This window comes from Vicia villosa, unplaced genomic scaffold (genome assembly GCF_029867415.1).
Source record: "Vicia villosa cultivar HV-30 ecotype Madison, WI unplaced genomic scaffold, Vvil1.0 ctg.003272F_1_1, whole genome shotgun sequence".
In the NCBI taxonomy this organism is placed as follows: Eukaryota; Viridiplantae; Streptophyta; class Magnoliopsida; order Fabales; family Fabaceae; genus Vicia; species Vicia villosa.
This window is the reverse complement of record NW_026706160.1, coordinates 70,716-142,804: the sequence shown is the minus strand read 5'-3', so window position 1 is coordinate 142,804 and position 72,089 is coordinate 70,716. Positions and strand designations below refer to the sequence as shown.

The following is a 72,089-nucleotide window of genomic DNA, read 5'->3' as shown; positions in this document are numbered from 1 at the left end:
ACGTTAGCAATAACAGAATCAGAGTATCTAAATGATCAAACATAACTAGAACATCTGATAAGAAATAAATAAACATTTCAAATCTAATCCATATATCAGATCTTCTCAGCACCTTCATTCTAGGCATAAATCCATACTAATGTTCTTCAGAATGAACTTAAACCTATCTTTAGCAAGGGGTTTTGTAAAGATATCAGCCCACTGATGTTCTCTATCCACAAAGTTTAAAGAAAGAACACCCTTCTGAACATAGTCCCTAATGAAGTGATGTTTAATCTCAATATGTTTCGCTTTAGAATGTAAAATAGGATTCTTAGATAAACAAATAGCAGAAGTATTATAACAGAATATAGGAATGTTACTCTCATATATCTGATAGTCTTCTAGATGACTTTTCATCCAGAGCATCTGTGTACTACATCCAGCAGCAGCAACATATTCTGCTTCTGTAGTTGAGAGTGCAATGGTAGCTTGCTTCTTGCTGTACCAGGAGATCAGGTGACTACCCAAAAACTGACAGCTTCCAGAAGTACTTTTCCTTTCAACTCTATCTCCAGCGTAATCAGCATCACAAAATCCTACTAAGTTGTATTCTTCAGATCTTCTGTAGACTAAACCAACATTAGTAGTACCTTTCAGATACCTAAGAATTCTCTTAACAACAATTAAGTGAGATTCTCTAGGATCTGATTGGAATCTAGCACACAAGCATACGCTGAATAAAATATCAAGCCTAGAAGCAGTAACATATAGAAGAGATCCTATCATACCTCTATAGATCTTCTGATCTACCTTCTTGCTTACCTCATCCTTACCTAATACACACGTTGCATGGATCGGAGTCTTTGCTTCTTTGCTTTCAGACAGATTGAACTTCTTCAGAAGCTCTTTGACATACTTAGTCTGATGAACATAAGTTCCTTCAGAAGTTTGATTGATCTGAATGTCTAGGAAGTAGTTGAGTTCTCCCGTCATGCTCATCTCAAATTCTGTCTGCATAGACTTAGCAAACTCCTTTCCAAGTGTAGCATTATATGTTCCAAATATAATATCATCAACATAAATTTGGCAAATTAGAATATCCTTTTTAAAGGATTTACAGAAAAGAGTTGTGTCAACTTTTCCTCTTGTGAAACCATTATCCAGAAGGAAAGAACTTAATCTTTCATACCAAGCTCTAGGAGCTTGCTTCAAACTATATAATGATTTCTTTAACTTAAAAACATGTTCTGGAGACTTAGAGTCTTCAAAACCAGGAGGTTGGTGTACATAAACTTCTTCATCTATATAACCATTTAAAAAGGCACTCTTAACATCCATCTGATACAGAGTGGTGTTATTCTGAGTATCAAATGAAATTAATAAACGAATAGATTCTAACCAGGCCACTGGTGCAAAGGTTTCTGTATAGTCAATACCTTCTTGCTGACTATATCCCTGAGCAACCAGTCTGGCTTTGTTTCTGATGACTTCACCTTTCTCACTCAGGTTGTTTCTAAAGACCCATTTTGTTCCAATGATGTTAAATCCTTTAGGTCTTGGAAACTGATTTAACTCTTCTTGCATGACAATTATCCAGTCAGCATCTTCCAGAGCTTGATCAACAGAAGTTGGCTCAATCAAGGATACTAGACCAAATTGACATTCTGCATTGTTCTTCAGGAATGCTCTTGTTCTGATGGGATCATCTTTCTTTCCAATGATAACATCTTCTGGATGAGTAGAGTTTAGTCTAGAAGATCTTCTGAGTGTTGGCTCTTCAGATATACTGAGATTCTCTAAAGAAGCTGCAACTTAATCTTCTGAAACTTCTTTACTCTTGGGTTCTTCATGATCTGAGTTAGAGATATTTATATCTGCAAAATTCTCAAACTGCTTTGGCTTTTCATTCCCAAGCTTATCATCAAATCTGATATTGATTGATTCTTCAACTAACAGAGTTTCAGTATTGTATACTTTGTAGTCTTTTGAGCGTTGAGAATATCCAAGTATAAAACACTTCTGAGCTTTAGAATCAAACTTATGCAGATGATCTTTAGTATTCAGAATATAGCATACGCATCCAAATGGATGGAAATATGAAATGTTGGGCTTTCTGTTCTTCCACAATTCATAAGGAGTCTTATTTAGAATAGGTCTTATAGAGATTCTATTCTGAATATAACATGTTGTGTTAATTGCTTCTGCCCAGAAATACTTAGCCATATTAGTCTCATTGATCATGGTTCTGGTCATTTCTTGTAGAGTCCTATTCTTTCGTTCTACAACTCCATTTTGCTGTGGAGTTATAGTACAAGAGAAATCATGGGCAATACCATTTTCTTTGAAATACATTTCAAAGAATCTGTTCTCAAATTCACCACCATGACCACTTCTGACTTTTATGATTTTGCATTCCTTTTCAGATTGGATCTGATTAGAGAAGTCAAAGAACACATAATGTGACTCATCCTTGTGTTTTAAGAACTTTACCCACGTCCATCTGCTATAGTCGTCTACGATGACTAATCCATATTTCTTCCCTCTGATTGATGCTGTTTTGACTGGGCCAAAAAGATCAATATGCAGAAGTTCTAGCGGCCTAGAGGAAGAGACAACATTTTTAGACTTGAATGCAGGTTTTGAAAACTTCCCTTTCTGACATGCTTCGCAAAGAGAATCTGATTTATATTTCAGATTAGGGAGTCCTCTGACCAGATTGAGTTTGTTAATCTGAGAGATCTTTCTCAAACTAGCATGACCCAATCTTCTGTGCCAGACCCACTTCTCTTTGCTAACAGACATAAGGCAAGTAACCTTTTGATTCTTAAGATCTGAAAGATAAATCTTATAAATGTTGTTCTTTCTCTTGCCTGTAAATAGGATTGAGCCATCCTTCTGACTAATAGCTTTACAAGACTTTTGATTAAAGATTATGTCATAACCATTATCACTTAATTGACTTATGGACAATAAGTTATGAGCTAATCCATCTACTAAAAGAACATTAGTTATAGAGGGAGAGTTACCAATCAATATGGTTCCAGAGTCAATGATTTTGCCCTTCTGGTTCCCTCCAAACTTAACTTCTCCAGCAGATTTAAGTTCCAGATCTTGGAACATAAACCTTCTTCCCGTCATGTGTCGTGAGCACCCAGAGTCCAGGTACCATGACATGTTTGTCTTTTGAGCTTTGAAGGAGATCTGCAACAGGAATTATCTTATCCTTAGGTACCCACATTCTTTTGGGTCCTTTGGGATTAGTCCTTCTCAAGTTCTGATTGAACTAAGATTTAGCATGAGGTTTAACATAAGATTTTCTATAGTGTGCAACAACATTTTTCTTTGTGTGTGTTATGTGGAAACTCTGAGAGTGTGATGTGTGTTTGATATCATGAGAATGGCCATACTTGAAATTTTCATACAAAGGTTCGTATGTGATAATCATCTTACACCATATATCACAGAGGTTAGCTGACTTCTGCCTATACCTCTAGATAGAAACTTTTTGAAGCTCAAGTCATATTCTTTCAGAATATTGTTAGTGCTTGGAATAAACTTTTTTGAGCTTGAAGATGATTCAACATATTTAGATAGTTTTAAAACTTTTTCTTTAAGTTCAGAATTTTCTATTTCAAGTCTCTTAGTCTCAGATTCAAAGAGCTTTTTAAGCTTTTTGTATTTGATACTAAGCTGACTCTTGACTTCCAGAAGTTCAGATAAGCTGGAAACTAAATCATCTCTATTGAGTTTAGAAAATACCTCATCAGAGTCTAAATCAGAAGTAGATTCTTCACCAACTTCAACTGTTGCCATAAGTGCTATGTTGGCCTGTTCACCTTTAGAGTCTGACTCTTGATCTGATGAATCTGAGTTATCCCATTTAGCCAGAAGACCTTTCTTATTTTCAAATATTTTCTTGGGCTTTTCCCACTAAAGCTTTGGAAATTCATTCTTGTAGTGTCCAGGCTCTTTACATTCATAGCACGTCACCTTCTTCTTTCCAGATCTTCTGTGTTCAGAAGATTCTCCTTTTTCAGGCCTTTTGAAGTTCTTGAACCTTCTCTGCTTGCTCTTCCAGAGTTGATTTACTCTTCTGGATAAGAGAGATAGTTCATCATCTTCTTCTTCTGACTCTGACTCGTCAGATTCTTTTTCTTCAGCCTGAAAAGCGTTAGTGCATTTTTTATTATTAGATTTTAATGCAATAGACTTACCTATCTTTTAAGGCTCATTTGCATCCAGCTCAATCTCATGACTCCTCAAGGCACTTATCAGCTCTTCAAGAGATACTTCATTCAGATTCTTGGCAATCTTGTATGCTGTAACCATTGGTTCCCATCTTCTGGGAAGACTTCTGATTATCTTCTTTACATGATCAGCCTTTGTGTATCCCTTGTTAAGAACTCTCAATCCAGCAGTTAAAGTTTGGAATCTGGAGAACATTGCTTCAATGTTTTCATCATCTTCCATTCTGAACGCTTCATATTTCTGGATTAGAGCCAGAGCCTTTGTCTCCTTGACCTGAGCATTTCCTTCATGAGTCATCTTCAGAGATTCAAAGATGTCATGAGCAGTATCCCTGTTTGTTATCTTCTCATACTCAGCATGAGAGATAGCATTTAGCAATATATTCCTTGAATTGTGATGATTCTTGAATTCTTTCTTTTGGTCATCACTCATCGCTTGTCTTGTAATCTTCATTCCACGATTGTTTACAGGATGTCTATAACCATCCAACACTAAGTCCCATAAGTCACCATCTTGACAAAGAAAGTAACTTTCAAGCCTATCCTTCCAATACTCAAAATTTTCACCATAAAAGACTGGTGGTCTATTGTAACCATTGAAGCTACTGCTTCCATTGTTACCATTGTTGTTTAACACGCTTAAGTGCTTGCACCTAGAACCGACGCTCTGATGCCAATTGAAGGAGTGAAAAACACTTAGAAAGGGGGGATTGAATAAGTGTAACTTCTCATAATGGTAGATAAAAAAATAAAGAACACAATTATTTTTATCCTAGTTCGTTGTTAACTAAACTACTCCAGTCCACCACTGACAAGGTGATTTACCTCAACTGAGGATTTAATCCATTAATCCAACTGATTACAATGGTTATCCACTTAGATACCCTCTAAGTCTTCTAGAGTCTAAAGATCACAACTTGATCACTCTAGGAAATCCTTTTACAATCAATGTAAAATAAATGTTTACAAGAGTATAACTTGCTTCTTATAAAGCTGTAATCACAAAGTGATATTTCTCTTAAGTTCTAGTTCTTAACACTCACTAAGATATTACAAAGATGTGAGGTTGAAGATGAAGTTCTTTTTGCTTTTCAATTTGACAGCGTTTCTGTTCTCTTGCGCAAGAGTGTTGTAGGCTGCTTCTGAATGGAACTTCTATATATAGGCGCTTGAGAGGAAATAACTGTTGGGAGCATTTAATGCTTTGCGTGAATAGTACAACGCTGCATTTAATGTTTCACACTTTTGTCAACTACCTCGAGCCATGCTTTTACTGCTTTTACTGACTTTGCCTTTTGTAGCTTCTAACGTTCCTTTTGTCAGTCAGAGATTTGACGTTATAGCCTTTCATCTTGTACTTTCTTTTGGACTCGGATTTTGTAGATAACAATGTTTGAATATCAGAGTCTTCAGCTTTGGTGCAGAGCATCTTCTGTCTTCAGACTTTGAAGTGCTTTGAGCGTGATACCATCAGAGCTTCAGAGCTTGTACTTCTGACTGCCATCTTCTGATGCTTTCCAGATCATGTTCTGATTATGCAGGACCATCTTCTGATGTCTTGCCAGACCATGTTATGATGAAGCCATCCAGAACTTTTGGGTCAGTGCTTCTGAATGCTGATTTGTACATACTCTTTTATACTTTTCCTGAAATGGAAAAAGTAAAGGATTAGAGTACCACATTGTCTTATACAAAATTCATACTTAATGTTATCATCAAAACTAAGAATATTGATCAGAACATTTCTTGTTCTAACATAAGGGTCATTGGGTAGGGATTAAGTGAGGAATTGTAAGCTTTGGACTAGTTTAGCTTCGAATTAATACTGATGATAGTGGACTTCATTCTTGGCTTGGTATTCCCCCAGAGTATGTGTGATTTCACCATTGTTTTCTTTACTTTAAAGTCATTTACAATTTCTTTAAGACTAGTCTTTCGTCATTTATTTTTCCTTTACTTTCAATTAGAACCTTTTACATTTCTGTTGAACCTTTTCTTTTCTGCACTTTACAATTCTTACAAACCTTTAAGATTCAACTTCTATATTTTACCCAGTATTTTATAGTCAAAGTTTTATTCTTTGTACTTATGAAATATCTAGTTTCTTTTACAAAGGAATCTTGTTTCTATTCATAAATCAGAATCATGCTCACTTATAGAATGAACTTAGAGAAAACTAAAACATTGAGACACATGTCCTAGGATCAATCTAGTCGATCCTGTAAGTTACCAAATCCCAAAGTTTGGAGGACTAGCGGTTGTTTGTCAGAAATCACTAGTAAACAAATTGGCACACCCGGTGGGACAATGTCGAAAGTTTAAATGTTCATAACTTTTGATTTATAAGTTGTTGTCCTTTTTTAGTTAAAGATATACCAAGAGGTTGTATGAACCTTAGGAGTGGTAAGACTACCAACAGTTTACAACTAATACCTAAAAGAAAATATACCAGAAAAATGGTTAATACTACTATTGAGAACCAAGGAGGACAAAATCCTCCATAAGAATCAGGTACGGTCGTAGGAAGTTCGACTAATGCTTCGACCATTATGCCTAGTTCTCAGGCCAAACCTATATCCATAGATCTATGGCCACAAATAGTTCTCAGGCCATACCTACATCTATAGGATCTATGGCCATAAATAGTTCTCAAGCCATACCCACATCCATAGGACCTATGGCTACAATTAGTTCTATACCAATATCCACAGGAACTATGCCCACAATTAGTTCGACCACTGTGCCTCCTTTTGTGAGTACCACTGATATTCCATCAAGTACCCAAGGTGGTCCTATTCTGACATATCTTGGAAATAAGGCACAACCCACAACCCCTACTAGGCCACCTGGGTTTGAAAATTTCAGGCCTTGGAGGGAACAACCTTATGGAATGCCAACCTCTTATATGTTAGGATTACACAATGGCACATCCACATATACGCATCCTAGTATAGCCACTTTTTCGCTAATACAAAATGTTGGCTCTGTGGGTCGAAGTGCCCAAAACCAAGGTTCATCGAACCAAATGCCCACATTAACAACTAATAATCAGGCAGCATTTAGGCAATAAATAGACGCTAGTAACCATGACATGGTTGGAGTTCTTGCTCGCGAAATGAACACTATATTCTCCCCTTTAATCCAAAATGTCAATAGGACTAATCAGGAAAATACCCAATCCTATCAGCAATTGTTAGCGCAAATGGTGCACATAGAAGGTTTCTTTGGGGCTCCCTAACCACCTGGTCGACGTAGGAAAAACCATGTAGAAATTCAGGAAGAGGAACCAACCATTAATCAAATTCGATCACCCAGACAAGTTTAGAGTTAGGATTGTTCTCCTTCAGAAAGTTTATTTCCTCCACCTGTTGTGCAGTCGCAACTCAGTGCATGGAAAAATGAAGTCCTCCATAAATTTCGCAATTTACCGCTTGGATAGGTTGAGCTGGTTGAACCTATGCCAGAGTTTAAGTCTCAAGAGCCATTTTTAAGTCTTCTTTTGACTTCAGTCGCAATTTGGTCTTCCATTTTCACCATTTGATTTGCCAACTTCAAATCGACTATCCTTTAAAGCTAACTCACACTATGGTTATATAACTCTACATGCTCATTAGTTGCAATGGCTTCTATGATCTTCTTAAGACCAGTGGCTGTTGCAAAGTTAGTTGAGCCACCAACAACTATGTCGATGAGTTTCTTAGTCTTCATTCTAAGGTCATTCACAAAATTTTACATTTGTTTTGTTCCATCCATGTTGTGAGTATGACATGCAACCAATAGTCGTTTGAACCTCTTATAAGCATCTCCAAGTGATTCTCCTTCTTCATGTTTGAAATTCACTATGTCATATCTCTTGCGGGTGTAAACAGAAGCAGGAAAATACTCGTTAAGAAAGGTTGTCTCCATTTGTTGCCATGTTGTAATGCTCCCAGCAGGTAAAGAGTAGAACCACTCTTCAACATCTTCAGAATTCCCCTCAATTTTCAACAACGTGGTCATAGTGAGAAATCTCTGTAAATGCTTATTTGCATCTTCATTAATTTTTCCATAGAACGGTCTTCTTTCGAGCTGTCGTATCATTGAGGGGTGTAACTTAAAATGAGCAACATCAACTGGTTGATTTACTATTGCCAACCGTCCACTTGGAGCATGAACTCCTCCATAGTCACCCAAAGGTCTTTCCTCGGGAGGTGGCGGAGCTGCCATAGTTTCTGACTCGGAATTTGGTTTTTCCGAATATATAAAAACAATTTCCTCTTGTTCAGTCTCAGAAACTATCAGTGTTTTTGCTTCCACTTTTAATCTTTCTTGTCTAGCTTTTCGGCGTCTAGCTCGCAATGATCGTTCTGGTTCTGCGTCAAAAATAAATTCAGCTGAGGCCTTACCTCACATACAAATATTAGATAGCTATTAGTAACAAATAAATATAATAACAGAAAATAAAATTTTAGTCGCAGAGCAACAAAATTTCAATCGAATTATTATTCAACTTATATTTTGGCAACCCCTGACAATGGCGCCAAAAACTTGATCAAAAAAATAGCAAGTGTACTATTTTTACTGATGTAGTAAAAAAAGGGTTAATCCCGAGTATCGATCTCGAGGAATGCGTAGGAAATATAAGTTATTTTAATGATTCAAGGCTTAATTGCAACTTTGGTCCCTCTATTTTATCCTTTTTTATTTTGGTCCCTCCATTTTTTTTGAACAAAGCAGAACTCACTTCTTTCATCATGAATCAAAATTTCAATACAAGGAGGATATGACTACGCCTAGCCCAAAAATTGGCTGCTTTTGCTAACGAATGGGCAACCATATTCGCTTGACGCTTTACAAGACCAACCTCAAAGTTTGTAAAATTATCTAAAAGCGATTGAATATACTTAATAATAGAAGAAAACTCCAACACTCCTGTGGTTTTGGCCTTAACAGCTTGAACCATCCGAAGAGAATCACTCTCAAAAATAACTTGATCAAAGTTCATAGCTATTGCTTGATGAATATCCTCTTTAAAGGCTATAGCTTCCGCTTCAATGATCGAAAGTTTCCCCGAATCCCAAGCCACTCCTACAACCAGAAAGTCTCCCGAGCTATTTCGAAAACACCAACCCCAGTTTGATATTCCGCAAATATTATTGAAGCCCTCATCCACATTACACTTATTCCAACCCAAAACCGAAGGAAGCCAATGAATTTTGTGTTGCTTCCCGAATTCAACTCCTACCTGCTTTTGCGCTTCAAACCATTCCTGCCACCTGTGAAAACCCAACCAACCTAGCTTCGAAACATCCTCCTTCTCATTGTTCCAACTAAAATCATTTATATTCTTCCACATAACATCCATCATCAGGGAAACTCTACCGGAAGTGTTCCTATCCTCTTTGTCGCAGATGTCACCAAAAATGTACTTTACATCTAGAAAAGAGTTTAAATGGTGATCAATGACATTACTCAATCCTACTTCCCACCAACGCTGATTTGTAACAGGACAACCAAAGAAAACATGCCAAGAATCCTCAAAATTACTTTCACAAAAAGGACACTCACCCGGACACTGAACATGATGTTGATGAAGACGGGCTCTAGTTGGAAGACAATCGTGACAAATTCCCCATAGAAGGTGCTTTACTCTATGAGGAGCCTTAATGCCCCAAATGTTACTCAACATTTTCGGCACATCCAAATTACAACCTTTTCTCCATGTATTCCTCCATATACGATACCCTGATCTCACACTATAGCAACCATTCTCCTCCTCTTTCCAAACCAATCTATCTTCCGTTACTTCTTCCACCAACGGGACCTTGATAATATCTTCAATCGTTGTATAATCAAACATGTCAGATAATAATCCCATATTCCATTGTTTAACATTATCCAACATGAGATTACTAACGATAATATTATACACACCTTACTGTTGAGGTCCAGTCATGCATTTTCTTTCTCCATATCAAAGCCAAGGTTCATTCATCACTCTGATACTACTACCATCACCAATACTCCACCTGCAACCTGACGTTAGGATTTCTCTAGCTTTCCATATACCCCTCCACACAAAGCTTGGATTATATCCAAGAGTTGCCTCAAAGAAAGATGTTTTAGGAAAATACCTTGCTTTGAAGATTATGGACAGCAGAGCATACAGATTAGACATAAGAAACCACCCCTATTTAGCCACCATCGCGATGTTAAAAGCTTTTAAGTCACAGAACCCCAATCCACCCTCCTTCTTAAAACAATTAAGCTTCTCCCATGTCATCCATCTTATTCCCCTGTTATTATTACTTCCCCCCAGCCAAAAATAATTCAACATTTTCTCAATATCATCGATCACTTCATCGGGAATAATATACATACTCATAACATATGTCGGAATTGCCTGTAAGACCGATTTGATCATCACTTCTTTCCCCTACCAAGAATTTATCTTTTTCCATATACAATCTTTAATATAAGAAAAGGTATCCTTTTTACTCCTTCCGATCATCGAGGGAAGCCCCAGATAATTACCAGTGCCTAGAACATTACGAACTCCCATAATACCTGTAAGGTCTTCTTTCGCCGGGTTACTCAAATTGTTACAATTAAAAATTCGTACTTCGTCATATTAATTTCTTAGCCCGACGCTTCCATGTAAGTATTTAGAAGATCCATAAGGATTTTCACTTCCGATACATTGGCCCTGCAAAATAAAAAACAATCATCAACAAAAAGTAGATGGGACACACTAGGTGCCCCTCTACAAATTTGAATCATGTGGATGTCACCCCTCCCCACCGAACCCTGGATAAGGGCCGATAGGCCTTCTGAAATAAGAATAAAGAGATAAGGCGACAATGGGTCCCCTTGCCTGAATCCTCTTTTTGGTTCTATAGGACCAACACTTTCCGAATTAACTAGAACATTATAGTGCACCGAAGTGACACACATCATCATCCAATGCGTCCACCTCACCAAAAAACCAAACTTCATAAGTATCTCCTTAAGAAAACCTCAATCCATTCGATCATATGCGTTATTAATATCAATCTTTAAGGCCAACTGAGGTTTTTTCCTTTCGTTCTTCTTTTCAGAGCATGGATAATCTTGCTCTCTATCATCGCATTATTTGGGATAGATCTACCCTCCACGAAGGCAGATGGCTCTTTCGTAAAACATTTGTCCAACACAAATTTTATCCTATTGGATAACACTTTTGAAACAACTTTGTACACTACATTGCATAAGGAGATGGGCGAAAATCTTTAATATGACTCGACTGGTTACATTTTGGTATCAAGCAAATATTTGTATCTGTAGGTGAAACCGGGAAGTATCCCAGAACTTTTGATAGAATGCCAGGTTAAAACCATCTGAACCCGATGATTTATCCGGATTCATTTCCATTAACGCTACATGGAATTCCTCCTTCGTAAACACTGACACCAACTTGTAATTATCCTTTGTTGTTACAACAGTATGGACATGACTCAAAACCGGTTCATAACTACCATCCGTAGCCTTAAAAAGACCGTCAAAATACATTTTCTCTACTTCTCCCCAACCTTGTTGATCCGTAACCTCACTGCCATCCTCTTTAACAATCTTAGAAATCTTCTGGTATTTCTTCCTAATGGTGGCTGATTGATGAAAAAAATTTGTAATAAGGTCACCATTAACAAGCTAATGCATTTTTGTCCTTTGTTTCCAGTAAGTGTCCTCTTGAATCAACAATTTATTAAATTCCTTCTGAGCTTCCATGTACAGCCCTGTTGCGTATTAGTCACAACAACCCGCAAATATTTCCATGGCATCTCTGTGTTTCTCTAATTCTAACCACTATTTCCTTCTATTTTTTCTAGCCCAGCAAGTTAGTGAAGACGCACAATCCGTAAGCCGGTGTACCAACTGTTTCGGATACCCTACCCCTAGCCTGCTTTCACCACATCCGATAAATCTTCCTCAGTAAGCCATTTCAAAACGAGAATTGCCTCTCCACTTGCACCGTCACTTCACAATCTAACAGCAGCAAGTTATGGTCCGAGTGCGACGTGATAAGATTCAGCAACTTAACTTTCGGAAACAAATTGAGACATTCTGGTGTTGCTAGCAAACGATCCAACCTTTCCTCTATTATAAGTTCTGTCCCCCAACTCTTCACCCATGTGAACTGGTGACCCTCTAAAGGAATGTCAACCAAGTTACAGTCAGTCACCGCTTCTCAAAAACCGGCACATGGTAAATTAGGATGAGGATGAATTCCTGTTTTATCATTTTGTGTCAATAAATCATTAAAATCCCCTATGATGCACCATGGGATATTAGATACTCTCTGAGTTCCTTGAGTAACTCCCAGACTTGTCTTCTTCTACTCCATTTTAGGTAACCGTAATAACACGTGAGTCTCTAATCGCCTTTTAGTACGTCTGTCACAATAACATTTACGAAATTCCTACTATAGTTCATAATTCTACAGTCTAAAATATTTCTCCAAAGAACCGCGAGTCCCCCACTTCTTCCCTCCACATCAATTGTTAAGCATCCTTCAAATTTCAACATAACACGAATTGTTTCCAATTTCCTGGCCTTGGTTAAAGTCTTCGACAGAAAGATTATATTCGGCTGGTGTTTCTGAGCTAGTCTCTTCAAATTCAGAATTGCACTCGGTCTGCTCAAACCCCAACAATTCCAACTCAAGATTTTCATAAGTCCCGACAGTCCTGGGTGCTTCCAGGACTTGGTGATAAAAATGTTGATACGTTGCACCTTCCTCCTCTACGGTTTCTCCCTCGCCCCGACGTCTTTTCTTCTTCACAACTGCCTCACCTTTTGATGTTTAAATCTCCACTTTTGTTTCATTCTCAGACTGGTCATGAGTGTTCTTGTAGACAACTATGGCTGATTTTATTCTGTTCTTCTTTACCTTCGGATTCATACCGCTCCTTTGTCACGTATCCAGCTTGTGCGTGGCTTTGCGCTGCAGTAGCAGTCTGTGCTGCATCGAAAATAATAGGAAAAGGCAGATCATCTTCCCTCACAGTTTGGTGCCTCGGATTTGGTGATTCCAATATAGTTTCCTGCATAGCATCCTTGTTTCGATTGGACAACGATTGCACCAACTGGTTTGTAAAAGTACAAGTCATATTCTCCAGTGGTACAAAATTCTCGAATTCAGTGATAGTTCCTTTATTGTATTGCGCATGACTCACTGGCCTTAATACTACAGACTATGTATCAGCAAATGGCTGGGACTTTTGGAAGAGATTTACTTATTTTTTAACTTTTCCACTCTCTATTAGTTTTGTTTGGCTAGCATCATTTCTTAAATTGCAACCTATGCCGGTGGTTAAATTCTGAACTCCTCCTTGTTTAACACCATTAGGATCATTCATCTCCTCATATGGCCGCGGTATCGTAACCGAGTCCCTCGTAACAGCTGCAGTCCCTATACCTCCACCATGTTGTATAACCGTTTGATCCCGGTTTCTTTCCTTACCTTTCCCGTTATTATATCCATCCGACTTCAGCCAACGCGATGATGAATTAACGCATATTCTTCTGTTATCAGCTCTAAGATCACCCATAATTTTTGTCCCTTTTTAAAGTTTTATGTTGAATTTTAGTCCCCTCTCTAATTTGAGATTTATTTTTAATGATGTGGCATTTTGTATGTTGATGTGTCAATGCCACATCATTTTAAAAGTAATCCAATTTTTTTAATTTAATATATATATATATATATATATATATATATATATATATATATATATATATATATATATATATATATATATATATATATGGGGAATGCTATAACACACCCACTCATTTTAATGAAGGTGTGTATTAGCATGATGCACCTTCTTAATTTAAGATTAAATGCTCTTCTCTCTCTTAATTATGATTTATATAATTTCATTTTCAATTATTTTTATACCTAAAAACTCATTTTCTCTCTCTCTATTTTTCCCTCAATTTATTTTATATACGGAGTAATTATTTGGCATCTACAGTGCAGGTAAAATATAAACTATCAATTTAGTACTATCAATTTATGTAAATACAGCTTAAAGGAAATTATTTTATAGGGTATTTAAAGTACATGTAATAACAATTTGTAGTGTGTTTTAACCATTATTTTTTTTTAAAATATATAACGAGTAAATATATTGTTTTACAATGTATTTTAACTATCAGTTGTATTTTTAACGAAAACAATTTTACAATGAAGCTATTTCTTGAAATACATTACAAAAGAAATTTTTTATTTAAAAATAAATTATAAAAAAATTGATTACTCAAAAATAAAAGGATTTCTTTTGTTAAAGAAAACATTATAAGTTGTTTTTTTTTTATTTAAAAAAAACTAATTGTACCTAAAAAAAATTGTAAAAATGTTTTTTTTAATGTTTTCTTTTATCATACACTAAAGTTTTAGTAAAAAAGTTGAAAATTTTTTCCATGAGCTGCATTTCAAGAAAAGAAATTACTGAACATATTTTCTTTTAATTATAAATGTTAGTGCTATAAAAGTCACGTATGCATTAATTTAATTTCAAAACTGTTTTTGTCAAAAAATAAAATAGAATATATGATTAGAATGACAATGAGCAATGTTAAAGGACTTTTATTATTCAATTGATAGTTAAATGTCAAATAATTACATGACATAAATAAATTGAGTGAAAAACAGAGAGAGAAAATGAGTTTTTATGTATAAAAATAATTGAAAATAAAATTATATAAATCATAATTAAGAGAGAGAAGAGCATTTAATCTTAAATTAAGAAGGTGCATCATGCTAATACACACCTTCATTAAAATGAGTGGGTGTGTTATAGCATTCCCCTATATATATATATATATATATATATATATATATATATATATATATATATATATATATATATATATATATATATATATATATATATATATATATATATATATTAATGTTTTTTTTATAAATTTTCAAAAATCTTATTCTAATATTATCTCTTCTATTTTAATAAATCAACTAATTAAAAAAGAGAATAAGTTCAACATTCAAGACTAGAATCCACTCTTCTATTTTGAAATGTCATGAACCCTAACTCTACATTCTAAAATCGCCATTACCTCTCATCTCCATTGCTCATAACTGAAAAGAAGTAGAACCAATTCCCATCAAATTCAAAACAGATTTCAAGTTAGAAAAAATTATAAAAGAAAATATATAAAAATCTATTTTATTTATCAGCTTAATCTTCCTCCTCTATAAATCACCCTATACAACATCAACATCCTTCAAATGATGATTTGATCATTCCAAAATAAAAGAAGTAGAAAGAGATACAGAAAGAGGCGAGAAGAAGAAGAAGAGGAGTATCAAAGAAAGAAAACGAACCTGTTAAAGGAAAGAAAGATCTAACCATTTGTTTTCTTTTGCCAGAAAACCAATCGGAGCAACGGCCACAAATCTCCAACACCACTTTCGGCTGACTGTCCCCCAAAATCGACAGAGATCCACTACGCCACTATCTCATACCAGTACCGCATATGATTTCTTGCTTTACCATCAACTAGATCTGAGTTTTGAAACCTCTCCTTTCTCACGTTTTCATGTTTCTTGCTGTGGAAAGAAATCAACCGCCTCCCTTCACTCATTTAATTTTTAAGTGTATTTTAATATTAGGTTTTGATATTTTATTGTTTAGTTTTATTTTCTTTTCCTTTTTTATTTTATATGTTATTTATTATCATTTATCATTCATATATTTGCTTTGAAAGTAGAATTATATAAAAATATTAACATATATTAAAAAGAATTGAATTATTTTTAAAATGACTTGGCATTGACATGTCAGCAAACTGAATGACACATCATTAAAAATAAATTTCAAATTATAGAGGGGGCTAAAATCCAACACAAAACTTAAAAAAGGGACTAAAATCATAGTTTTTAAAATGCAAGTGTAGCAACCTGCTTAAAATTTACATTTAAACGGAGTCGCCACCCACTTTATTTGGGCAAGTGAGAAAGGCTTAAAAATAAGAGGAGATTTTGGGTAAGTAGGTTAATTAGGCAAAGGGAAGGTGTTAGGCACCCTTTGCCTCCCTTATACTCAAGGGGACCCCCATTTAGCCTTTAGGTTTTATAAAAAGGTTTTGACAATTGTTGACTAATAAATTAAAAAAGGTGGACCTTTGGCCAAAGGGCAAGGTTTTGATAGAGTCATTGTCAGATCGAGACAACAATGACTATAGGTCAAAGACTATGTATGGCAAAGAGGGCAAAACCTCAAAGGTTTTGATAAGGTCATTGTCAGATCGAGACAACAACGACCATGGCTAAACCAAAATACGTGTATAGTATATAAAAATACGGTCTCAATGCATCATTGGCCAAAAACCTTTAAAAGATGAAAAAAAACATTAAAATTCAAGCCTTAGATGTTCATCATTGGCCAAAACAAAGATTTTTAAAAGAGGGGGCCTCATATTAAATCATTGGCCAAAGGTTTTGAAAAAAAAAGGTTTTCAAAAAGGAGGCCTCATAGATTAATCATCGGCAAAAAATGTTTGAGTTTGTGATTGAGTTTGAATGATTTGAAATCGTGTTTGAGTGGTTTGAAAATTACGTTTGAAAGGGGAAAGGGTTTGTCAGCTCTTGTCAGTTAATCGACAATGGCGGATTAGGCATGTTCAAGACAAACCCTAAGACAAATCCTCAAAGGGAGAAGAGAAAAAAGCGTAGAAAACGTAGTTGTGTGAAAAGCGTAGTTTTTGGGTGTGTGTGAATTTGTGAAAAAAATACGTGAAAGTGAAAAGAAGGCCCCGATAGGATTGTCAAAGGTCCTATTTATAGCGTTAGAAATTAGGTTAAAACCTACGAAAGAAAAAAACCTAAATTTTTCCATTTTTAAAAATTAATAATAATAATAAAATAATAATAATAATAATTAGTTAAATAATAATAATCTAATACTAATAATATTAAAATTAATAATACTAAAATTCTTATAAGAGTTTGTAATAATATTTAATAAAATGAAAACCCTTGTGATAAGATAAATGGACTGACTGGTTTTGGGCCCAAAATACCTGCTAATTACACCCCAATAATAAATAAAAATAGTTTTATAAGAGCGTGGGTTTAACAATAGATATGTTAAACCCCATAACTCTTAATTTTAATACCCTTGATAAATTATTAGACGAGAATTGATTGGGTAAATTTTGGGGTATGACAGCATGGACCAAAATAAATAAAAAAGGACAAAATAGAGGGACCAATGTTATAATTAAGCCATGATTCAATTGAACAAAAGAACATGGGGTTTTGTTGTTTGTTTGAGAATAAGATTAAATTATAACAAATTAAATCAAAGCGTAAAATAAAAGTTTAGAATATATGAGAGAGCATGCTAGGGTTAGGTGTTTGAATTGTCGTGTAACAACTTTTAAGCCATATTTTATGAAATATTGTTAGGATGGTTTACTACCGAATCAAGAATGTTTTCCTTAATTCCTTAACTGAAAACCTTTGATGCTTATCTTTAATCCTAATTTCTTAGCCATTAAAGTTAACATCAAGCCGATAAATATTTTTACTAAGAATTAAACGGTTACTATGGTTAAATCCTCATTCCTAAGCGATTTCACCGTAATATTATTGTGAAAAATGCGTTGAGTTTGTTTATCCGACCTAAATCTCAATTGTGAATCATTAACTATTTGTCCAATAGAAAAAACATTAAGAAATTTGCACAATAAAGTAAACTCATAAAACTTAAATAACATGGAATAATGGAAATAGGATTCATAACAATATCAATTCAGGGACACCCCCTAGAATTGGGGGGTTTAGATACTCATAATAATATTCAAAGAGCTAACAAAAGAGATGATAGACATTACAAAAATTCTGGACTTCTTTGATCTTCAATTGCAATTGCCCTTGAAGATTTCCGTTCTCCGAAACTGTTGTTCGTTCCTCTTGTCTCTGTAAAAACTCTTCAATATGATCCAAGATGCCAATGCTTTCCAAAAACTAGGTCTAAAATAGTGATTGGTCATTCCTCAGTTATGTAAGATGTCTAAAACGCCCTTAATGAATCAAAAAATTGAAAGACTCAAAAAACCAAATTATTGAGTGTATCAGCTGACACAGACACCCGTGTCAGGTTCTGCCCACTCGCTCTAAAACACTCGTGCCTCAGCCAATTTGACACGAGCACCCGTCTCGTCTTCTGCCTGCGCGCTCCTTCTTCACTTTTTCCATCTTTTTCCTGACAGGGACCGTATCAGGACCCTGAGAATTCATAAATTTTTCGTCTTTGCGCTACTTATTTTGAAGATCTTCACCTACATCTGAAATCATAAATAACTACTAAACCAAGATATCAAAAGCATCTACTTGATATAAAATTCAAATAACAACCGTACAAAGACACATTTTTGCGAAAGACGAAATAACTTAAACAAAACAATAAAAAGACAAACCACAATGTTACTGAAACAACAGATTTTTGTCAAATAATTGATGAAATATATGTAGAATTGGTGACCTATCAACTTTCTTGGTCATAAAGGTTGGACATAATCACCCACTAACTTTACAAACCCGGCCCAAAATAGCTTATTTAGCCATCTCTCCCCAGATGGAAGAAAGTATAGATCTCCCAAGTCATACACACTTACTACTATCTAACACTACTCAGAGAGCACTCCACTCTTAGCAAACCTAACAATATCTCCCTAATCACATGCTTGTAACCCAGCAACACCACCCACTAGCAGACCCTCTCACCTCACGTAAGTTGGTCCCTTAAACAACCTTAAAAACCACTGTATAGGGCTACTCGCCACCGTGAGCTATCCCTAACCCCCAAACACGTAATATAACTACTAGGGTCTCTGAGTCTCCCTGTCCTTGTAGGGGAACACGTACACACCAATACTTTTTTGGACAGTAAAGTGGAATCCACAGTGGGGCTCGGTAAAATTAACCTGGGCCACGCCTCTTTATGATAACCATTCAACTTCTAACCATTACCAGACATGGTGAATAGAATAGTTCCATCCCTTAATCCTAAGGGTACCATCGGCACAAGAGATATTGATATCATGGCAGAGATGTGAGCCTCCATGGATGAATTACGATGCTACAACAGAATGTTGGAAGGTGATGTTCAAAACATCAGATAGTGCCAACGGGAGGTCAATCCCACAGAAAAGATAAAATAGTTGGATCCCTAGCCCCTCTCGGATGAAATATGGGGGACCCTTATTCTAGAGGGTTTTAAACCTCTATCCTTGGCTAAGTTTGATGGACGTAGCGACCCTTACGAGCATGTCGCTCCTATCAACACGAAGATGGCCATCATAGCCAGAATAAGCCATCACATGATTGGCATTTTTTTATTTACTTTCATTTTCATAACCATACAAAGTGATGGATAATCCATTTTTCCGTCTCTTCAAAAGGTAGGACATTATGCTTTAATGTTTCAAAACCCTTCACATTCAAAACACCGAGTACCCCTTTCATCATTTGGTTTATCTTCACTCTTACCTTTTTGTTCTCGAGACTAATGTTAGACCTCTTGTCTTGGAAATTTGTCCTCCACTTTTTTCAAGATGCTTCAAGGAATTAATTAAATTTTTTCTAAGAAGAGATATAGCACATGACAAGCTCTCTTCTTTATCATCTTGAATTCCTTCTTCCTTAGTGTTAGAAACAAAGGATATACCTTTGTTCTTCTTTTTCATCCCTGACATTGATGGATGTCTCAAATGTCTGTAAGGAACCAATGAGTTCATCGACCTTAATGTGGCTCAAGTCTGAGCTTCATAAATAGTAGTCACTTTCATATCAAACCTCTTAGGCAACAATCTGAGAATTTTTCTGGCAAGCTTTTCTTCAGACATATTTTCTGGCAAACTTTTCCAAGAACTTCATCATCTTCAACATTAGTTCAATCAACTTTTGGTTTCAATTTGGTTGTGCCATCTTTAGAAGTAACCACTGGATGTTTTCATCCTTTTATCACAGCTTTCCATGCTTTGTTACACGTGGATTTGAGAAAAACAATCATCATTGACTTCCAATAATCATAGTTGGTGTCATCCAAAACAAGTGGTTTGTTGACTAATCCATCATCTTTAATTGTATTCATTAGAGTAGAATTTATCTTCCCTGGAGCTCACTCAACATGCTAGGGTTCCTGCTCTAATGCCAATTGAATTTTATTCCTTAAGGGACAAATGTCAAACTTTATGTTAGAACAACTGGTCCAACAAGTTACTCCAATATCAAAGTAACACTTATACAATAAGATGGATCAAATAAGTAGTAAATAACATAATCAATTGGGAACCCAGTTCGATGAAACCTACACTTTTGTATGGAGGGATGACTTCCAACCCAAGAAAGAAAATTCACTATTAGTAGCTTAGAACATTTAGTCTTACAAGCAACAACAAACCCTATGTTGTCCAATGCCTTTTCCTAACACTACATAATGACTTTCTATTTAGTTCTCCACCTCACTTTCTCTCAAACACTAACCCTAAGTGTTTGGAGTTTCAATCACTAAACCCTATTGATCAACCTCAATCTCAATTATGAGTGATGTTGAATCTTACAACTAAACTAGAAAAGCCAACAATTATGCCAAGTAACTGAAACATAGTGTGGTGTACATAAAATAAGGACTCTTTAGAATCCTAAAAACTATTGATCTTCAATGATCCATGTTTTAAAGTTAGGAAATAGCTCCTTATATAGCATAATGATTATGGGCTTTTCCTTATAGACATTTGATTTGATTTTGTGCAGAATTGAAGCACAATATGTTGAGTATTATTTGTTCTTTAAATCTCTCGTATAAGATATGGTTTGTTTCAATTTAAATTCAAATTTAAGTCTGAATTATTCTTCATTCAACTGTCAAAAAAATTGCCTAATTATATTGTTAAACAATAACAATAAAATCTGTAACAAATCTTCTATAGATAATTCTCAAAAACACAACAGTCAGGCGTGTTGAGCAAAAGCCCAGAGTTCATACCACATGCTGAGACATCGTGTCCATCATGTGTCCCTTATGCAATTCCATACAACTTAGCAAGCTAGATTAACTTGAACACTTAAAACACTTCTCCAAGTTGTTGTTTTGTAAAATTCAGCGAATTCAAAGGACCAATTCACAAAGAAATTTAGTGTTATCCAAAAGTGTAACGCCTGAGGCCAAAAAGGGAGGGAGTGGTTGTCGGGGCACGGGGAAAGACAATGAGCGGCTCTTGGAAGCTTGTGGGAAAAAAATATGATTCACACCGGAATGAGCGGGAAAATGAATATGCACGGGAATGAGACTGCATGGTTGAAGGAAATCTAATAAGATGCATCTTATTTTCGGTAGCCTAATAAATAAGAGCTCCATAGTTAAGCGTGCTTGACTTGGAGTAGTATTTGGATGGGTGATCTTCTAGGAAGTTTCCCGGAGAGCGTGTGAGTGAGGACAAAGCATGCTAAAGAGACTTGTGTTGCTTTGTGGGGTAAGTCGGTAATCCTGAAAGTAGTCTAGGACGTTATAAAAAGCGCCTCATCGTGCTGTGATGCAAGTCTCACTGCACCACAAATACATCGCAGACGTGAGAATTCCATAATCAAATCCTTGGTTTTCTTCACAAATTTCACTAAGTCTTTGTTCTTTTCCTGCATTGCCTTTTTACTCAATTCTTCACACTTTTACATGCCTTTTGGTCATTAAACATCCGAATTCATCTGAATTTCCTCAAAAAAATTACGTAATGATGACGATTATGATTAGGACGGAAATTCTCCTATTCTTGCCATAGCTTTTGAAGCTTTGTAAAATAAGATTAAATAAAAGAATCACCTTGCTACTAAGTGCAAATTTCTTCTTGAATGTCTGAGATTCCGAAGGCATCTCCTTGGTAAAAATGATGCTTCAATTCACTCCATGTTTCATGTTTCAGTTGCACTTTCCAACCAAAAAATGCTTTGAGCAATCTCTAATTCAACATAATTGTTGATCCAGACACGATGCTTCAAGACACAAACATTGTGTTGCACCTATCATAAGCGATGAAATTGTGAACTTCATCATGTGGTCGAGGGAATGCACCATTGATGAAGTGTAATTTGTTCTTGAACCTTAAAGTCCTGGAACATGGCTAAGAATGATAAGTGTTGCTAATGAGTGGTGAAGAAACTAGAACCAAATCTTGATATTCATTTGACTGCATGAAGTCGGGGTTTGGAGTATCAATATGGAGATCCTTGTTAGCATTAGAGGACCCGCCATTAATTGGTTATGGATGTAGTCTACTTAAAGATAAATCGAGTCGGAAATATTGACTAACATGAAGAATTATCACTTCACTTTTTTCACTCAATGTATGAAACCAACAAATTAGTTTATTCCCTTTGCATTGCTTAAACATTTCATGCATATACAAGCAGAAGGTCAAGGCAAGCATATATGGATTTTATTGAGTGAATAGTTAAGAGATTCTTTAACCATCTAAATGTGAACAGGTGAAGATATGCTTCTCAATCATATTTAAAGATAAGTCAAGACAACTATTTTTGTAGAGATTTTAAATTTGCACAGGTCCATGTTAACGAACAAACTGGCACTCAATTGGTGCTATATTTTAATGAATTCCTACTGGATGACATATTTCAGAGTTTAACATTTATATTTTTCCACTTAAATCCTTTTCACAGTCAATTATGCAGAACCATCGGAAAACACACTTAAGGTTTTCCAAGAACCAAAAACCAGAAAATACCACCAACAAGAAGTAACTAAAACTCAAACATCATGTGTTTAGAAAGTAACTAAAATTCTAAGTAAGGTTTTCCAAGATGCTACTAAAACTAGAAAACAAGACAAAATAGAAACAATCAAGTAAAATGTTCAATGCAAGTATTATCATAAACTGGAATACTATAAGAGATCAACAATCAACCTAAAGATATCACTTGAAATATTAAAGAAAAATACGACTAGCCAGTCATGGCTACAAGGTGTTTCAACATGCTCTCCAGCTTCTTTAGATGATCCTCAAGAACATCTATTTCATTCGTTTTGTTACTCCCTTCAATAAAATTTGTGGCCACCGTAATTGCATTATTAATCTTCTCACTTTCTTGAGGGGAGAGCTTTAAATTAACATCCTTCTTTAAAGCATTCTTCATATTATAAACACATTTATCCAATGCATTCATTACCTTGGCCTTTTTTAAGAATTTCTTATCTTCAGCATTGTATCTTTCAGCTTCTTCAATCATTTTTTTAATTTCGACGGCTGACAACCTTTCTTTATTGGTTATGGTGATCTCATTTGTATTGCCTGTAGATACTTCCTTAGCGGAAACAGTTAGGACACCGTTTTCATCAATATCAAAGCATACATCTAAGGGCTGACCCCGAGGAGCACCTGGAAGACAAGAAAGACTGAACTCACCAAGTAGATTGTTGTCTGTGGCTCTTGCTCTCTCACCTTCATAAACCTTAATCGGGGCAATGCATTGGTTATCTTTAGCTGTAGTATACCTTCTAGACTTTTTGACAGGTATGGTAGTGTTCCTAGGAATCACCACACTCATGACATGATCAATGTCTGCTGAGATACCAAGTGATAATGGGGTAACATCTCGCAGCACCAAGTTTGGGACATTCTTAAAGCCTTCGCTCAAAATGGCAGCCTGGACAGCCGCACCATAAGCAACAGCCTCATCCGGATTTATACCCTTGCACAAATCTTTTCCGTTGAAAAAGTCTTGCAACAGTTCTTGCACTTTGGGAATCCTAGATGAGCCACCCACAAGAACAACATCATCTATATCACCATTGCAGATCTTTGAGTCGCTCAGACAACTATCAACAATTTTCATACATTCATTAAAGAGATCCATATTAATTTCCTCAAACTTGGCACGAGTTATTGATGAAGAGAAGTCAATTCCATTAAATAAAGAATCAAGCTCAATTGTGGTTACAAAGGTAAATGAGAGTATCCGTTTTGCTCTTTCGCAAGCAGTTCTCAACCTCCTTAAGGCTCTTGGGTTAAGGCTAATGTCCACTTTATGTTTTTTCTTGAACTCTTCTACAAAATGGTTCACCATTCTATTATCAAAATCCTCTCCTCCGAGATGAGTGTCTCCGGCAGTGGCTTTTACTTCAAAGACATCACCTTTAATTGTGAGGATAGACACATCAAAAGTCCCACCACCAAGGTCAAACACAAAAATATTTCTTTTTCCATCACAATTTCTTCTCTTATCAAGACCATATGCAATTGCAGCAGCTGTAGGTTCATTGATTATCCGAATAACATTAAGGCCTGCAATGGCGCCAGCATCTATGGTGGCTTTTCGCTGAGAGTCATTGAAGTAAGCCGGCACAGTAACAACAGCATTCTTGACGGGCGACTCCAGATATGCCTCTGCAACTTCCCGCATCTTTGAAAGAATCATGGATGATATTTCCTCGGCACAAAATTCCTTCTGCTGACCCTTATATTTAACGGTAATCATGGGTTTGTCATTGACACCCGCAATGACCTTGAATGGCCACAACAATATATCTTTTCCAACAAGTGAATCACTAAACTTCCTACCAATTAATCTTTTAGCATCTGAAAAGAGAAACACAGTTTATTCTTATCAATAATTTGTCCAACTTAAATAGCAATTGCATAATACCCTAACCCTACTGACAAGAACACCAAGAATACAACATCGACAATATAACTAATGATGATGCCGACGCTATTTAAAATTATAATAATAACATGAAGTACATGAAGTGGTAGAGAGAATAGAAGTATACCAAACACAGTGTTTTGTGGGTTAGATGCAACCTGATTCTTAGCAGCATCACCGATCAACCTTTGATCATCATTGAAAGCAACAACAGAAGGTGTAGTTCGGTTGCCTTGGTCATTATGAATAATCTCAACTCTATTATGATCATCAAGCCACACAGCAACACAAGAATAGGTTGTTCCTAGGTCTATTCCCACTGCACGTCCTACGTATTTTTCAGCCATCGTCTTCCAACTAAAAGAAACAAAAAGAAGCTAAAAACAGTGCGTGATATTCTCACAAGAAGTAAAATAGCGCTCGAAAACCCTTTCTTAAATAGGAGAGATGGTACTGTTTCACAAGGAGTATATATATATCATACCAAGCCCAACTCAAGATAAATTTAAAAAACGGATCTAAAATCTTTTATATGTTTATAATTTTATTTAATATTATAATTATAATTAAAATATTTAAATCAAAACTTTTGTTATAAATATTAAAATCGAAATCTAAAAGTTTCATAAAACACATATATTTTCTCTACTGTTTCTTCCCCTGCCAGTTATATATAAAAGCAAGATGATTCACATGTATGCTTTATTCCAATATGCTTTATTCCAGTATTCTACTAAATAGCATACTCCAATATTCCACTAAATATATATGACGATGGACATGTTTTGTATTGCCGACTGTTGTGTTTTATTCCAGTATGTTATGTTTTCATAGTAAGAATTTGTTTAAAATTCAGTTTTAAGATTTGATATAGGTAAATTATTTTCTTAGTTTTGTTCTTCATGAATATATTTTTGTTTGTGTGTGAGCCTAACATAATATCAATTATTAATAACTTTTATTTCTAGATAAAAAATTCTTTCGATATCTTCCAATTAAGAGAAATGGAAAATATCTCTTCTTCCATTGGGGTAGGACAGGCTGTGGTTGGTGCATACCTATAATAATATTCTCTTTGTTCCAACTCAACAGAGCCTGTTTCACATGAACTAAATCATACAAACCTGGCTTCTTAGAGAAATATGCCTGATATCATAAAGGATGTATATTTTATTGGCCTTCATGCTCAAGGAACCTGGCCGAGATAACAAATATCTACTAGACACTAGAGCTCAGCCTCTGTACTTTTACTTGGATCATAGACCACATAAACCATGAAGTACCCATTAGGTTGATCATTATTCCATCAACTCAATCATCTAAGATATGTTTTCTAGAACTAAAAATCTTAGAAATATAGCCCAGATGCATCTTCCAAATCAAGAGTAGGTTCCAAACATATGTGTTCATTACACATTTGTTTAGTACCCAGAGCGTCTGTTATTCAATAGTGATCTCCACACCTGTTGATATGATACTATAACATCTGATTGGATACCAGTTCCCTTATCATAGAGCACAAAGATGAGTTTGATTCTGACTTCATTATTGCTCCTCGATAATCAAAACATTCCTTGATGACCTTCACAAACTCCAATAATAGTCCAAACCTTAGTTATACTAGCAACAACAAAACTCAAAGTCTTTTTCAAGAGTTTGAAAGACTCTTATAAAGACCAAAATAAATGGCTCTAATCATTAGAAGGCTTCAGGTTTACCTCAGATACCATGCAACGTAATCATACACCAGGCTTCTCAACAGCCTTTAGACACAACGCAATACTCCTTGCACACATCACACCAGGTGTCAGTGTATCAACATTGAAAGCAATCCTTGAAGTCATATACTCTGATGTATGTGGTCAAATCCAGGTGGATTTGAATGGAGGTAACAAATACTTTGTTACATTCATAGATGATATCAGTCGAAAACTGTGGACTTACCTGATCAAGAAGAAAAGTGAGGTGATCGGGGTATTTGTCAAGTTTAAATCTATGGTAGAAAGACAAAGTGGTCGAAAGCTCAAAGTTTTGAGGACTGATGATGGTAGGGAATATGTGTTGAAAGACTTCGACATGTTATGTGAGAAAGAAGGGATTATGCATGAGGTAGTGCCACCTTACACTCTACAACAGAATGGAACTGCAGAAAGAAATAATCGAACCATCATGAATACAGGAGGAGTATGTTGAAAGGCAAGCATTTACCTAAATAATTTTGGGGTGAAGTTGTGTCGACGACAACATACATATTGAATAGATGTCCGACGAAGAAGGTAGAAGGGATTACGTCAGAAGGATGTTGGTTGGGTGTGAAGCCTAGCTTGAGTCATCTGAAGGTATTTGATATATAGCACATAGACATTTGCCAGATCAGTTGCGAAGAAAACTCGATGACAAGTCGAGTCAGATGATCCTAATAGGATATCATTCAACTAGAGGTTACAAGTTTTTTGACCCAGTGAATAAGCAAGTAGTGATCAGCAGGGACGTGATCATAGATGAGCTTAAATAATAGGGTTGGACTAAGAATGTCAAGAAGGATTCAGTGCAAATCTTTTGTGTAGAATCAGCAACTGAAGTCGAAAGAGAAGAAGTTCAACAAGAAGAAGTCAAAGTTGATGCAGGCCCAAGAAGACCTCAAAGAATAAGACATATGCCTGCAAGGTCGCAAGAATGTGTGGTTACATCAGATGATATGGTCAATGACGGAGGTGATCTTCTACATTACGCTTTCTACGCAAATGCCCAACCCGTCAATGTAGCTGAGGCATTGAAGGATTTGAAGTGGGTGAAAGCTATGAATGAAGAAGTGAAGTCCATCAAAGATAACAGACTTGGTCACTTGTCGAACTTCCTCAAGGCAAGAAGGAAATTGATGTGACATGGGTATACAAGGTGAAGTATAATCCCAAAGGTGAAGTGACTCGACTTCGATGAAGTTTTTGCACCTATTTCCAGGATCGAAACAATCAGGTTGGTTGTTGGTCTGGCGAACATGAACAATTGGCACATGTGCCATATGGGTGTTAAATGTGAGTTCCTGAATGGACCCTTAGACAAAGAAGTCTATGTTGTACAACCAAATGGGTTTGTGAAACATGGCGAAGAGATAAAGGTGTACATGTTGCATAAAGCCCTGTATGGACTAAAGCAAGCTCCAAGAGCTTGGAATAAGAAGATCGAAAATTTCCAAAGGGAGAAGAAAATTGTTAAGTGCACAACTGAGCATGGAGTATATGCAAGAAGAATCAAGAGTCAATTGCTTGTACTATGTCTCTATGTCGATGACTTGTTGATAACAGGTAACTGCAAGAAAGAGAACGAAGACTTCAGAGGTGATCTTAGCAAAGAATTTGAAATGTCAGATATGGGCGACATTTTATATTTCCTTGGCATCGAATTCTACAAGAGTAGTAGAGTCTTGATGATGCATCAAAGAAAATATGCAAGTGAAATTCTCAAGAGATTTGAGATGGAAGAATAAAACTCGACTTTGACACCTGCAGAACCAAGACTACAACTATCGAAAGATACAGATGAAGATAATATCGACCCAACCTAATACAAAAGACTTATTGGGTCACTAAGATACCTTTGTCAGGTTTGACTTAGAATACAATGTAGGTTTGGTTAGTAGATTCATGCAGAAGCCAAAGGTATCACACCTAGCAGCAGCGAAGAGGATATTGAGGTATCTAAAAGGAACGCTCAACCATGGCATTTAATTTCCTGCAGCTGGTAAAGGAAAAGAATGCAAGTTAGTGGAGTACACTGATTCAAGTTGGTGTAGTGATGATGAGGATCGAAAATCCACAGCAAGATATGTGTTTATTCTAGGTGGTACACCAGTTGCTTGGAGTTCGAGAAAGGAACGAATAGTGGCATTATCATCATGCGAGTCAGAGTACATAGCTGCTTCTATTTGTGCATGTCAAGCAACATGGATGGTGAACTTGGTCGAAGAGATAACAATTAAAGAACATGGAGAAATTACCATGAAGATCGACAACATGTCAGCTATCAACCTGGCGAAAACCCTGATAGCACATGATCGAAGCAAGCATATTGAAATGAGGTTCCATTATCTTCAAGAGTAGGTAGCAGATGGAAAGATGAAGTTGGAACACTGCAGAGCTGAGAATTAGATTGCAAATATCATGACAAAAGGAGCGTCGGTTGAAATATTCAAAAGACTATGAGCTTTGATGAATGTAAATAGCTTAGACACAATGAATAAGGTGGTGTGTTAAATTGTAATTCATAAATTTCTTTTCTTCTTTAAATTTCTTTTCTTTTCATCGTTATTGTGATAGAAATTCATCATAAATTTTGGTGGATTTCCAACAATGAAGACATGACTGAGATAAAAACTAATATGACTGCTCGAATAAATTAGTTCATGGAGGTCATAGAGAATATGGCTCGAGGACAAGAAGAACTAAGGGAGGTTGTTCAAAGGCCCGCTGTTGTGGGAAACCCTGGCCAAACCTTTGGTAGTGTGCCTCTTGCTGGTACTGGTTTTGTTCCTCCCCCTGTTACTGGTACTAGTTTCGTACCCCTTGCTACTGGTTTTATACCTCTTGCTGGTACCGGTTTCGTACCCCCTATGGTCTTTTCATTGGATTCGAAAGTACCAGATATAATTCAAGGGGTGGCATCTTGAATCCTCCAATACAAGTGAGAAAGTTGATAAGATGATTGTGGGTCTTGGAACGCAAGAATCCATTGTAAGCCCAATTTTTTTAAACCATTAAGCCTAAATCGACGGAAGAATGGTTGCTACATTTTATTCTTTTTCTACATTTGTTATTTTCATTTTCATCATATGCCTTTATAATTAATGTTATGTAATTGTAAATTTTGAAATATGATGAATATTAATCAGAATTTCTCTTCTTGAATTCTTATCCTCTCTCTTAATTTCTTTTTCTTTTTTTTATCATCACCGCTATAGTTCGGTTCGGGGATCAGTTCTGGCATCAAGTTGGTCAAATCTCCTCCAGATCGTAGTTGCGGGGGATCGAACTGTGATTCTCCCTATCAAGTCCAGCGCCAGACCAACTAACGATTAGTTTCCTCTCACTTAATTTCTTTGGAGCCTACTCACAGTCAAAGAGCTCAATTTGTTAATCACCTTAAGTATTCGGCCAGGTGCATCATATTCAGATTTTGGGGTATAAGTTTTGTATAGATATGTCATAATATTTGTAGCATTTAAGTACGTTTTATTCTATTTAAGTATATTTTTTTATAAATTAATGTGTAATTAAAGAATTGATTTTATTTTATAATATATCAATTCATTGTTTATATCCAATTCTTAAAATCCAATTGAATATATATATTTATTTAAATATTATATTCTTTTGATTTTAAAATTTAAGTTTATTCTATAAAATATATAAATAGTGTCAATAAAGTTTGAGATGTGTTGAATATTTTACACATACATTCTACATCTTTTTAAATAGGGATGTTTGTGGTGCGATTTGAATATGTTTTTAAGTAAAAACTCATCCAATTAAAAGATAAATTTATTTCTAGTTCGGTTTGATTTTACATGATCAATTAAAAAAATAGATTCGATTCAATTTTATAAGGTTTAATTTAAATCGATTTTGGGATATTCGAATTATAAATTTTTTTTTTGTTACTAAGATTATAAAAATGCTAATAAATCATAGATTTGATCTAATATATAATAAAGTGAGGATACTCAATCATGGTAAATATTAAAAATAAATAGATTAAACTAAACTAATAAATAAAATTTTAAAAACAAGTATCCTCTAATAATAACGGTTGAATCGATTTTTAAAAATCAATCTGAAATCCAATCCAAATCGAAGGATTTTTATAAAATAACATCCAATAATATTTTAATTTTTGTGATTTTTAGTTTTTTTAAATTAATATAAAACTTTGATTTAAATTGATTTGAATCTGAAAACCCTAATTTTAAATGTATCATTAGTTAGACTTAGGGCATGATCATAACCCGTTTGTTGGCCTGATAAATATTTCTATTCCTATTATACCCCTTGTGAAAATATCACGCAAACTTTATCGCTCCAGTTCAATTTTTTCCGTCTTTCCTATTTAAGCGCTAGAATAAAACCTAACCTTATATACTCTCCTTGTGAAAATCTCACGCACACTTTTCAGCTTCTTTTTGTTTTTCTTTTAGTTGAAAGACAATGGCTAAAAAATACGAAGGACGTGCAGTAGGAATAGACCTTGGAACGACGTATTCTTGTGTTGCTGTGTGGCTTGATGATCAAAATAGAGTTGAGATTATTCCTAATGACCAAGGCAACCGAACCACTCCTTCTGTTGTTGCTTTCAACGATGATCAAAGGTTGATCGGTGATGCTGCTAAGAATCAGGTTGCATCTAACACACAAAACACTGTGTTCGGTATACTTCTCTTTTCTCTACCACTTCATGTACTTATTATTATTATTAGTGATATTGTCGATGTTGCATTCTCGGTGTTCTTGTTAGTTAGGATGAAACCTTTTACTTAAAACTTGGTTATTATGCAATTGCTATTTTAGTTGGACAGATTGATGATAAGAATAAACTGTGTTTCTGTCTTTTTCAGATACTAAGAGGTTAATTGGTAGGAAGTTTAGTGATTCGGTTGTTAGAAAAGATATATTGTTGTGGCCATTTAAGGTCATCGCGGGTGCCAATAACAAACCCATGATTACCCTTAAGTATAAGGGTCAACAGAAGCAATTTTGTGCTGAGGAAATATCATCCATGATTCTTTCAAAGATGCGAGAAGTTGCAGAGGCATATCTGGAGTCGCCGGTCAAGAATGCTGTTGTTACTGTGCCTGCTTACTTCAATGATTCTCAGCGAAAAGCCACCATAGATGCTGGCGCCATTGCAGGCCTTAATGTTATTCAGATAATCAACGAACCTACTGCTGCTGCGATTGCATATGGTCTTGATAGGAGAAGAAATTATGATGGTAAAAGAAATATTTTTGTATTTGACCTTGGTGGTGGGACTTTTGATGTGTCTATCCTCACAATTAAAGGTGATGTCTTTGAAGTAAAAGCCACTGCCGGAGACACTCACCTCGGAGGAGAGGACTTTGATAACAGAATGGTGAACCATTTTGTAGAAGAGTTCCAGAAAAAACATAAAGTGGACATTAGTCTTAACCCAAGAGCCTTAAGGAGGTTGAGAACTGCTTGCGAAAGAGCAAAAAGGATACTCTCATTCGCCTTTGTAACCACAATTGAGCTTGATTCTTTAGTTAATGGAATTGACTTCTATTCCTCAATAACTCGTGCCAAGTTTGAGGAAATTAATATGGATCTCTTTAATGAATGTATGAATATTGTTGATAGTTGTTTGAGCGACTCAACGATCTGCAATGGTGATATAGATGATGTTGTTCTTGTGGGTGGCTCCTCTAGGATTCCCAAAGTGCAAGAACTGTTGCAAGACTTTTTCAAGGGAAAACATTTGTGCAAGGGTATAAATCCAGATGAGGCTGTTGCTTATGGTGCGGCTGTCCAGGCTGCTATTTTGAGTAAAGGCTTTAAGAATGTCCCAAACTTGGTGCTGCGAGATGTTACCCCATTATCACTTGGTGTCGAAGCAGAGATTGATGGTATCATGAGTGTGGTGATTCCTAGGAACACTAGCATACCTGTCAAAATGTCTAAAAGATATGAAACACGTGTAGATAACCAGTGCATTGCCGCGATTAAGGTTTATGAAGGTGAGAGAGCAAAAGCCACAGACAACAATCTGCTTGGTAAGTTCAGTCTTTCTTGTATTCCAGGTGCTCCTCGGGGTCAGCCCTTAGATGTATGCTTTGTCATAGATGAAAATGGTGTTCTAACTGTTTCCGCTGAGGAAGTATCTACAGGCAATACAAATGAGATCACCATAATCAATGACAACGAAAGGTTGTCAGCCGTCGAAATTAAGAAAATGATTGAAGAAGCTGAAAGATACAATGCTGAAGATAAGAAATTCTTAAAGAAGGCCATGCTAATGAGTGCATTGGATAAATGTGTTTATAATATGAAGAATGCTTTAAAGAAGGATGTTAATTTGAAGCTATCCCCTCAAGAAAGTGAGAAGATTAATAATGCAATTACGGTGGCCACAAATTTAATTGAAGGGAGTAACAAAACGAATGAAATAGATGTTCTTGAGGATCATTTGAAAGAGCTGGAGAGCTTGTTGAAAAACCTGGAAGCCATGAATGGCTAGATTTCAAGTTACATCTTTAGGTTGATTGTTATGATAATGTTTGCATTGAACGTTTATTGAACATTTTATTATTGTTTCTGTTTAAATAGTTGTCCTTCCTAATTTTTTAAATATGATTGAGAAGCATATATTCACCTCTTCACCTTTGCATGCTTAACTAAAGAAGAATAACATTTAGATTGTTAAAAAGTCTCTTAGACATTCACTCAATAAAGTCCTATATGCTTACCTTGACCTTCTGCTTGTAAATGAATGAAATGTTTAAGCAATGCAAAGGGAGTAAACTAATTTGTTGGCTTCATACATTGAGTGAAAGTGAAGTGATAATTCTTCATTTAGTATATATATCTGAATCCATTTATTTTTAAGTAGATTACTAGGGCTGTTCAAAAAAATCCAAGATCTGAAGTTATAATAACCGAATTGAAACGGTTCAGTTCGAGTGACTTTTTACTATGGTTTGGTTCGATTCTGTTCAGTTTTTCTCCCAAAACCAAAAGAAAACTTGTTTCACTTGTGATTCTGACTGATTTGACTTTGGTTCAGAATTGATATTTTTCCAAAGGCTATAACCATTTATAAAGACATGTCCTTGCCATATATTATACGATATGAGACTCTTAACATGTCATTTAATTCAAAGAGTTTTCGCCAAAAAAAGTACTAGAAAAAACAATGTGTCTCAATCTGAAACAACTAATCAAGGAAAACCATGAAGATGGAGTACAAAGGAGACAAACAATTTTGCAACCTTGGAATTCTTAAACAATGTAAGTAGATCACCTAAATGACATATTTGAACAAATAGTTAGCTATAACAAAGATGATACTGGATATGTGAGATGGAGGAAGCTCGGTAATAAAATCCACGGTGACGTCTTTACATACACACTCGGGATGAAGTGGTTATAATAATCTTACCAGAACTTGAGAAGAGTATTTGATTTGTTGGAAATTAAGGCAAGTGAAGTGATCATTCTTCATTAGTATATATATCTAACTCGATTTAATTTTAAGTAGATTACACCCAAAACCAAAAGATAACTTGTTTCACTTGTGATTTTGACTAATTTGACTTTGATTCAGAGTTTATACATACATAATTCTGTTGGCACTTGTTAGTTGGGTTAAGGGAGCTGTTGGTCGAGCTGTTTGTCCAGGTTCAAATGCATTTGTAAACAAGTTGTTACTTTTTTTTTTTTTTAAAATCGCCTCTGCATGTTTTTGCTGTAATCTCTGCATCTTTTTGAAGAACAAATATTATATGAAAATGATCTGATAGTGAATGCGTAAATGAATCTTAGAGGCATATAGTTGTGTTGTGCATGTATGTACTATCTTGATTCCAAATACTAATTATCCTCAAAAACTTTTGATATGTTTAGAAGACAGGAAACAAAAACAATCTAAGTAACAAATTCAAGGCAAAATGTATCATAAATTTGAATACTATGATTAGATAACCTACCTAAAGGTTTACATATTCAGCACACACACAAAAACAAGATATCAATCTAAATCTTATTAAAGAAAAATAAAATTAGCAATCTTGGCATTAAGCTTCTCCAGCATGCTATCCAACTCCTTCAGATGACCCTCAAGAACATCAATTTCATTCTGTTGGTTATTCTTATCAAGCAAATTCTCGGCAACAGTAATAGCATTGTTAATCTTCTCCCTTTCTTGAGAAGTGAGCATTAAATGAACATTATCCTTCTTTAATGATTTCTTCATATTGTAAACACAAGAATCCAATGCACTCATTACCTTGGCCTTTCTTAAGAATTTCCTATCTTCCACTTGATATGTTTCTGCTTCTTCAATCAGTTTTTTAATGTCGAATGATGATAACCTTTCTTTGTCATTAGTTATGGTGATCTCGTTTGTATTGCCTGTAGATATTTCCTTTGCGGAAACAGTTAGAATACCATTTTCATCAATGACAAAACATACATCTAAGGGCTCTCCCCGAAGAGCACCTGGACGGCAAGAAAGGTTGAAGAAACCAAGCAGATTGTTATCAATGGCTCTTGCTCTCTCACCTTCATAAATTTTTATAGAGACTTCGCAATGGTTATCTTTAGCGGTCGAATATCTATTTGTCTTCTTGATAGGCACAGAAGTATTCTTAGGAATAACCACACTCATTATATCATACTCATCTGCGATACCTAGTGACAGTGGAGTAACATCTCGCAGCACCAAGTTTGGGACACTCTTAACGCCTTCACTCAAAATAGCAGCCTGAACAGCTGCACCATAAGCAACAGCCTCATCCGGATTTATACTCTTGCAGAGATCCTTTCCTTCAAAAAAAATCTGCAATAGATCCTTCACTTTGGGAATCCTAGAGGAACCACCCACAAGAACGACGTCATCTATATCACTCTTGTGGATCTTTGAATCACTCAGACAAGTTTCCACAATTGTCATGCATTCATCAAACAGATCCATGTTAATTTCGTCAAACTTGGCACGGGTTATTGATGAAGAAAAATCAATTCCTCGAAACAAAGAATCTACCTCAATAGTAGTGACAAAAGCATAAGAGAGTGTCCTCTTTGCTCTCTCGCAGGCAGTTCTCAATCTCCTTAAAGCTTTTGGATTCCCACTAATGTTCACTCTTTTCTTCTTTTTGAACTCCTTTACAAAGTAGTCCACCATTCTGTTATCAAAGTCCTCTCCTCCAAGATGAGTGTTTCCAGCTGTAGCTTTTACTTCAAAGACATCACCTTTAATTGTGAGGATAGACACATCAAAAGTCCCACCACCAAGGTCAAAGACAAAAATATTCCTTTTACCATCACAGTTTCTTCTCTTATCAAGACCATATGCAATAGCCGCAGCAGTAGGTTCGTTGATTATCCGAATTACATTAAGGCCAGCAATGGCGCCAGCATCTATGGTGGCTTTTCGCTGAGAATCATTGAAGTAAGCCGGCACAGTAACAACAGCATTCTTGACAGACGACTCCAGATATGCCTCTGCAATTTCTCGCACCTTTGAGAGAATCATGGATGATATTTCTTCAGCACAAAATTCCTTCTCTTCACCCTTATACTTAAGGGTAATCATTGGTTTGTCTTCGACACCCGCAATGACCTTGAATGGCCACAGCATTACATCCTTCTGAACAATTGCATCACTAAATTTTCTACCAATTAACCTTTTAGCATCTGAAAATAGAAACACATATATTAATATTAATAGTAAATTCTCATTATCAATTTGTCTAAATAAAGATTTGAATCAGCGTCTTCAATAACTACTATTTACAAAACACAGTGTTAGAGGGAAGAGAAATTTACCAAACAAGGTGTTTTGTGGGTTAGACGCAACCTGATTCTTAGCAGCATCACCGATCAACCTTTGATCATCGTTGAAAGCAACAACAGAAGGAGTGGTTCGGTTGCCTTGATCATTATGAATAATCTCAACTCTATCGTGATCATCAAGCCACACAGCAACACAAGAATACGTTGTTCCAAGGTCTATTCCTACTGCACGTCCTTCATATTTCTTAGCCATTGTGTCTTACAAGTAAAAGAAACAAAAAGAAGCTTTTTAACGGTTAGGTTTTATTCAAGACTCAAAAACCCTTTCTTGAATAGGAATAGAAATATTATATATCATGCAACAAAAGGGTTATGGTCTTGCCTCAAGTACGACCCAGGATAAATTTAAAACGGATGTAGAATCTTTTATATATGGAAAATTCTTATTAGTAAGAAAATAGAAAAATAAGAAATACAAGAATAGATCTCAACCATCCATTATCACCACAATCCCATGATCCCTATTAAAAAGGAAGTTAAATTTAAAATTAAATTAAAATTCACCACTAAAATAGTGACACATATTCATTCTTGCATTTCTTGTTCAAATTACTTCGTACTAAATAGCACTACTCTTTATATATAAGTAGTATGTGTAAAATATTCAAAAATCTCAAATTTAATTGACACTAAATATTTATATATTTTATGGAATAAATTTTAAAATCAAATCTTTTGTATATAAAAATAGTATGTGTAATAATTCACAAATCTCAAATTCCATTGACACAAAATATTTATATATTTTATGGAATAAATTTTTAAATCAATCTTTTGCATATAAAAAAGTATGTGTAAAATTGATCGGTTTATAATATTTTTTTCAAACACTATATTTATTGGTATATTCTTTAATATCGTATTTTTTGGTGTATTTTATGCTATTGTTTTTAAAATAATATATTTTATGTAATTTATTTCATGTTATATTTTTCAAACAAATTAGAAGTTGTTCTTAATCCATATGAAACCGTGACTTGATTTCCATTGCATCATTAAATAAACTAGTAGAAGACCTGTGCGTCTGCACGAGTAATTTTATATCTTAATGTGTATCATATTGTACAAACGAAAACAAAAGTCTTAAAAATTCATAATGTAGCATATTGAATAAAATAGAAATAGAGTTGAGACCAATATACCGTTAATTTGTTTTACATAGTTATATAAAATTATCAAAAGGAAATTGAAATGACAAATAATTGTCTTCAAAATTAGTTCACAAAAAATATAGTCCAAAATTCTCCTTGTATTCTGAAAATTATAGAAAAACAATAATAAGAATATATTTAATATCTACAAAGTTGCATACAAGTGTTAATATATTTAAAGAAAGTCTCGGATGAAAATTAGGAATTAAATTATTGGACATGAGCATATACCTTAGGAATATAGTTAGCAATTTTGAAGTGAAACATCATCCTAGGTAGTCACCTTTAAATGTAGGACCTTTCTTCCCTTGTATAATAAAAATCATGCAAGTCCATATTAAAAATGAGTACTGTATATGAAAGTAAAAAAATGTAAAAACAATATAATATGGAATGATAATACCTATACAGCATTGTGGAAAACCTCTTTGAAAGCCACATTTGTTGTTTCTTGCAATGGCAATTTGTCTTTGTCATGAATTAAAATTTGCAAGCCTCCTTTGCTTTTGACTCTTGACATTGCAACATAAAGTTGTCCATGGCTGAAGACGTCTTTTGGCAAATATAAACCCACATAGTCTAATGATTGACCTTGAGATTTATTTATTGTCATTGCAAATGAAACAATGATGGGTAATTGTCTTCTAATAAGTTTGAATGGCCAAGGGGATTGCAAAGGAGACAAAGACATTCTAGGTATGTAAATAGTGTTTCCTACATGTGTACCTGAAATAATCTTAGCCTCAATCACATGATTTGCTAGCCTTGTTACCGTCAATCTTGTATCATTGCAAAGTCCTTCTGATTGATCCAAATTCCTTATCAACATAATGGTTGTGCCAATCTTCAATTATAATCAATGATTAGGCAAATCAGACATTTTCAAACAGCTTAAAAATTCTGGAGTCAAATGCTCAAAAGCCTCATTCTCATTTGCTTCTGATCTGTCAATAGCAGGCCTGGCCCTAGGGGTAGGCCAACAAGGCCACCGCCTAGGGCCTCACTTTTTTAAAATTTAATATTACTTTTGTTTGCACTGTATATAAGACCAACGACGGCTAATATCGTATACGGCTATTGGCAATTTGGCGGTTATAAGGTTGTTTTACAATTTGGCTACTTACGTGTTTTACAATTTAACTAGTTATGTGTTTATATGAAGTTAATGACGGCTCGAACTGATAGACGAATGAAATCGATTTGGGGGCGATAAACCCTAGTTTTCTTACTGTTCTATTCGTGTCCCCATGGATTTAGTTGATCTTTTCCCAGAAATCGGTCCTTATATTCAACATTCTTCTCATGCTGCTGTTCCCGAAAGTCCGAAACAGTCACAGGGGAAATCGTTTGCCCAGGTTCTCAAAGGAGTTTGTGATATCCCTACGTCTCAATTTCCTCCACCCGTTATCAAAGGGGACAGACCCTCTATCACAATCCCAGAGGATGAATACAAAGCTGGGCTTGAAGAATGCAAATTTAATCTCCACGGCAGGGTGATTTGGCCTAAAGGTACTACTCCCCTTACAGTGGTAGCTCTCAGAAAGAAATTATCTCAGATGTGGTCGGAGGTGAAGAGCTGGGGTGTTCAATCCTTGGGAAAGGGTTACTATGAATTCACTTTTTCAAGCACTGAAGATATGAGAAGGGTTCGGGCTTCTGGCTCCATTAGTTTAAACCCTGGTTCGCTAAAATTGTTTGCTTGGACAAGAGACTTTAATCCTGCGATACAAAGCAATACTTCTGCTCAAGTGTGGGTTAGATTTCACGGGCTTGCACAGGAGTACTGGAGACCCAGGATTCTATTTGCGATAGCGTCCAGCGTCGGCACTCCTATCTGCATCGACTCTGTTTCTGCAAAAGCTAGGGTGGACCGAACATTTGAACAATTTGTTAGAGTCTTAATCGATATGGACTTGAGCTTGCCTCTGCATCATAATGTCCTGGTGGAAAGGGAAGGGTTTGCCTTCTTCTCAGATATTGAATACGAGAATTTACCCGAATTTTGCAGTCACTGCAGGAAAACGGGTCACATGGTGCAAGAATGTAAAGTATTGAGACCACAAACCAGTGCGACAATCCCTAAACCTCAGGCCATATTTATGCGTAAATCTAATCCTTTACCTCCAGAGGTTGTCGTACCTCCTGTTGATCAGGAACGTGACATGGTCAGTGGTAGTGAGCAGGGAGTGGTGAATACTGTTATTGAACCAATTGTTGAAAGTGAAAGGAACAGTGATCCGGTAATGATAGGGAAGGAGATTATTGTGAGTCCTAACTCTCAAAACTTTGTTTCACAACCTGAAGCTGACTCAGGAACTCCTTCTTCGTCCTTTGTTGATGCTACTCAGGAATTGGTGGTGCAAAGTGAAGGGTTTCTGCATAACTCTTGGGCAACGCTGGCAGAGATTCCAGAGGTTCCTGTGGGTGCTTTCACAGGTGCGGTTGAATCTTTGAAACATAAACGCTCGGCAAGGTTGAAGAAAAAACTTTCCATCAGGTCTCAAGCAGGGCCAACTAAACTGTCCTTATGAAGTGCATCTACTGGAACATAAGGGGTGTGGCTAATGCTTCCTCGAGATTAGCCTTGAAACGATTGCTGAAGCTTCATAATCCTGATTTTCTTTTTATTGCGGAGCCTAAAGTGGATTTCGCAAAGCTCCCTCATCTTTGGTTCAATAAACTTGGACTTAAATTGTTCTCTTGTAATTCTTTGGATCAACCTTCCCTGTGGTGTCTTTGCAAGATGGACCTTTCTCCAAGTATTCTTTTGTCGTCTGAGCAGTTTGTGGCTCTAACGATTCCAGTCGATAATTGTTTAATGGCTATTGCTGCAGTTTATGCTTCCACGAATTTGTATAAGCGTAAAGATCTTTGGAAGGAGTTGGATAGCATTATGAGTACCTATCCTCTGCCTTGGGCCCTGTTTGGTGATTTCAACGCTATTATCGGTGCCCATGAACACCGTGGGAGAAATAGTCCAGCTAAAGCGCCCATGTTGGACTTCCGAGGTTGGTCGGACTCGAATAATTTGCATCATTTTCCTACTACTGGAGCTTGGTTTACGTGGTCTAACAAGAGGGACCCTCCGTTTCTCATTGAGCGTCGGTTAGACAGATGTATAGGGAATTCGTTGTGGTTAGACTCTTGCTCGAATTTATCAGTGAACACTCTCCATAAAGTCTGCTCTGACCATTACCCTCTTCTCCTGGATTTTGGTATTGCTGCTGTTAGGAAGGCCTCTATTTTCAAATTTCTGAGCCCGTGGGTCTTGCACGATGGTTGTCGGGGGTTGATTGAATCTGTCTGGTCACAGCCGGTTGTTGGATGCCCGATGTTTGTGTTAAGTAAGAAGTTACAGATGCTGAAAAAAGATCTGAAGCATTGGAATCGAACCTGTTTCGGTAATGTTTCAGATAACGTAAGGAGAGCTGAGGAGTCCTTAGGAATTATTCAAAACAACATTCAGAACCAGGGCTTAAATAATTGTCTGAAGCAGCAAGAGTCTGATGCTCAAGTCACGTTACAACAAGCTCTTGCGATGGAGGAGAAGTTTTGGAGATCCAAATCTAAAGTCAAATGGCACTTGGACGGTGATCGTAATACCGCTTTTTTCCATCGAGTCGCCAAGATTAAACAGAGCTTTCGCCCTATTTCACTGCTTAGGAATGGAAGCTCCCTCCTTACTGAGCCGAAGGAGATTGAGGAATGCTCCATTAATTATTTCAAAACTCTGTTTTCTGCTAACTCCTTTTCTTTGCAGGATTGCAGCTTGATTGATAGCACAATTCCTGCCTTGGTTGATGATGCTACGAATCATTTGCTAACCGTTACCCCTTCGTTGGCTGAAATTTCTGCCGCAGTTGTTAACCTGAATGGTGATAGTGCGCCTGGGCCGGATGGTTTCAGGGCTGTGTTCTATCAAAATTACTGGGATATCATTAAGACGGACGTCTCTAATGCGGTAATACAGTTTTTCAACACAGGTTGGGTGCTTCCTGGGTTCAATGCTAATGTTATCATCCTCATTCCCAAAGTTTCCGGGGCTGATTCCTTAGATCTCTTCAGACCTATTGCAGTTTCTAATTTCAAATTCAAAATCATAACAAAGATTATTGCGGATCGGCTTGCAGCTATAATGCCTATTCTTGTCTCAAAGGAGCAACGAGGTTTTATTCGTGGAAGACAGATTCATGATTGCATAGGGCTGGCTTCTGAAGCTATCAATCTTCTGGACTCGAAAGCGTGGTGTGGTAATGTTGCTTTGAAAGTGGACATTTCTAAAGCATTCGATACTTTGAATTGGGATTTCCTCTTACAGGTTCTTCAAAGGTTTGGTTTCAATTCCAAATTCTGTTTTTGGATCAAGAGCATTCTTCAATCTGCTACGATGTCGGTTAATATTAACGGTGCTTTTAATGGTTATTTTCCTTGTTCCCGTGGGGTCCGACAAGGTGATCCGCTTTCTCCTCTATTATTTTGTCTGGCGGAAGAGGTTCTTAGTCGTAAAATTGGTTTGCTGGCGGCGAGTAAGGAGCTAGAGTTAATCAAGGGGCCTAACGGCGTTACGATTCCGTCTCATATTCTTTATGCCGATGATGTATTCATATTCTGCAAAGGTAAAGTTTCAAACCTTAAGCTTCTCATCTCTACTTTTGACGAGTATGCGGCTGTTTCAGGTCAAAGGGTTAATTGCTCAAAGTCTCACATTTTTGGCGGAGCCATGACTTCTTCTAGACTTAATATTCTCTCGAAGCTATCGGGTTTCAAGATTGGTGATTACCCGTTTGTTTATCTTGGAATTCCTATTTTTAAGGGCAAGCCAAAAGCGGTTTATCTTCGACCTATTGCGGATAGGGTGATAAATAAATTAGCTTATTGGAAGGGTTCGTTATTGTCGTTTGCCGGTAGGGTGGAACTTGTCAAATCCGTTATCCAGAGCATGCTGATTCATAGTTTTGCTATATATGCGTGGCCGATTTCTCTCATTCGTGATATTGAGAGGGCGATTAAAAGGTTTATTTGGAGTGGGGAGATATCTAAAACTAAGGTTATTACAGTTTCGTGGAAGGATATGTGCAACCCGGTATTGGAAGGCGGGCTCGGGCTTCGTTCGTTGGTTAAACTGAATGAAGCCTATAATTTGAAGCTAGCTTGGGACCTGTTAAATTCTGAGACAGACTGGGCAGCAGTGCTTCGGCTAAGGGTTCAAAGAAAAGGCAGATTCATCAATCATCATATTTACTCCTCCATTTGGTCTAGCCTCAAAGTAGAATTAACTACAGTGGAGGAAAACTCTTCTTGGTGTTTAGGAAATGGTAATACTATTAATCTTTGGCGCGATAAGTGGTGTGGTTCAGATTTTAGCCTGGTTATGTCAGATGCGGTTCAGCTTGAAGAGCAAAAAGTCAGCAGCATTATTGTTAACGGGAAATGGGACTTTTCGAATTCTTGCATCCCTATTCCTTCTTCGTTGCAGAGTAGGATTCTTGCTCATCATATTCCGTTCGATCTTTGTCCGGATGCGAGAATATGGATTCATTCTCCAAACGGTGATCTGTCTGCCAAGGATTGTTTTGAATTCAAAAGGGCAAAAGGTATTCGTAAAAGCTGGTGGCTTTGGATTTGGTCAAAAACTATTCCTCCCTCGAAGTCGTGTTTCATGTGGAAGTTGCTTAATAACAAGGTGTCCACTGATGATCAATTAAAACGGCGTTTGTTCTCTTTACCTTCCCGTTGTGATCTTTGTCATGTTGCGGAAGAATCGGTTCAGCATCTTTTCTTTGAGTGCAGTGTTGCTGCACATCTTTGGCACTGGTTTAAAAACCAGCTGAATAGGGACAGGTTTATCTCTGGTTGGGATGATGTCGATAGTATTCTCTCCTCTGCTGGTTCGGGGCAGCGCCGGGCTGCCATTACTGCTGCAATAATTTTTCTTCTCTATGCTATTTGGTCCGCACGCAACCAGGTCAGATTTCATGATATCAAATATAGTTTCAATTCCTCTGTGGCGTATATTTTAGACGCGGTTGCTTTGGCTGCTAGTAGCACTGAAGGTTCGTTTTTGAATATGGCTGACTTCGAAATGCTTAAAAGGTTTCAAATTGTTATTCGTCCTCCTAAAGCTCCTATTATTATCGAGGTTCTTTGGAAACCTCCTCCGGTGTATTGGACCAAAATTAATTGTGATGGGGCTTTCTCTTCCGGTCTCTCCGCTTGTGGTGGCATCGCGAGAAATAATAATGGCGAGTTTTTAGGAGCTTTTGCTGTTGGTTTGGAGGTTTCAAATTCGCTCATCGCCGAACTTACAGGTGCAATGTTTGCTATTGAGTTCGCCCATGAGAGAAATTGGCATAGGCTTTGGTTGGAAACTGATTCCATGGCAGTGGTCAAGGCTTTTAATCCTCCTTATTTGGTGCCGTGGATAATTAGAAATAGATGGGCGAATTGTATAAATTTAATCACTAATTGGAATTTTGTGGTCTCCCATATTTTTAGGGAGGGTAATAGTTGTGCCGACGAGCTTGCTAACATAGGACTTAATCTTACTAATTATTCTTATTTTGATTCCATCCCGGTTAGTCTAAGGAAAGATTTTGTAAAGAATAGGCTCGGGTTGCCATTCTTTAGGTTCGTCAATTCGTGATAGAGTTTTGGTTGATGTCCCCTCTATCTTTTTGTAACAATCTTCTTTTATATATATCAATCTTTATTTAAAAAAAGTTATGTGTTTATATCATTAGTTTAATCAATATCATACTAATATTCAAAGTAAAGCTAAGGCCTAGAAAAAAAACAAATAAGTGCAAATAAGTGAGCTCTATATTATTTTATCAATAAATTGTAATTGAACACAACAAATGATAAAAAAAAAATATTATCAGTTAATAATTTTACACAATTATAATTATTTAATAAAAATATGAATAAATTGTAGACTCTTAATATTTTTACTAAGTTTTTATAAAATATAATATTTTATCTTCTTTTTAATTATTATAAAAAAATTATCATCAAATAAATGAGATCTAAGTAATTTAGACTATTTTTAATAAATTTATATTAGATAAATTTATAAAACAATATTTAAATAAAATTAATAAATTTATTAAATTAATGTTAATTTTTATTAAAATAATCTTAATTAATTTGCCTTAGGCCTCCAAATATATTGGGCCGGCCCTGGTCAATAGTATCACTACTTAGAAACTCCTTCTCATCACCTATGAAAAGAATTTATCTTTAATAAATATTAGTAGTATATGAAAAAATTTATAAGTAAATAATTTATAAAGTATAGTAACCTGGAAGAAGATTTGTAATGTAATCATTAATTTCATCGACGATCTCTATAGTTGAAGCTAGAATTGCTCGACTTTGAAGGAATTCTGGATTTGTGAAATTTTCAAATAGGTTTGGATAAGTACTTGTTACAATTTTCTCAATTGGCTCCACAAAATCCTTTAGTAAAAATTTTGGTGGAATAGTTATTTCAGCATAACCATCATTTGGTTCTGAAATTTTTTCCATCTCCCACATCTAAAATCCATTTAGAAAAACTCTCAATCTCTGCAGCATTATTTGAATGTGATCCCGACATCAAACGCATATTTTTTGTGAGTGTTAAAACCTTGCAATGTTCCCAAATATATGACGCATTTATTGTAGAATGAACACTATCAGAACGGATTCCTCTAGGCACAACAGGTAGAATTTTTCTGAAATCACCACCAAATACAACAATTTTGCCTCCAAATATTTGTTCACAAGGCTTTTCTGTAGTACCCATGATATCTTTCAATGACTTGTCAAGGGCTTCAAAACACCACTTGTTAGCCATTGGAGCCTCGTCCCAAATAATCAACTTAGTTAATTTCAACAAACCGGCAAGGTCATCTTTCTTCTCAATGTTACAAATCGATGTTTTAATGCATTGGACTGGAATTTTGAATCTTGAATGCGCAGTTCTACCACCTGGTAGAAGTAGGCTTGCTATACCACTTGACGCGACATTCAATACAATATCGCGATTAGACCGTAAAGCTGCTGAAAGGGTATTCCACATAAATTTTTTTCAGTACCACCATAACCATACAAAAAAAAGACACCCTCATTATCTTCTTGAACGGCTTGCATGATTTCGTTAAAAATAAGCATCTGTTCATCTTTGTAAGAATAAAAAAAAATAGAGTTTTAGTAACGGCGAAAGTTAAAACTGTAAAATATTTATCGTGATAGTAATGTATATCCAATTGTAGTATTAATGAATAAATTAAAACTATTATAATTGAGTTGAACATGAGTGACAGAGAAAAAATATTATTAGAGATAATTGGTAATAGAATAAGAGTTATACTAAAATTGTATAACTTATGAATAATAAAACTAATGAATTTGAACATTGTAACCTATCAAAAGTCTTAACATTGCATAAAAGGAATTCTAACATGTCCACTATTTGTGACAGCATAAGCATTGAACCACATTATTCCATAACTATAGAAAATATGGTTCACATATGTTTCACAAGTATTTATGTTATAGAATTATGGTTCAAAAATATTTTTCAGAATTATTCCATAGTATTCAAATACGTTTGTAATAATAGCATTTATGTGGAGAGAAAAAAGTTTCACAAGCATTTATGTTATATAATTATGGTTCATAATTATGTAACAGCACAAAAAATTTCTGTCCACTACCAGAAACGTGAATTGTAACACCCGGAAAAATAATTATTTGCTTAATTTAGACATTTGTGATGTTTTCTGAAATTTTTGCGTTTTGGGACGATTTAGTCGGTATTAGTTCGGGATAGCGGATCGACATTTAATCGATAATTTTAATATTTTTAGTATTAGAAATATTAATGAGTTAATATTTAGCGTTTTGGGAATTTTCTGAGTAATTAAGTTTAGACCGGAAATATGAGATACTGAGTAATAAGTCGGTGTATTAAAATAATCGAATTTTATTTTAATGGAGTTTTAGTGGAAGTATTATTTTTATATTAAGTGTGGAAATAATATTGGGCTTAATTAATGACATCTCTAATTATTAAGGGGGTATATTTTGTTAGGCCCATTTGAGTATTAATAATTAACATAGTATATTTTTTTTAAAAAAAATAGAAGTAGAAGAGAGGTAGAGAGAGGTAGTAGTTTCAGTAGAAGAAAACAAAAAGGAGGAAACCGAGAGAGTTAAAGAAAAGAGGGGTTAGGGTTTGAAGAGGAGACCCAAAGTGTTGCTCTAAAGTGCATTTTTTCTCCAATTTTCAATTGAATCTTCTTAGAGCTGCACTCAATCCAAGGTAAGGGGGGATTCTTTCTATCTAAATGGGAATATGATGAATTTTATGTGGGTTTAGGGTGTAGATTGATACCGTATTGTGTGAAATTGTTGTGCTGTGGGGTATTTATCTTCGTTGCTGCATTCAAAATTACACATGAATTTCAAAACAATTGCTGCGGAATAATTATTACTAGAACTGTTCCGTGAAATCTACCATATAGTATATATGTTTTTGTTGTTCATTGATTTCTTTTTTTCAAAGACTTAGAAATTGATTTAGTTAGATAGAATAATAGCTCTTTTGTTTTCATCATGTTTCCATCCTTTCAATATATATATATATATATATATATATATATATATATATATATATATATATATATATATATATATATATATATATTAGTATATAATGGAGAGATAAAAAGATAATATAGTGGTAGTATGTATTGAAGTATCAAATGGAAACAGTGTGAAATTTAAATGAATGTTGATATGAATGTGAGGGAGGCAGCTCTGTGTTCATGATGTAAGGCCCAAATCATTCCATTATATCTTAATTTCAATGTTTCTAATATGAAGTAGTGTATTAGAATACAATTAAAAGAATAAGTAAGAAAATAATGGGTTGGAACTTAGTATAATTTTATTATATTAATGGAGATAGTAGAAATATTAAGATATTAGTAAATTGATAAATAAATTGAAAATAGAATATTGAATTGGAATTTATATAATATGATTATTAATTGGTTAATTTAATTAATAGTAGAATTAATTTCAATAAGTCTAGTTGGTTAGAAAATACTTAGACTTAGATTAATTATTCGGTTTATCGGTAAATTGCGATATCTTGAGAATTTGACCGTAAATGTGTTTTGGTTGAACATTTACGTTGAGAATAATATATTGAGATGTCAATGATGTTGTTTTGATAATTAAAGTTATCTCTAATTGAGTTAGATGTTAATTTGGAAGTTGTTTTGGCTTATTTAATATATTGGCATATTGTGATTATTTTGCGAATTGGTCGCAATTTGTGATTTTGTTTTGGATGCTTTTGTTGCGATTAATGTTGTGATTTCCAATATGATTATTTTGTGCATTCTTATGTGAATAGCCTCATAGTGTGAATTATAGCAAATTTTGATATTGTGTATATAACGCTATGAATTGATAAGTTGTGTTGTGAGCCTTTGGCTAAAGTGGAACGGTGTGATGTTGATATGTGACCGTGGTTGTGTTGTTGATATGTCGTTGTTTCGTTGTCGAATTGTGGTCGTTGTATATTTCCGCATAGCATAGCATAACATAAAGTTGAACGGTGTGATGTTGATATGTGACCGTGTTGAAGGCTTTGCCTTATGCCTCGGAATTACTGGCAATGTTCTAAGTTGGGAGTTTTACTCCAATGGTACCACATGCATATGCATAGTTGAGTCGCATTCGAGTCTTTGTTAGTTGTTGTTGGTTGAAGTTGTTGTCTATGCATTGTGATGCTTATGTGTTGATTTGTTGAAGATGTCGATGTGTTGATATCAAGACTATTCTTTAATGATGTTCTTTGTGTTGTTTATGTTGATGTTGTGTGAAACAGTGATTCATTTATATTCCTTACCTAATATATGATTTATCATAATCCTATTTATATAGTTTGATATCTCACCCTTTCTTTTTGAATGTTGCCTCCACGTGGGTAACGTGCAGGTAATCCAGATGAGTAACTGTTTCCGCTTATAGTTGAGTTTTGGGTGTCATTGCTCTGATACGTAGCACTTGGGGGAAATGAACACTTGCTTGATGCTGTTATTTGTTTATTGAACCTTATGATGTATTTGAGGAGTTGTTTGTATTGTTGCTTTTTATGATTCAAAAGATGTTATGTCTTAATTGCTGAATCATTGTGAATCTGTTGCATGTTGAACCTAAGTTTCGATTATGCTATGAATACTATATTTTTCATAAGTTGAGATATATGTTATGAGTTTTTTTCACTCAAATCCTGATAGTGTTATGTATTAGTTTGAAAAGCATGACAGGTTTATGTTTATGTTGAATGTGTGACATCCTGATTCCGTTGAGAATTTTTATACTCTGATATTTTCCGCATAAATGCTTGGGGTAGATTTGGGGTGTTACATTAGTGGTATCAGAGCAGGTCGGTCTTGTCCGGCCAAGTGTCGAGTCGTAGTGTAGTCTAACAATCGTGTATTGTTGTTTGTGCTGAATTGTTTTTGTGTTGTAGTGACGCTATAGCTAGGAGGAATGATGTTGCGATAGCTGCTGCTTTGGAAGCGGTGGCTCAGGCTATGCAGAACCAACCGAATGCTGACGAGAATGCTGGATCTCGTAGTTTGGCGACTTTCCAAAGGGAGAATCCGCCGGTGTTCAAGGGTACGCATGACCCTGATGGTGCTCTTGATTGGTTGAAGGAGCTCGAGCGAATCTTCCGTGTTATGGATTGCACTCCTGCTCAGAAGGTCAGATATGGAACTCATATGCTGGCTAAGGAAGCTGATGATTGGTGGTTGGAGACGCTTGCTAGGTTGGAGTTTTCAGGTGAGGAAGTCACTTGGAATGTGTTCCGTAGGGAATTTTTGAGGAAGTACTATCCTGAAGATGTTTGGGGTAAGAAAGAGATAGAATTCCTAGAGTTGACGCAAGGGAACAAGTCCGTGACCGAGTATGCTGCCAAGTTCACTGAGTTGATTAAGTTCTATCCTCACTTTGATGGCGAAGGTGCTGAATTTTCTAAGTGCATCAAGTTTCAGAATGGTTTACGCTCGGATATCAAGAAGGCTGTTGGGTACCAAAAGATCTGTTTATTTCCTAATTTGGTTGACAGTTGTAGGATCTTTGAGGAAGATAGTAATGCTCATCATAAGATGGTTAGTGATAGAAGGGGCAAGAATCAACAAAGCCGTGGAAACCGTATGATGCTGGTAAAGGGAAACAAAGAGTTATTCATGGTTAGAGGTCTAGTGGGAGAGATGCTCCTGCTAGGATTGTATGCTTCAAGTGTGGTCAACCTGGTCATAAGAGCAATGCTTGTACTGCTGATGTGAGGAAGTGTTTCAGATGTGGTAAGATGGGACATGCAATGTCTGATTGCAAGCATAAGGACATGGTATGTTTCACGTGTGGCGAAGAGGGACACATTGGTAGCCAGTGTCCAAAGAAGAAGGCACAACCCGGTGGAAAGGTGTTTGCTTTAGCTGGGACTCCTACAACTAGTGGAGACCGACTCATCAGAGGTATATGTTTCATTAATAGTACTCCTTTAATCACTATTATTGATACTGGTGCTACTCATTGTTTTATTGCTTCTGATTGTGTTGAAAGATTGGGTCTTATGTTGTCTTCCATGAATGGAGAGATGGTTGTCGATCTTCCAGCTAAGGGATCGGTGACTACTTCTCTGATGTGTTCAAAGTGTCCTTTGTCGATCTTCGACAAAGACTTTGTTGTTGACTTGATTTGTTTTCCGTTGAGTGGATTAGATGTGATCTTGGGTATGAATTGGTTAGAGTATAACTATGTTCATATCAACTGTTTTAACAAGTCCTTGAGGTTTTCTTCTCCCGAGGAAGAAGGAGTTGGTTTGTTGACTGGTAAGCAGTTGAGGCAATTGATGCAAGACGAAGCACAAATGTTCTCGTTGATGGCGTCATTGTCTTTTGAGAATCAGGTTAGAATTAACGAGTTAAAGGTGGTGCAAGAATTTCCTGATGTGTTTCCTGATGAAATTCCTGATGTTCCTCCGGAAAGAGAAGTTGAGTTTGCGATTGATCTTGTACCTGGTATCAGACCTGTTTCTATGGCACCGTACAGGATGTCTGCATCTGAGTTATCTGAATTGAAGAAGCAATTAGAAGAGTTGCTTGAGAAGAAGTTTGTAAGACCAAGTGTATCGCCGTGGGGAGCGCCCGTGTTGTTAGTAAAGAAGAAAGATGGAAGTATGAGACTTTGTGTTGATTATCGGCAATTGAATAAAGTGACGATAAAGAACAAGTATCCACTTCCAAGAATTGATGACTTGATGGATCAATTGGTGGGTGCTAGTGTGTTTTCTAAAATTGATTTGAGGTCCGGATATCACCAGATTAGAGTAAAAGAAGATGATATTCAAAAGACCGCGTTCAGGACTCGGTATGGACACTACGAGTATTCAGTGATGCCCTTCGGTGTTACTAATGCGCCGGGAGTATTCATGGAGTACATGAACCGTATTTTTCATACTTACTTGGATCGGTTTGTAGTGGTATTCATTGATGACATTCTGATTTACTCTAAATCTGAACAAGAGCATGAAGAGCATCTGAGAATTGTGTTGCAAGTTTTGAAAGAGAAGCAGTTGTATGCCAAGTTATCTAAGTGTGAATTCTGGTTGCATGAAGTTAGTTTCCTTGGTCATGTCATTTCTGGTAGTGGCATTGCCGTGGATCCTTCTAAAGTTGATGCTGTGTTACAATGGGAAGCTCCGAAGTCAGCTACTGAGATTAGAAGCTTCTTGGGTTTAGCCGGTTACTATAGACGGTTTATCGAGGGATTTTCTAAATTGTCACTTCCATTGACAAGATTGACTTGCAAGGGAAAAGCTTTTGTGTGGGATATTCGATGCGAAGAAAGTTTCAATGAGTTGAAGAAGAGGTTGACGTCGGCTCCAGTTTTGACTTTGCCTAATCCAGGAGAGCCTATCGTTGTGTACTGTGATGCTTGTCTGATGGGGTTAGGTGGTGTGCTTATGCAGAATGGTAAAGTGGTTGCTTATGCGTCTAGGCAGTTGAGAACTCATGAAAGGAATTATCCTACGCATGATCTAGAGTTGGCTGCAGTGGTCTTTGTGTTGAAAATTTGGAGACATTATCTTTATGGTTTGAGATTTGAAGTGTTTAGTGACCATAAGAGTTTGAAGTACCTTTTTGATCAGAAAGAGTTGAATATGAGGCAACGAAGGTGGTTAGAATTATTGAAGGATTATGATTTCGGTTTGAATTATCATCCCGGGAAAGCTAATGTTGTGGCCGATGCTTTAAGCCGAAAGACCTTGCATATGTCGGCTATGATGGCTAAGGAGTTGGAGTTGATTGAGCAGTTCCGAGATTTGAGCTTAGTTTGTGAAGTGACACCGCATAGTGTTATGTTGGGAATGTTAAAGATTAACAATGACTTTCTCGACAATATCAAAGAGGCTCAGAAGCTAGATGTGAAGTTGGTGGATTTGATGGTAGGAACCGATCGACTTGAGAAGGATGATTTCAAGTTAGATGCCCATGGTGTGTTGAGATTCCGAGATCGTATTTGTATTCCTGATGATGAAGAGATTAAGAAAGTGATTCTTGAAGAGAGTCATAGAAGCAGTTTGAGTATTCATCCAGAAGCTACAAAGATGTATCAAGATTTGAAGAATTTGTTTTGGTGGCCTGGTATGAAACGTGATGTGGCACAGTTTGTGTATGCTTGTTTGACTTGCCAGAAGTCGAAGATCGAGCATCAGAAGCCTGCAGGGTTGATGCAACCGTTGGAAGTTCCAGAATGGAAATGGGATAGGATTTCGATGGACTTTGTAACAGGATTACCTAATACCTTGAGAGGATTTGATTCGATTTGGGTGATTGTTGATAGGCTTACGAAATCGGCACACTTTATACCTATTAACATCACATTCCCGATTGCGAAGTTAGCAGAGATATATGTCAGGGTGATTGTAAAGTTGCATGGTGTTCCTTTGTGTATTGTGTCGGATAGAGATCCGAGGTTTACTTCCGATTTCTGGAAGAGTTTGCAAGAGGCGTTGGGTTCTAAGTTGAGGTTGAGTACGGCGTATCATCCACAAACTGATGGTCAGACCGAGAGGACTATTCAGTCATTAGAGGATTTGTTGAGAGCGTGTGTTCTTGAACAGGGAGGTTCATGGGATACTTATCTTCCGTTGATTGAGTTCACTTACAATAATAGTTACCATTCTAGTATTGGGATGGCACCTTTTGAGGCGTTGTATGGTCGGAGGTGTAGGACCCCGTTATGTTGGCATGAATCGGGTGAGAGTGTGGTACTTGGACCCGAGATTGTTAGGGAGACTACTGAGAAAGTGAAGCTTATTCGAGATAAGATGAAAGCTTCTCAAAGTAGGCAGAAAAGTTACCATGACAAGAGGAGGAAAGATTTGGAATTCCAAGCTGGTGATCATGTATTTTAGAGAGTCACACCTGTGACTGGTGTTGGGCGAGCTCTGAAGTCTAAAAAGCTCACTCCTCGTTTTATTGGTCCGTATCAAATATCAGATCGAGTTGGGAGAGTTGCTTACCGTGTGGCGTTACCGCCAAATCTTGCTAATTTGCACGATGTGTTTCATGTGTCACAACTCCGAAAGTATGTTTCCGATCCGTCTCATGTGATTCAGATGGACGATGTGCAAGTGCGTGATAATCTCACAGTGGAGACGATGCCCGTGCGAATTGTGGATCGTGAGATGAAGATTCTAAGAGGTAAAGAGATTACATTGGTGAAAGTTGTCTGGTTAGGAGCTGCTGGTGAAAGCTTGACATGGGAATTAGAGAGCAAGATGCGAGATTCCTATCCCGAGTTATTTGAATCAGGTAAGTTTCTATTTTCGAGGACGAAAATATTCTAGTGGGGGAGAGTTGTAACGCCCGGAAAAATAATTATTTGCTTAATTTAGACATTTGTGATGTTTTCTGAAATTTTTGCGTTTTGGGACGATTTAGTCGGTATTAGTTCGGGATAGCGGATCGACATTTAATCGATAATTTTAATATTTTTAGTATTAGAAATATTAATGAGTTAATATTTAGCGTTTTGAGAATTTTCTGAGTAATTAAGTTTAGACCGGAAATATGAGATACTGAGTAATAAGTCGGTGTATTAAAATAATCGAATTTTATTTTAATGGAGTTTTAGTGGAAGTATTATTTTTATATTAAGTGTGGAAATAATATTGGGCTTAATTAATGACATCTCTAAGTATTAAGGGGGTATATTTTGGTATGCCCATTTGGGTATTAATAATTAACATAGTATATTTTTTTTAAAAAAAAATAGAAGTAGAAGAGAGGTAGAGAGAGGTAGTAGTTTCAGTAGAAGAAAACAAAAAGGAGGAAACCGAGAGAGTTAAAGAAAAGAGGGGTTAGGGTTTAAAGAGGAGACCCAAAGTGTTGCTCTAAAGTGCATATTTTCTCCAATTTTCAATTGAATCTTCTTAGAGCTGCACTCAATCCAAGGTAAGGGGGATTCTTTCTATCTAAATGGGAATATGATGAATTTTATGTGGGTTTAGGGTGTAGATTGATACCGTATTGTGTGAAATTGTTGTGTTGTGGGGTATTTATCTTCGTTGCTGCATTCAAAATTACACATGAATTTCAAAACAATTGCTGCGGAATAATTATTACTAGAACTGTTCCGTGAAATCTACCATATAGTATATATGCTTTTGTTGTTCATTGATTTCTTTTTTTCAAAGACTTAGAAATTGATTTAGTTAGATAGAATAATAGCTCTTTTGTTTTCATCATGTTTCCATCCTTTATATATATATATATATATATATATATATATATATATATATATATATATATATATATATATATATATATATATATATTAGTATATAATGGAGAGATAAAAAGATAATATAGTGGTAGTATGTATTGAAGTATCAAATGGTAACAGTGTGAAATTTAAATGAATGTTGATATGAATGTGAGGGAGGCAGCTCTGTGTTCATGATGTAAGGCCCAAATCATTCCATTATATCTTAATTTCCATGTTTCTAATATGAAGTAGTGTATTAGAATACAATTAAAAGAATAAGTAAGAAAATAATGGGTTGGAACTTAGTATAATTTTATTATATTAATGGAAATAGTAGAAATATTAAGATATTAGTAAATTGATAAATAAATTCAAAATAGAATATTGAATTGGAATTTATATAATATGATTATTAATTGGTTAATTTAATTAATAGTAGAATTAATTTCAATAAGTCTAGTTGGTTAGAAAATACTTAGACTTAGATTAATTATTCGGTTTATCGGTAAATTGCGATATCTTGAGAATTTGACCGTAAATGTGTTTTGGTTGAACATTTACGTTGAGAATAATATATTGAGATGTCAATGATGTTGTTTTGATAATTAAAGTTATCTCTAATTGAGTTAGATGTTAATTTGGAAGTTGTTTTGGCTTATTTAATATATTGGCATATTGTGATTATTTTGCTAATTGGTCGCAATTAGTGATTTTGTTTTGGATGCTTTTGTTGCGATTAATGTTGTGATTTCCAATATGATTATTTTGTGCATTCTTATGTGAATAGCCTCATAGTGTGAATTATAGCAAATTTTGATATTGTGTATATAACGCTATGAATTGATAAGTTGTGTTGTGAGCCTTTGGCTAAAGTGGAACGGTGTGATGTTGATATGTGACCGTGGTTGTGTTGTTGATATGTCGTTGTTTCGTTGTCGAATTGTGGTCGTTGTATATTTCCGCATAGCATAGCATAACATAAAGTTGAACGGTGTGATGTTGATATGTGACCGTGTTGAAGGCTTTGCCTTATGCCTCGGAATTACTAGCAATGTTCTAAGTTGGGAGTTTTACTCCAATGGTACCACATGCATATGCATAGTTGAGTCGCATTCGAGTCTTTGTTAGTTGTTGTTGGTTGAAGTTGTTGTCTATGCATTGTGATGCTTATGTGTTGATTTGTTGAAGATGTCGATGTGTTGATATCAAGACTATTCTTTAATGATGTTCTTTGTGTTGTTTATGTTGATGTTGTGTGAAACGGTGATTCATTTATATTCCTTACCTAATATATGATTTATCATAATCCTATTTATATAGTTTGATATCTCACCCTTTCTGTTTGAATGTTGCCTCCACGTGGGTAACGTGCAGGTAATCCAGATGAGTAGCTGTTTCCGCTTATAGTTGAGTTTTGGGTGTCATTGCTCTGATACGTAGCACTTGGGGGAAATGAACACTTGCTTGATGCTGTTATTTGTTTATTGAACCTTATGATGTATTTGAGGAGTTGTTTGTATTGTTGCTTTTTATGATTCAAAAGATGTTATGTCTTAATTGCTGAATCATTGTGAATCTGTTGCATGTTGAGCCTAAGTTTCGATTATGCTATGAATACTATATTTTTCATAAGTTGAGATATATGTTATGAGTTTTGTTCACTCAAATCCTGATAGTGTTATGTATTAGTTTGAAAAGCATGACAAGTTTATGTTTATGTTGAATGTGTGACATCCTGATTCCGTTGAGAATTTTTATACTCTGATATTTTCCGCATAAATGCTTGGGGTAGATTTGGGGTGTTACATGAATTTCCGACTAAAGGGCCCACCAAATATAAGAAACTAATGTCCCACCACATACAATAAAGTGTAGTTGAAAAGAACAACCACACTATTCTTACTAACCATGGAAGATCAATCGGGCAAGAATAGAGAAAGGAACTTTTTTCCGAAACAATGTCTTCTTCAATGTCAATGTTGGAACATAGTGGAGGTCCATCTCAACCCATTTTTCTGTCATCGGGTAGCAAGTAAGCACAACCACTCATGATTTTGCATGTTTGTATTTCATGGTTTTCTCATCGGTAAGACATTGTTGTTCTAGTTGCATGCTTGTTTTGTGTTCATTGAAAGTTTAGATGTTGCACTTTTATGATAACTAAAACCGATTATCGATTGTGTTCGCTGAAGAATGTTGGTTGTTCATTTATATTTGATACATTGTTGTTCTAGTTGCATGCTTGTTTCGTGTTCATTCAAACTTTAGAACCTGCACTTTTATGATAAATAAAACCCATTTTCGACACTGTTCATTAAAGAATGGTTAAATAGTTTTGCATGTGTGTATCCATATATTTGTTATTTAGTTGATAAATTATCAAATAGTGTAACAGGTGAGGGGTTTGTAGTTGATAAAAATAGTCATCCAGCATAGTTGTTATTTTATTCTAAACTGAACCATATATTGGTATTGATGTTCATTTATTTAAGTATGTTTGATTTTTGTTTTTAAACTTCCAAGAGAAGAAGATGAAGAATCAGAAGGAACAATATAAAAGCGAAATAACCAAAACGCAAAAACAACTTCATCCAAAGGAATCAAAATGATTTCTCATGCTCAAGCTACCAACAATGTGATAATGAAGATGTTGTTGTTGTAGAGGGTGTTGTACTGCAAAACCATCCTCAGAATCAAGATGTTGTTGTAGAGGTTATTGTACTGCAAAACCATCCTCAGAATCAAGATGAGGAAAGAATCTGGTCTTGTGCAAACGAACAGTACTTAAGACACAAAAGAGCTCTCAGGGTGAGGAGAAAAAGAAGGTTGAGAAGGCAGATGATTTTCTTCGACTCTGATGATGAGGATGAGGCCGACTATGATTGGTCAAACTTCCTCTCAGCCAGATGATTTAGATTTGATTACTAAGGTCTTCTGTAATGAAAGTAACAACAATGAAATTCAAACCCTAAACATAACATCTTCAACTATTACATTTCATAGCAAAGTAAATATTAAACATAAAGAAGATAACAAATCATAACATCTTCAAATTTCCAGAAAATATCTCTGATTTTAGTTTGTTCTTCAAATTATTGTTCTTCTTTTTTGAATCTTCATACATAACTTTCAAATAGCCCAAAGCTTCCAACTCTTACTTCAAAATTCTCTCATCTTCATTTCCCCATTTTTCTACCATATCATCATTACATATGAACAAATTACATGTTTCATCATTCCTCCAAAATGGGCATCTCCAAAATAGCCTTCCTTTATTTTGTCCCTTCTTGCATTGGTACGAAACCATACGACCATCACAACCACTGAAATTTCCAAATCGAGATTTTACAGCGGAATAAGACATAAAAACACCTTTGGATGAGTTTGTCTTCAAATGCGACATTGAAACGAAACTGAACAACAACAATATCGAAAATATTTGACGTACCTTAAAGTAGAGCAGTATGTAGATGTTGTTGTCTTCTTCCCGACGATGACTACGGAGTTGGTGCTAGGGTTGTTTCTTTTATCGGTGGAAAGGGCATACTTAGTGTTTACTATATATAAAGAATCTCTAGTGTGTAACAATGATTTTACAAAAGAATCGTACAGATATCCCTATTTTTTATTGAAATATAAATAAAAATGAAAAGGCGCGCATTAATGTAAAAGGAATAAACTATTTGAGGGACTTGAGGTTCGAACCTAGGAAAGCTTGATTGTATCACCACGATTATGGGAGTATCCGTAATTATACCCTTAAAATTTTTAATTAAAAAATTAAAAAATATTAGCGCATGAGCTTCGAAGTGTCACAACGATTTTGGGAAGAACCGTGGTGACTTTGATGTTGTTGTATGTGCGTTTTATAGTAGTGAACCAAACCACATCGGTTTTTATTGGTTTGGTTCGATTTTAGAACCAAACCAAAAATAATCGGTTTTATTTCAGTTTGGTTTAGATTGTTGGTTTAATGGGATTTTTTGACCCGCTTACACCCCTAGATACGCATTGACTCATAGTGTAAATTAGTTTTACAATGTCATCCAATGAAAAACCAACAAATTACAATTACCAAATCATTAATGTATTTTTAGATTTTAAATATGATTTTGCAGGATACACGTTATTGATTGGTTGTTAGTATAAAAATATTTTTTTACTGACAGTGCATATTGCTTTTTCCTTTAGTATTATTCAATTAGATTATAAGAATCTTTTGGATATAAATTATTTTATAATTTTATTTTTTATAAAAAATGAAAAATAAATTTATTTATTATAAATAAAATCAATTTTTAATTACACCTTAATTTATAGAAACAACCCTAAGAGAGAGGATAATAATTCAAGAAGAAAAAATTTGGATTAATATTCATCATATTACATAATTACAATTATTTAACATTATAAAGAAATGGTTCCATACAAATTTTCAACCAACAAGCCTGAAATATAGAAATAGAAATAACAAATGTAGAAAAGAATAAAATGCAGCAAGCAAAATCTTCCATCAATTTGGGCTTAAATGGAGGGGAATTCTTAACCCACCATATAGTTTTCATACACACACACCATGTGAAATTCCAAAAAAAAGCTTTTGGAAATTAGAAATATGTCTCTGTGATCCACCAATATTTAATAAAAAAATCTATTTTCCGAAAATATATTTTCGGGACGCACCCGAAGTTGTATTTGCGGTTCGTTGATACACAAAACATAAAAAATTGACTAGAAATACACCAAATTCCCAAACTCAAAATACCATAATTCAAACATTGATAACATAACATAAGCAATACATTAAGGATTTTTTAACATAATTCAAACATTACACTTCAACGTCCAGGTGGATGTTGCAAGATGTTGATAATATCGTCAACCAATCTTGCAATAGTCGCATCCATCTCGATCGCACTTTTGCTTCTATACAGAAAAAGGTTCTCCACACAGCTTGTAAATCAGCGCTCATCTTTAGGTCATGGTTGATGAACTCAAGCTTCCCATTGTTGTGAATGGATGACCAGTATTACTCGATCTTTACAACTTTCCGATTGTCGCCATATGGTATAAGCTCCTGCACTGTGAATTACATATCTTTGAGAAAGGTGTACTCAGTGATCTTGAATTCTCGTGATGGAGTATTGTCGGTAAAGTGAACATTTCCAACACATTTTGAGTATTTAACTCCAGAACGCGAATTTTCAAGGGTTGGACGATTTTTTATAGTAAGAACACATTTTGAAGGCTGTAGAACTGAGATTTTTGCGTGGAATAAGATTTTCATGAGCTTTTTGTGATTGAAGACTTGATTTCATCTCATTATGTGTAATGTCTACATTTTGCATTTTGTTTTTCTTTACTTTTATGAGTAGATAAACACCCCGATGCTATGGGGTGTCCCTGATCTCGATCTGTTAATAATTTTTATTTGAATCTTGTAAATTAAATAATTTCTTATCTATTGAATTTACTTTTGATTTGTGTTAATGCTTTCTCTTTCATAAAAATTGAGATCTAATTTATGGTTAATAGTTAGGTAGGACAGTCAACGTTAATGCTCAATTGAAAGTATCGGGCAATAGATATCACATAGACTAGGGATACCCTATAGGAACTGAATTGTTCTTAATAAATTAATGATTAATTTCATTTGTAATTCATTATGGACGTAAGAGTTAATTTGAATGTTTAAAGGTTTACTCACTAAGGACTTAGGAGTAAACACCCTTAAGAACCGGTAATGAAAGGTCATGTTAGAATTATTAGTGGATCCAATCATACACCTTCCTCAGCATGTTTACTTACATATACTTAAATTTGTTCAACTGCTTTGTTTACTTTTAATTGCTATTTTATTTTCTTTGTTTAAAAACAACAATCCAAAACCCCCCAAGTCCTTGAGATCGATATTTGGAATTTCCCATTATTACTACATTGGCATATTAGTACACTTGTAATTTACCGATCAGTATCCATTGGAAGTGTCGTGGAACCCACTGAGAATGTAAAGACATGGAGAAGATGTAGGTCCAAGTACATATAGACCTTTGTAAGCAAATAAACCATGAATAATAGATAAGAGGTGTGGAGTAATATCTAGAGTTGTTTGTTGTGTAATTCCATCAAAAAGGATATGTAGTGTTGTCAGGTTGCAGTTGCCAAATAATTGAGAATGTCGGGTAATAAACCAAAGCTTTAAAAATAAGAGAAATGGTATTTGAAACTGCATGCCACTCAACCTGAACACGGGACAAAGCATCTGCAACTTTATTAAAGGCACTAGGTTTGTACTAAATGAAAAATTTGAAACCCCAATAATTTGCGAACATAAAATTATTGATGCAGATTTTGGATAACATGTTGAAGAAGTTCACAAATGATTTTATGATGAGACCTAATTATATAAGATCATGATCAATCAATTATGTCTCCACTTCAAAATGACTTGTATAATATCATGCAATTCCTTGATCTAAACAAAGTTTTTATGCAATTTTGGACCCAATTTTTTGTTAAAGAAAGCATTGGGATGGACCCATTGCATTACTACAACACATGTCCCTTGATTTGACACATAAGGATCGAGAATAACTTCTTGAGAGAAATATGGGAGGAGAAAATGGGGTTGGTTATCATGGTTGCTTTGTGAGGAAGAAAAAGATGAGTATGCAACTATAGTCCAATCAAAAGCATCATGGCCTAAAAGATCAATCAATAATGATACAATACTCACATAGTTAGCAATAAAGCGAAAGTAATAATAAGTAAGGCCCATAAGATCTCAGAGTTTCTTCATGGTTTTGTGTATTGGGCACTTTCTATAGCATCTAATTTGCTAGGATGAGCATGCACACCTTGCAAAGAGATGATGTGACCAAGGTAATTTATAAATTCAGGAAAAATTATTTATATAGCTTAACATTAATAGTTTGTACAGATTGAGGGTGCCTACGTGGCATGGCGTTTAACAGATTGAGAAAACATGTATGTTTCGAAGATTTTCGAAGACACCTAAACGTCAATCAATTTGGCTAGATTAAGTGTTTAAGGAGGAAAGTCATGAGTAGCATTTAATCATAAAAAAATCACGTCTTTTGAATATTTTTAAATAAAAAACCATTTTATCTTATTTATTGATAATAAAAATTTGCAACTAATCAAAGTTTTTATAATTTTATAAAAATATTAAAAGTATCTATTAAATTAAAAGATAAAAAAAAAAACTACTTTAAATATTAAAATTCAATTTAAATTTATTTCTCAAAGCAGCTTCCATCTCAAACCAACAACACTCACTTCGTTTTTCCCCCTTCCATCTCGAACCAACGGCACCACCATCTTCTCCTCTGTAAGCTCTTCAATCATGCTTCACTTTTTCTTACTTTTATCAATTATTCCTGTTCAATATAGGTTGTTATTATCATTCATTATACTCTGCAATTTATCTGAACTAGTTATACATCTTCACCAAAAACCTTGATCAACCAGGGTTTATCTTGTTTTTAATGAATTTTTCATGAATCTGATAATTTTCAACCAAAAAGTATCTTCAGTTAGAATCTTATATTTTACGATCTTACTATCCCCTCCCGATCTTATGCAAGATCCCGATTTTGACAAACTTTTTTGTACGAGTAAAATGTCATGCTCAGATTTCTTAATGAGTGCAAATTTTGTATACTTAATTTGAAAATTGCTTAAAGGTTATCTTTATTATTGCGAACTTATTTGTGCGTTTCGTGTTTCTTGTTATTTGAAGGTCGAAGTTTGGAAGTTGAATTAATTTGGGAGGATGAATCGAAAATTTGGAGGTGGAAAGCAACCTACTGGGACTCCTTCACTGCCTTGGTCATGTGTGGTTGTTATTTGTTCTCTTCTTGCTGGTGCTTCTGTTGTACACAATATCTATAAACCTAACCTTGTAAGCTTTTCTTATTAACTCTTTATGTTTTGTGCTTTTTTACTTAGTACCTTGTTTGTTTCAGTTTTATGAATTAAATAGCTGCAGTGTGTGTGTTTGTGTTTTATTTTTTGGAATTGGAATTTGAAGGCTTCATATTTGTCGCAACAGATGAAGCAAGACATAGATACCAGAAACAGACATTAACACGTAGACACTAGTAGATATCACTTACACTTTTAATTGAAATTGGAGGCATGTCCAGTGTTCAACATATGTCGGTGTTTGCATTCGAACACAAAGGCATGTCGGACAAGCATTCGATCTAAAGTCTCGTGTTCTCAAATTACTTTCGATTTCTCAAACTATTATAGGGAGTGTAACTATTTGTGTGGCGGTTACGCTGAAGACAGACAGACACGTGTTGGGCACCATTCGATCTAAAGTCCTCGTAATACATATTACATAGGTTATAAGATGTAGAGAGGAAGGATATGTACTTGATTGAAACATATATCATTTTCTTTCAAAATTCAGATCATGAAATACGTTATGTTACTTATCTAATGCATAGTTGAGATCATAGCTATTAATATTTTTGAGAGGATATTGTCCTTCACTTTACTTGACAGTAGCCACTAGCCAGTAAGGCATATTTTACTGTAATATGATTTAAAATTTCCAATTTTCTACAAATGCTACATTACTAGTATTTAGAATTAGAGTAGTCAATAACGGCCAATATCGGTGCTATAGCGGGATAACGGAGCAGAGGCCAGTCGCTATGGGAAGAGCCTTACATTAAATATATGTTTATAGTTATTGTATGTATTTTTTCCAAATAAGGATCAAATAACGGTCATCCCGCGATACATTATCTTGCTATCCCACTTTTGTGGCCAGCCGCTCCGCTCTGCTATCTGGGATTGACTACTCTGTTTAAAACCCATGCATGTATTTAGAATGCGTGCAATGCACGGGTGAGATTCATGCACAGTACCATCCTAGAAAAATATGCTTAACCAAGCTTAGTAAAACCAACATTATGAAAGAATTAATATAAGAGGAGTAAGTTGGAAAAATATGCAAAAGGGTGCCAATTTTGCATCTAAACCATGATGAATATGAGTTTATCATTTCATAATCCTAAGAGTGAATTTTTATTTCTTAAACCGTGCATAACTAATTAACTATCCTATGTAAGTTATTGTGTTAATAACTATAGAAAATAGTGAATTATTCTTTCTGTTTTTATACACGCAAACATCAGAACGAGCTTTCGCTTAAGTTGTAGTAAATGAAACAAAAAAGTTGGGAAAAATAGAAAACATAACATATTTTTAGAATGCTTGTATACCTCCTAAATCATTATTAATCCTCAAAAGTGAAATTATAGGCAAAGTAAAGTGAGTTTATGGTGTGGTTCATATTGAAAATAAAAAAAAAAAAAAAAACGCTTAAAAATACTAAATGAATTGAAACAGTAGCTAATGTTTATTGAATCTGAGGTAGGAATGCGCTACGCTTCAACAACATTTTGACACCAAAAGAGTACAATGAAACGTGAGCAGTTTGAACTTAGAAAATGGATATTGTATCATATCCATCAAATCTTACCAATCATGCTATCCTTTCCTGCTATCAATATGGTTTATGGGTTGATTTTTGAAATAAGAAGAATAAGGTTATCATTATAATTCTTCTTAGTTCATGACATGGATGTTATGGTATCCTGTCAACATAATTTTATGTCTTTGAGAAGATATATAGTTGTTGAAATTTCCGCCTTAATTGCGGTCCTCCCCTAGTCGTCTTAATTGACGCACTTTGGCTTGCCTTCATTGCAGCCTCCAACACCTTAAGGCTATGTTTGAGAGTTTGGAGGGGAAGGGAGGGGAGGGCTTTGGAAAATAGGAAGAATTGGGTGAAAAGTATAAAAAGATTTTGGGTAGGAGGGTTTTGGAGGGTTTGAGTTTATTCATAACACCAAAAACCCCATAAAATGGGGGAACTCAAAAATTGTATTGAAGGAGGGTTTTGGAGGGTTTTGAAGGGCTTACATAAATTTTCCAAATATCTTTTAGGTTGTTATAGTATTCTGAAAATTAAAAATTTAGTAATGATAATGACTCTTTTATCATTCTAAACAAAATCATTTTTTCAAAAAATGTCAAATATTTTTCTATATTTTTTTTAAATTTTCGTTTTTAGAAGCCTTACCCTCCCCTCCCCTCCAAACTCCCAAACATAGCCTAATGGTCTTGGATTTAGTCTCACTTTGCTTAGAGATATGGCCTGTGTTGTGTTTATAAGTGGGGGCAATCCTCACCCTACAAACCAGTTTTGTAGGGATGAGTTAGGCTCAACCCAAATTCTGAGAATAGTCTTAATAAGCTTTGGTAGTGGTATTAGAGCATTTTAATCGGTATACTGAGGATGGGGAAAGTGAGAGGCATTTTTCAGAAATGAATCTACTACAATGACTTTTATATGAGCATGTACTGTATGTGTCGACTTTGTGTCCCTTTATCAAAGTTTGAATAAAAAGAACACAAATAAACATAAGCCTATTGGTGTTAGACTATATGTTCATAATTAATTTAAATCATCCACAGCTGTACTATTTTTCATTACTCATTACTATAACATTCAGTGAACTGCAAAACTGTAATGGATTTCGTTAAGCATAAGCATTGTTGTACATATATAGAAAATCAACAACTTCCTTTTCAATTAGTTGAAATATATGTCATATATGTTATGGTTTAAAGTTGCAAATTTTTTACTTGTAATGTTTTAAAATCATTCCTGCAAATAGAAAAAGTAGGAATGTAGAATCAGCTAAATATAAAAAAAATAACCTCATTATCCATCAACTCCAACTCCGTAGAGAAGGGTAATGTTTGCCTACGAAAATTAGAACTCAGCTGAATGACCCTAGCCTTGATATTCCAACTCTCCGTAGTTGGTGAAATTTCTGAAATGGGATCAAACTTGGTAACCAGATGAGTATCTCAGTGTGAATTAAGTTTTTGAAGTTGGGTTTTGATGGTGCACTCCTCATAAATTGAACCCCAAATATAGAACATTTTGAAATTTAGTAATGTATAAAAGTGTCTTTGTAAGGGATTGATTCGGAGCTTGCCGCCTGTATAACTTTACTCCAAGAAATTCTTTGTGAATGTATTTTAGTTAGAGCCGATTAGAGATTGGTTTTATTGACCATCGTGACAAGATCACACACATTAAGTGATAGTCCATATTACCTTGATTTCAATCCACTCTATCCAAACTGATTTCAATCCACTCTATCCAAACTTTCCGACGAAGATACTGTAATAGTTGTTAGAATACACTTATAGTTTTATTCCAGTTCCTTATCAAGTCATCTATTTTCACACTGAATTTTAATCATTTGCACAGTTATATTGTATAGACTGAAGTGAGAAACCATTGATGAAGTAATAAACTCTTGCAATTTTATGAAATTCAAACGCTTCGATGATTAGTAATGGATAAAACAAAATCCTGTTTTGCTTTCATAATCATATTTATCACAAACACCTTACTCTCTGCAGAATAGGCTGTACTTGAGAAGATTATTAACTCATTATTTTTTCTGTAGACATTGCCACCAATTGACGGAGTTGATGGAACCAAGAAGAAACTAGACGCGAAAGAATGATCATCTCCTGGTTATGAGTTTTTCTTTATATCTTGAAGATGAGCATGTCATAGAGCCAGAGATTGTTCTTCCCCAACAATTAATTTTTTATATTTGACTTAGATATTAATTAGGACCATATTTGGATATGTAATTTAATTAAACACTTTTAATATATAGATGTTTTTGTATAAGCTATTGTTGTATCCAAAGATATAATAAAGTCAGGGTCGGCCCAACATAATGTGAGGCCTAAGGGGACTATTAAAACAAAGTTTTTCTTTTATCCACTATAATTAAATATTTGATTTTTAGGAGAAGTTTTAAGATTTTTTACAACTAAATTTTTAATATCTACTATGAAACTAATGTTAGTTTTGGTAGTTAAATATTTACATTTTTTTAATCACTTTAGTGAAATCGGTTCTTAGTTCTCTTTCTATTTTCACGATGTCGTTTTACAAAATGCCATCTTCGGTTGTTAAGGAAGTGGGAAGGATTCAAAATAATTTCTTATGGGGTGGGTAGGGGTGGCAAAACGGGCCGCCCGCCCCGCCCGCCGCCCGCCCCGCTTTATGCCCGCCAATAAATGAGCGGGGCGGGCATGCCCGCCAAGTAAAATGGGCATCAAAATCATGCCCGCCCCGCCAAGATGGCGGGTTGGCGGGCGGCGGGCTTACCCGCCTATTTTTATTTATATTTTTTTAATAGATTAATATGCTTTTTTTTACCATTTAATTAAACTTTTCACTTATTTTTTAAAACAATTTTTTATAAAAGTAATTTTTTAACAAATTTACTCTAAAAAATATTACATATATTTATAAATAAATGCATAAAATAAACCATCAAGAATTGCAATTACTAGAATTAACTAAACAAAAGTGAGTTTTGGAGGAGGAGCGGGTTTTGGCGGGGCGGGTATGGCGGGCGGCGGGTTTTGGCGGGGCGGGCTTTGGCGAGCGGCGAGCCTAAAATTCCAACCCAACCCGCCAATTTTTGGCGGGTGCGCGGGCGGCCCGGCGGGCCCCGGCCCGTTTTGCCACCCCTAGGGGTGGGGGACCGGGAGAGAGAAAGAAGATTTTTTGGGTTAGTTGGAAGAACGTTTGTCTTCCGACCTCTAAAGGTGGCCTTGGTATTAAAGATGTCGGTGTTTTCAACCTTGCTCTTCTTTATAAATGGCGGTGGAGGATATTGGAAGGGGGAGAAGCGTCTTGGTACAAATTGCTAAAAGCTCAGTATGGTGATTTTGTTATGAATTCCTTTTGTGGAGGTATGTCTTCTTCTCTTAACTACTCTTCTTCTTCTTCTTCGGTGTGGTGGAAAGATTTGATTTCTTTTAGTAATGTTTCGGTTGAAGACCCGATAGAGTCGAATAGTAGGTTCGTGATTGGGAATGGTTTTATCACTCCGTTTTGGGAATCTCGTTGGGTGGATAATTTCCGTTTGAAGGAGCTTTTTCCAAAGTTGTTTTCGGTCTCTTGCTTGAGAAGGGTGGCGGTAGCTAGTATGTGTGGTTGGGTTGATGGGGAGTGTAACACCCTTCTAAACCCCGCGGCAATTTAAATAAATAATCAGAGTAAAAACATACACACAAGGGTGCCACATTTATTTAGAACAGATAATTCAACTAAGGTCAAAGTCATGCTTCATTAGGAAACGGTTCACCAATGCGTAATCATGTTTATCACAGCGGAATAAGAAACATCATCAAATACATCCAAAAGGAAATATAATTCAACACCATATAAAGTAGAGTAATCTCGTAAAAACTCTAAAACTATCGTTCCCCAGTGTTACAGATCAGAGCATGACCGACACGACCCACTATAAACGGATAAACTCTACGAGTCATCCTCACCAAGCACTAATGTCGCTACTCCTCAATCTGAAAATGACAACATGTAAGGGTGAGTCTCATTCTCAATTAGTAAATATTATGCAATTCATAAGTAACAAGCATCATAATATACCGTTCACCCAATTATACATATTCAGATTCACACAATAATAGATTACGAAGCACAACACAGAATTTCATACAATCATGTTATGACAAAATGCATATGACACAACCGACACTATGCATGTGGTACCAATAAACCGTGGAATCAATCCACCTAACCGATTTACGCCTCATCGAGATACGGCCCACGACACAATTTCCGCACGATGGGAAATATGTCCACCAACGATCCAACCATCACCGGGATCCAACATCAAATGCATATGAATGAATGAAACACACATAACATACTTAAAAACATCACTGAATCACGATGAACAACTCATCTCAACACCACATCACCGAACAAGTATGTACATGTTTTCCAACATCATTCAAGTAGTCATTCATTCGTCACAATCACAATAATAATCACAACCATTTCATCATCACATCAAATACATTGTCACACATATCTCCTATGCACACAATGTTCAATTCTCATCAAGTAATTAAATCGAGTCTTAAAGAAATAAAGTCGGCCACCGCCCATATTCATCATTCATCATATAAAACATTTAATTACTTGCACAACGCCCAAAACGGCACTAAGAAACGACTAACGGATCAAAAGATACGTTATTTTAAAGTCTTATAAAAATTCACACACAGCAAGGTTCGCTCAGCGAAGCCCAACAGAAGCGAATCCTTCAGACCTCCGCTCAGCGGACCTCTAGCGACGTCCAACAGAAGCAACCTACGTTGGGACCTCCGCTCAGCGGACCCCCCCTGCTCAACGGACCTGCGATTTCAGCAATTCTCAAGTCTGCGACAGACCTTGCGATTTCACCTTCTTTTCACCCAAAAACGATTCCAGACATCACATACAGGCATATAATCATCATATATTCAATTATACACCACAAAACATCATTTAAACGCATTATTATCCAAATAGTTCACACAATTATCATCAATTCAATCCAATTAGAACATCCTAACCTAACAATCCCAATATCTAATTGAATCAAACCATACATCAATCTACCTATTACCTAAGATCACATAAGAGATACTAAAAGGAAGAGTCCCCCCTTACCTCGATGAATCTCTTGAATGCTCTCCTTCCGGTTTCACGTTCTTGCATCTTTCTCTTCTCTTGCTCTTTTCACGTGTTCTTCCTTTCTCCCCAATTGGTTCCTTTTTCTTATTTTAAGAAAAATAAAATAAAATAAATTAACCACAACTTAGTAAAAGGCCTAACTAATTAGCATCCCTCTTTTACTAATACCACACCATAAGCCCAATAGCTCTTACTCAATCATTTTCTAATTAAATCTGATTAAAACACTAAAATTCCAATTATTTAATTTAAATCCAAATTAAATTAATAAACTGAAATTATGGGGTGTTACAACTCTCCTCCACTAAAAGAGTTTTCGTCCTCGAAAACATACCTTAGACGAAAAGTTCCGGGTAAGATTCCTTCATCTGGCTCTCTAACTCCCAAGTAACATTTCCACTGGCTGGTCCTCCCCAAACCACTTTCACCGTTGCTATATCTTTACCTCGCAACTGCTTTACTTTACGATCCTCAATCCTCATAGGTAATGTCTTTACAGTCAGATTATCTCGCACCTGTATATTATCTACCTGAATCTCATGAGACGGATCCGCAGTGTATTTCCTCAACTGAGATACATGGAACACATCATGCAAATTAGCGAGTGCAGGCGGTAAAGCAATCTGATAAGCAACCTTCCCAATCTTCTTAGTAATCTGAAATGGACCAATGAAACGCGGAGTTAACTTCTTCGACTTCAAGGCTCTTCCAATGCCAGTCATCGGAGTAACTCACATGAACACATGATCTCCCTCCTTAAATTCAATATCCTTCATTATTTTGTCATGGTAACTTTTCTGACGACTCTGAGAAGTTCTCATCTTCTCCTGAATCATCTTGATCTTTTCTGTAGTTTGTTGCACAATTTCCGGTCCAACCACCGCATTCTCTCCAGATTCGTACCAACACAACGGCGTTCTACATCTCCTACCATACAATGCTTCAAACGGAGCCATACCAATACTCGAATGATAACTATTGTTGTAGGTAAACTCAATCAAAGGTAAGTAACTATCCCAAGCACCACCTTTTTCCAATACACATGCTCGCAACAAATCTTCTAACGATTGAATTGTCCTCTCCGTCTGACCATCTGTCTGTGGATGATAGGCAGAACTCAACCTCAACTTAGTACCTAAGGCCTCTTGCAATCCTGTCCAGAACTTAGAAGTAAACCTCGGGTCTCTATCTGACACAATACTAGTCGGAACACCATGCAAACTCACTATCTTCTCAACATACAACTGAGCCAACTTCTCCATCGGATAATCCATTCTTATTGGAATAAAGTGAGCAGATTTCGTCAACCGGTCTACAATAACCCAGATAGAATCACAATTCTTGCTCGTTCTAGGTAAACCAGACACAAATTCCATAGAAATTCCATCCCACTTCCAATCCGGAACAAACAACGGTTCCATCAATCCAGACGGTTTCTGATGCTCAATTTTGGACTTTTGACAAATTAAACAAGCATAAACAAACTCAGCAATTTCTTTCTTCATTCCAGGCCACCAAAACAACTTCTTCAAATCATGATACATCTTGGTAGCACCAGGATGAATACTCAATCCACTTCGGTGTCCTTCTTCCAGAATACTCTTTCTGATCTCAGCAACATCAGGTACACACACTCGGTCTCCAAATCTCATAACGCCATTCTCATCAATTTGGAATTCACCTCCTTGACCTTGGTTAATCAATGTCAACTTGTCTACCAAGCCAACGTCAGATTTCTGTCCGTTTCTAATTTCCTCAAGGATACTATTAGTCAACTTCAACATTCCCAATTAACACTATTGGAAGTACTTTCACATACCAAACTAAAATCTCAGAATTGCTCAATTAAATCCAATTCTCGCACCATTAACATAGACATATGCACTGACTTCTTACGTAATGCATCAGCAACAACATTTGCTTTACCAGGATGGTAATTCAAACCGAAATCATAATCTTTCAGAAATTCTAACCATCTCCTCTGCCTCATATTAAGTTCCTTCTGATCGAAGAGATACTTCAGACTCTTATGATCGCTGAATACCTCAAATCGAGAACCATAAAGATAATGTCTCCACAGCTTCAATACAAACACAACAGCCGCCAATTCCAAATCATGAGTCAGATAATTCCTTTCATGAATTTTCAACTGTCTTGAAGCATAAGCTACTGCCTGCTTATCTTGCATTAACACACCACCTAAACCCATCAGTGAAGCATCACAGTACACATTAAAAGACTTTGCTGGGTTAGGCAAAATTAAGATCGGAGCACTTGTCAATCTCTTCTTCAATTCTTGAAAACCTTTCTCACATTCTGAATCCCATACAAATACTTGTCCTTTTCTTGTTAACTTAGTCATTGGTAACGCCAACTTCGAAAATCCTTCAATGAACTTTCTATAGTAACCTGCCAGACCAAGAAAACTACGAATCTCTGAAGCATTCTTCGGTGTCTCCCACTGGGATACCGCTCCCACCTTAGTTGGATCCACCACAATACCATTCTTCGAAATTACATGGCCAAGAAAACTTACTTCCTTCAACCAGAATTCATATTTAGACAATTTCGCATACAACTTCTTCTCCTTCAATAGCTCCAATACAACTCTCAAATGCTCTGCATGTTCTTCATCACTCTTCGAATAAATTAGAATATCATCAATGAACACTACCACGAACTTGTCAAGATACGGGTGAAATATCCTGTTCATATACTCCATGAAAACACCAGGTGCATTAGTAACACCAAATGGCATAACAGAATATTCATAGTGTCCATACCTCGTTCGGAATGCCGTTTTCTGAATATCTTCCTCCTTCACACGAATTTGGTGATATCCAGACCTCAGATCAATCTTGCTAAACACACAAGCTCCAACCAACTGATCCATTAAATCGTCAATCCTTGGCAAAGGGTATCGATTCTTGATTGTCACCTTGTTCAGCT

The 72,089-nt window shown here is 35.6% G+C and overlaps 5 protein-coding genes and 1 long non-coding RNA gene across 6 annotated transcripts; 3 read left to right on the top strand and 3 right to left on the bottom strand.

Moving 5' to 3' along the window:
• Window positions 1-23,223: 23,223 nt before the first annotated feature.
• On the bottom strand, window positions 23,224-25,280 carry LOC131640687 (heat shock cognate 70 kDa protein-like). Its single transcript, XM_058911070.1, has 2 exons — window positions 25,061-25,280; window positions 23,224-24,866 (listed from the first exon to the last, which is right to left on the bottom strand). Exons 1-2 carry the CDS (start codon window positions 25,278-25,280, stop codon window positions 23,233-23,235), a joined length of 1,854 nt encoding a protein of 617 aa, XP_058767053.1. The 3' UTR covers window positions 23,224-23,232.
• Window positions 25,281-31,133: 5,853 nt separating this feature from the next.
• Window positions 31,134-33,177, top strand: LOC131640690 (heat shock cognate 70 kDa protein-like). The gene is made up of 2 exons (XM_058911074.1): window positions 31,134-31,353; window positions 31,541-33,177. The coding sequence occupies exons 1-2, from the start codon at window positions 31,134-31,136 to the stop codon at window positions 33,175-33,177; spliced, it is 1,857 nt and encodes a 618-aa protein (XP_058767057.1).
• A 1,524-nt stretch (window positions 33,178-34,701) lies between these two features.
• LOC131640694 (heat shock cognate 70 kDa protein-like) lies at window positions 34,702-36,705 on the bottom strand. Its single transcript, XM_058911076.1, has 2 exons — window positions 36,486-36,705; window positions 34,702-36,353 (listed from the first exon to the last, which is right to left on the bottom strand). Exons 1-2 carry the CDS (start codon window positions 36,703-36,705, stop codon window positions 34,702-34,704), a joined length of 1,872 nt encoding a protein of 623 aa, XP_058767059.1.
• Window positions 36,706-44,437: 7,732 nt separating this feature from the next.
• LOC131640689 (uncharacterized) lies at window positions 44,438-45,725 on the bottom strand. Its single transcript, XM_058911073.1, has 4 exons — window positions 45,291-45,725; window positions 44,965-45,199; window positions 44,814-44,883; window positions 44,438-44,444 (listed from the first exon to the last, which is right to left on the bottom strand). Exons 1-4 carry the CDS (start codon window positions 45,723-45,725, stop codon window positions 44,438-44,440), a joined length of 747 nt encoding a protein of 248 aa, XP_058767056.1.
• Window positions 45,726-49,407: 3,682 nt separating this feature from the next.
• Window positions 49,408-50,016, top strand: LOC131640688 (uncharacterized). Its single transcript, XM_058911072.1, has one exon. It carries the CDS (start codon window positions 49,408-49,410, stop codon window positions 50,014-50,016), a length of 609 nt encoding a protein of 202 aa, XP_058767055.1.
• An 11,740-nt stretch (window positions 50,017-61,756) lies between these two features.
• LOC131640695 (uncharacterized) lies at window positions 61,757-66,247 on the top strand. The gene is made up of 3 exons (XR_009295312.1): window positions 61,757-61,856; window positions 62,268-62,429; window positions 66,034-66,247. It is a non-coding gene; the product is annotated as an uncharacterized LOC131640695 (long non-coding RNA).
• The last annotated feature ends 5,842 nt before the right edge of the window (window positions 66,248-72,089 follow it).

Coding starts and splice junctions, on each gene's coding strand:
- LOC131640687 (XM_058911070.1), bottom strand. CDS start 25,280: ATGGCTGAAAAATACGTAGGACGTGCAGTGGGAATAGACCTAGGAACA. Junction 24,867..25,060: donor CCCACAAAACACTGTGTTTG/GTATACTTCTAT, acceptor TTCTCTTTTCAG/ATGCTAAAAGATTAATTGGT.
- LOC131640690 (XM_058911074.1), top strand. CDS start 31,134: ATGGCTAAAAAATACGAAGGACGTGCAGTAGGAATAGACCTTGGAACG. Junction 31,354..31,540: donor CACACAAAACACTGTGTTCG/GTATACTTCTCT, acceptor TGTCTTTTTCAG/ATACTAAGAGGTTAATTGGT.
- LOC131640694 (XM_058911076.1), bottom strand. CDS start 36,705: ATGGCTAAGAAATATGAAGGACGTGCAGTAGGAATAGACCTTGGAACA. Junction 36,354..36,485: donor CCCACAAAACACCTTGTTTG/GTAAATTTCTCT, acceptor TTCTATTTTCAG/ATGCTAAAAGGTTAATTGGT.
- LOC131640689 (XM_058911073.1), bottom strand. CDS start 45,725: ATGTGGAATACCCTTTCAGCAGCTTTACGGTCTAATCGCGATATTGTA. Junction 45,200..45,290: donor ATATTTGGGAACATTGCAAG/GTTTTAACACTC, acceptor AATGGATTTTAG/ATGTGGGAGATGGAAAAAAT. Junction 44,884..44,964: donor CATTACAAATCTTCTTCCAG/GTTACTATACTT, acceptor TTCTTTTCATAG/GTGATGAGAAGGAGTTTCTA.
- LOC131640688 (XM_058911072.1), top strand. CDS start 49,408: ATGGATTGCACTCCTGCTCAGAAGGTCAGATATGGAACTCATATGCTG.